Source organism: Embiotoca jacksoni, unplaced genomic scaffold (genome assembly GCF_022577435.1).
Source record: "Embiotoca jacksoni isolate LCO1_2020_lvr unplaced genomic scaffold, fEmbJac1.0.p SCAF_5, whole genome shotgun sequence".
Lineage (NCBI taxonomy): Eukaryota > Metazoa > Chordata > Actinopteri > Embiotocidae > Embiotoca > Embiotoca jacksoni.
Window position 1 is genome coordinate 8,803,266 of NW_027185403.1, and position 61,441 is coordinate 8,864,706.

The 61,441-nt window shown below is 39.8% G+C and overlaps 4 protein-coding genes across 7 annotated transcripts in view; 1 reads left to right on the forward strand and 3 right to left on the reverse strand.

Annotated features, from left to right (window-relative positions):
* Positions 1 to 6,757: 6,757 nt before the first annotated feature.
* LOC138211313 (uncharacterized protein C3orf85-like) lies at positions 6,758 to 8,418 on the forward strand. The gene is made up of 5 exons (XM_069171091.1): positions 6,758 to 6,785; positions 6,910 to 6,945; positions 7,369 to 7,493; positions 7,581 to 7,666; positions 7,973 to 8,418. The coding sequence occupies exons 2-5, from the start codon at positions 6,912 to 6,914 to the stop codon at positions 8,049 to 8,051; spliced, it is 324 nt and encodes a 107-aa protein (XP_069027192.1). The 5' UTR covers positions 6,758 to 6,785; positions 6,910 to 6,911; the 3' UTR covers positions 8,052 to 8,418.
* A 539-nt stretch (positions 8,419 to 8,957) lies between these two features.
* LOC138211312 (neuronal acetylcholine receptor subunit non-alpha-2-like) lies at positions 8,958 to 16,726 on the reverse strand. Of its 4 annotated transcripts, none has more exons than XR_011179329.1 (7): positions 16,348 to 16,507; positions 14,859 to 15,010; positions 12,515 to 12,559; positions 11,738 to 11,847; positions 10,469 to 11,384; positions 10,077 to 10,332; positions 8,958 to 9,589 (listed from the first exon to the last, which is right to left on the reverse strand). XR_011179329.1 is itself a non-coding variant. In XM_069171089.1 (7 exons), the coding sequence occupies exons 2-7, from the start codon at positions 16,421 to 16,423 to the stop codon at positions 10,168 to 10,170; spliced, it is 1,464 nt and encodes a 487-aa protein (XP_069027190.1). In that variant the 5' UTR covers positions 16,424 to 16,460; positions 16,611 to 16,726; the 3' UTR covers positions 8,958 to 10,167. The 4 variants fall into 4 exon arrangements, 3 of the variants coding, with proteins under 3 accessions (XP_069027190.1, XP_069027189.1, XP_069027191.1); XM_069171089.1 differs by adding an exon at positions 16,611 to 16,726 and having other exon boundaries at positions 8,958 to 10,332; positions 16,348 to 16,460; XM_069171088.1 differs by having other exon boundaries at positions 8,958 to 10,332.
* Positions 16,727 to 25,359: 8,633 nt separating this feature from the next.
* Positions 25,360 to 48,223, reverse strand: LOC138211389 (neuronal acetylcholine receptor subunit alpha-3-like). The gene is made up of 7 exons (XM_069171222.1): positions 47,995 to 48,223; positions 34,510 to 34,649; positions 34,363 to 34,407; positions 34,163 to 34,272; positions 33,593 to 33,800; positions 31,759 to 32,814; positions 25,360 to 30,135 (listed from the first exon to the last, which is right to left on the reverse strand). Exons 1-7 carry the CDS (start codon positions 48,050 to 48,052, stop codon positions 30,010 to 30,012), a joined length of 1,743 nt encoding a protein of 580 aa, XP_069027323.1. The 5' UTR covers positions 48,053 to 48,223; the 3' UTR covers positions 25,360 to 30,009.
* Positions 48,224 to 59,004: 10,781 nt separating this feature from the next.
* LOC138211651 (neuronal acetylcholine receptor subunit beta-2-like) overlaps positions 59,005 to 61,441 on the reverse strand; it is a 17,725-nt gene continuing 15,288 nt past the window's right edge. Inside the window, exon 6 of the mRNA XM_069171632.1 lies at positions 59,005 to 60,840. Within this exon, the coding sequence (XP_069027733.1) occupies positions 60,685 to 60,840 (156 nt within the window). The 3' untranslated portion in view covers positions 59,005 to 60,684. The remainder of the gene's footprint in view (positions 60,841 to 61,441) is intronic.

Sequence of the window (61,441 nt, forward strand, 5' to 3'; positions counted from 1 at the left end):
TTTTCCCCAAATAGCAGAATTATATATGGATGTAACCAGACTATTCTCCTGCACTGGCACAGCATGGTGGAGATAGATATGGCTATGCAAGACAAGGGTAAGTTGATCAGGTGCTGGTTGTAGCTTTATATTTACTGTATAAAGCGGCATCAATATTATCATGTAAGTTGTGGAAAGACAATGACTAAGTGTATCTCAAAAAATGTCAAGTAATTCCTTCAGTTTTACAGTACACACAAGGTGCCAAATTAATTCGGAATAACACCGCAAGGGTCGACTGACTCAATATTACTGTCTGCCAAACGTCTCACTAAATCACAGGATTCCAAACTAACACTATGCGTGCTCTGCTCATACACCAAAGTAAGAAACTACCCAGTACAAAACCAGGGGAGAGAGTGCAGTGTCTCACTGGGGTAAGTGGGCATCTCCCTTCGTCAAAGTTAGGCCCACGACACCTCGGGAAGACTCAACAGCAGTCCTGGCATCCCAGAAATACTCCCCTTCATATTCACACCCACCACCCCTGCTCTACTTGTTTTATATCTAAACTAGTATAACTTGAGCCTCCATACTTTGCCAAAACCATTCTTTCTCCATTAAACCCAGAGACTACCCTGCCAGTCTGACTTGTGCATACATACTTTGGCAAGGTCATACGTGCTATACACAAGGGATTAAAAACTTAAACACAGAAATTACAGTGTGCCCATGAAGTAAAAGTAAAGTTTCAAATTTTAATATTACTCAATGATCGTTTACCCCTTAACAATACTTCACTTATTCCTAAAAGCTGTTCTCATCAATTTTATAACAAAGGATAAAATCCCCACAAGACTTGTTGAGGCCAAATAAAATCAGATAATGCAGGTTTAAATCAAAGGCAAGGTCATAGAGGTGTTGCGAGGAACACACGCATCACTCATCTCACTGTTTCTCTCTGCGCTGGACAAGAATAGCTTCTCTAGTCCATAAAGCAAGCACAGATCACCAGTCAAGTCTCCCTCTCCCACAGCTGCACACTATCATTTATGAATGCGCTGTGTGTCACGCTGCAATTTCCCACTTCCCAGTGTTACAAAGAGGTTCATCAACTGCATTTTTGTCACATTTGTCTCCTTTTTGTGCCAGGCTGGCTTATAATCAAATGACCTATTTATTCCTGTCCATAAATAATTGCAGTCGGAAATAGGATCCGACAGGCAATGAGGGGGAACACTGCATATTTCTCCAAATGTTCGCACCGCCTGGCTCCTTCTATCATCTCCACTCTATGAAACAAGGACGTATTATCTGAGAGGCAGTCTTGTGCTGGTGCTATTAGACCAGGTTTTTTTTTCCCATTCTCCACATGTGCACATCTCATCAGAGGAGATTTATGCTGTTAGATCTGATTTGGTTTAGCATCCCACATCTGTCTGTGCTTTAGGTGGGCTGACAGCCACGGCGGGCTCCATGAAACTTCTGATCACAACCTTCATCCTTCTTCATGCTTTCCCTGGGCAAACCTCTAGCCAGTGAGAAGGCAGGTATTAAACACATTTTGCCAAAGAAATACTGAACCAACTGTGAAATAAAAGCTAAAAGTTTTGTCATCACTACCACTAACTTTACTAAAGTTTACAAAGTGCTGTCCATAGTGCTGAAATCACCAGCAGCACTGTTCTGTGTCACCAGCAGTAGCATGCAGGCGTTAAAAGGCGTCAAAGTTACTAAATACTAAATTAGTTTTCTTCTACTCATGAAAAACAAGTTCATGAAAAAATCCGCTCATTCTTTGTAAAGCTTTGTTTCTCGGCGTGTGTGACAAAAAGACGTGTATTACAAGAAAACATAAAAGATAAATAATGTCAATTCAAAACGTCTGACAGCACATGTAAAGGGCTGCTGGCATTGTCTGAAATTGGAGCGTATTTGTAGGTTTGTTCCATTACCTTATACTGTAACCCCTATAGGGTGTACATCTGGGTATACATACAGTATTCAAGCACTTGTTGTATGTGTGTGTTTATGCAATGAGTGTGTTGATCTGCTGCACCATAAGTCTATTTTTTCTGTGTTGCCTCCTTTGTCACTCTGTACATATTGTCCGTGAAGTCAGGTGTCTTAGGTTTAGACACAAAAAAACATGTCTTCAGGTTTGGGAAAAGTTTGGATAAAGATAAGGAATTTTACATAAGTAACATTACATCTGTCACATGAATTACTTAACATACATTACGCAAGGTAAATACTTTACATTATGCAAGTAACTTACATTACCTAAAAGAAACTCCCGTTGATTTTTGCTTTCATGGACTCAAACACCAGTCTCCCAGGTCAAAGTCTTGTGTTTGTTCCATCCATCAAGCCTCCCTCTGATGTGGACTTTATCACTCTTTGTAGTTTGTTACATGACCGCAGCAGTATTTGATGCCCTGGGAATTAAAACATCCTGGTCATACATGCATGTGCTTTTTACACCTAGATGAGGCAAAATGTGACACTGGCAGAGTATCTCTTACTCGACTGAAGGGTGTATTTCACACTGGTGGGACACCAGCCTAAAATATTACAAAGACAGAAAAAGGAGTTGCTTTCTAAAACATCTGATTATCATCAGGTAAAACAACACAGCAAATAGACTTTTTAGCAGCACCACAGAGATTCAGCACCCTAAAGGGTCAATGTAGGTACCAGCCCAACACTTTTATTAAGCTAACACATTTGTTCAAACATGAAAAATTAGAGAAAATAAAAAATACTTGTAGATACAGTTGATATTTCAACATCCTGATCTAATTTTGAACTTCTCACTAATTACACTGCTGTCCCGACCCAGCTCAGAGGAAGGACAAAATGTGGAGACCACACATGATCATTTAATGTAAAATGAATTGAATTAAGAAAACTTAAGTATAAAGTCAGTTAGTCAGTTAGTCAGTAATGTGTGTAGTGTGTAGTGTGCAGATGTGGAGCTGTAAGAAACAAAATGAAACCTAACCAAGTCAAACCAAACCAGAGACCAAGCAGAGGAGAGAGACAGACTAATCAAGTGTGCCAGCTTTTATAGCCTGGAAGGCCCAGGTGAACAGCATCAGCTGATGACCCTCATGTCAGCCAGGGGTCTTGGAGGGCAAATTGGCTGACATGAGGGTCGTCAAGCCATCTGCATCAATGGTATGCTATTTTTCCCTAAATGCAGCTCTCTACCAATAAGAGATGAACAGAAAGCAGAGGAGAAGAGTAGAGGGAGCTATGAATTCTCTATCTTTTATAAATGAGGGGTGATCCGTGAATGGACTTAATGTGGTGTTGCTTCTTTCTTTCTTCTCTTTGTCTTTTTTCTTCCCTCCACATCCCTATGGTATTTTTTCTACCACATAAAACAAACCTAGCGTACATAATTAACCACAACAGAATCAGAGCTATGTTATTCCGCTTATATGAGGACATATGTGAATACCACAGTACAAGCAAAAGCAGCTGAAGTCAATGATAACACTGAAAGATGTCTCAGGATGCACTTTTAAAAATGACAAATGCATGAAGCAAATATTTGGTTAAACATCCATCTCATCACTTTCCTGTTTCTGTATTCAATATTTGAAATATTCGCCTTTCCCAGCAGGGTGCACAAGTGTGCATGTGTGTGATAGAATGGGGTCAGATGAGTTTTAGTTTTTGTCTGAGTCGCTACCTTTGATGTGTGCAAGATGCCAAGGTGTGTATGTCTGTGTGTGCATGCATTTGTGAATTGGCATTTCTGTGTGTAAGTATGTGTGTTAAGTGTCAGTGTCTGCAATTGTGCATGCATACTTGTCATGTATTATCTTTTCAGAAATATGTGCACATATGACATGTTTTCAGCCAGGAAAGTTATGAAAAGAACAATTAATATGCGGCTTTTCTGCCCCTCAAATACAACCTTGTTTCCAAACATGCTGGGACGCTATGTAAAATGCAAATAAAAAGAGAATGTGATTAACTGCAAATCATGCTAAACATATTTAATTGAAAGTAGATCAAAGACAACATACAACAAGTGTTGAAACTGAGAAATTTTATTTTTCTATGAAAAATATATGTTCATTTTGAATTGGATGGCCAAAAAAGTTGGGACAGGGTAACAACACTGTGTTAATGTTTGGGAAGTAAAGAAACCAGTTATTTGAGTTTTGGAAGTGAAATGTCTCCTTTTTGCTTGATATAGGATTTCAGGGGTCTCCTTTGTAGCATTTTGAATTTGGACTGCAGGCATTAATGATGCCTTCCCAGATGTGCAAGATACCCATGCCATGTGCACTAATGCATCCCTATACAGTCACGGATGCTGGCTTTTGACCTAAGTGCTGATAACAAGCTGGATGGTCCCTCTCCTCTTTAGCCTGGATGATGCTGCATCCATGATTTTCATGAACTTAAAATTCAGATTTGTCAGACCACAGGACAGTTTTCTACTTTGCCTCAGTGCATTTTAAATGAGCTTGGGCCCGGAGAAGAAGGCGGCATTTCTGGATCATGTTTATATGTGATTTTATCTTTTAATTGTTTAATTGTAGTTTTAACCTGCATTTGTGGATGCAGCAATGAACTGTGTTCACAGACAATGGTTTACCTAACTGTTCCTGAGCCCATGCAGCGATTCCCACTACAGAATTGTGTCTGTTTTTATTGCAGTACCACCTGAGGGCCTGAATATCAAGGACATCCAATATTGGTTTTCGGCCTTGTCCCCTGCGTACAGAGATTTCTCTGGATTCTCTACTTCTTTAACAATTTATTCAAACAATAAAATAATAATGTAAATTTTCACTGCTGACAGACACTGAATCTCTGGGATGCTGTTTTTCTACATATATAACCTAATTCGTTGAGATGTTCCACAAGGTGTATTTTTTTGTATCGTTCCACAACTTTTCTAGTCTTTTTTTTTTCTCTTCCCAACTTTTTTCAAATGTGTTGCTGACATCAAATTGACAATGAGTATCCATTTTTCATAAAACAATAATATTTCTCAGTTTCAACATTTGATAAGTTGTCTTTGGTCTATTTTCAGTTAAATATAGGTTTACATGATTTGCAAATCATCGCATTCTGTTTTTATTTACATTTTAGACAGCGTCCTGACTTCTTTGTTCTTTTGAAGTGTCTGTGTGTCTTATATATACAGCCTATGGTAAAAATCTAGCCCGCATGATGAAGTGCATCGTGGTCAGCCTGAAAAAGCTCCTCCTCTATCGTCTTGCAGCAAGCTAACCATTTGTCTTTGTTACACTGTACAAGTGGTGACTCAGTTTATTATAAGAGGTCAAACAAAGGTCAGAACACTCACACACACACTTAGGAGTTTCTAATGGTTTGTGCATTGTGTTTATGGACAAAAATGATGTCAAAGAAAAGTTTTCAGAGAGGTTCATACTGTTGCACAAAACTACTGTCAAGCATCTATATGAACATAATTAGGAATGCTTAAGTTCATAAATAGTTGAAATTATTAATGTTTTTTCTTCTGCTGGACTCGTGTTTATTGTTTCTGTGAATTAACTCTTATCCTTACTCTGGTCGTTTTCAGGTGGCTGCATCAGCATTTAAGCAGGAGTGTAAATTTTACATTACACAAAGAAATTCACAAGCACATACTCTAAGGATGAAAGACTTAAATGCAGCACCAAGTGGTGAAAAACAAGTAGAAAAAAAAAAGTATTACTATTGAATTTATTTTAAGTCGTTGGCAGTCATTATTTGATTCAAAAACAAGCTTTAAATTACCATCTATCTTGTCACTTTTATTCCCGAGTAGTAATTATTCTGCATTTACTGCACCAGAGAGATCAAGATTTTTTGGTTTATTGTTTTGTTTTTTGTTGTTGATATTTTCCCAAGTCTTTTTGAACAACTTCACTTTCTTCCACTGTCACAGGTTTCATAAACCTTGAGTATAATTTTTTTTTCCCATTTATGTCACAGGTTGGGTAAATGTCTGGAGCAGAAACAGTGACTGCTCTACTGTATAACTGGGGTTAGGACTCCACCCAGTGGAACAAATGTTGATGTACACCCAATTCCTCAATACAAATACAGTAATACTTCCAAGAGTACAAAAACACATCATACACTTGAAATTCTATTTTATGGTTGTTTAAATGTAGAATTATTCAGTGTCTGGGCAGACCAACATGAAGAAATCAGCATCATAGTTTCAGTCAGAGTCAATTAAATATGGTAGCCTAATATCATGTGAGGGGAATGCACAAAAACACAGTAGTATCTAGATATATATTAAGAATCCTTTTGTTGATAAAGTAATGGATCTAAATTTCAACAATAATTTTGTACTAATATTAACAAAATAAACAGCATTTTTTTGCACATTCTTTCCACTCATGTTAATTTATTTCAGGTAAATCTGGTTGGAAAAGTTGTATTGAAATAAAATTGATTTCACAACTCAAACTTAAAAATTATATTGTTCAATACTGAGAATTTGCTCAAATCAAGACTCCTGCACTGCATTTGTTTAGTGACTGTTCAGACAGTACAGACAGCACCATCTTTATGCTGAATCTCACAGCCTGACACTGAGGTACCTCAGTGTGTGTTTGCACGGTCTGCTGAAGCTTTGGCACACACATAAGTGGTTATTTTGAGTGACCAGCCAGGCCGGATGCTTGAGTCCATTCATTCCTGTCTGGTTTCTGGTAGAAAACCTGTAAAAGGACTGTTGTTCACTTTCACATTTGGGCAAGAGATTCTGAGCCCTGACGACACTCTCACATTCAGCCGATCAACAGCTCGCACTGCAGGTAAGTCTCACTATCTGCTACTTTTTAAAATAACTTTATATATACATATATGTGCATCAGTTATAATATGTAGGCATATTTCTACTTTTCTTCTAAAGTATTTACTGCATTTAACATTTCATAGACATGAAGTTTGTGATCCTGTTGGCTGTTTTGAGTGGTAAGTCATTTTCTAGTTTAACTTTGTTTGACACATATTGATGTTTTAATCTAGAGTTATGATATCCAGCTCTAAACTGCAGCATAATTCTCAGAAAACACAAACAAAACCCTTAAAAAAAAAAACTTAAATAAATTTGTATTTCCTCTGCATTTACACCATCATTACCAGCCATTCGAGACGTGCACAGCAAACTTTCCATGATTCAAGTATTGCCGATCAGATTCCTACATTTTAAGATCTATAGTTTCAATTTTGATCAGATATCTACATACATCAAAAGTCTATATTCTATGCTGTTTTTAATCTATGATAAATAATGATTTAACTATGTGAAATAAAAACTCTTGTAATTCATTCATTTTTAACAATCAAAGTGTTTTTCCTCTCTTTTAAAAATATAATTATCTTTATTGTGTTCAGGGGTTTTTGCCGCCCCGTTCATGAAGGAAGAGGAGGCGAAGCGATTCATCAGGCTGAAGAGGCAGTCGGGATACTGGGATCCACACCACTCTCAGAACCAGTGGGGTTACACCATTCAGGAACAGGTGAATACACATCATCAGCCACTTTGAGCAGAATTTCTTGCAAAGGACTGCAAAAGCAAAGGCTTTTAAAGTTGTTCTCTTCCTCAGGCTAATGAGTACTGGACGGCCCTTCGTACAGATGCTCAATATTACATGGACATGAGTAACCTGATGTTTGACCGCTCTGTGGCGACGTGAGTGAGACCATTTATCCATTTTACGTTTTTTGCAAGTGACGGTGTCACATTCTGCCCAGTTAACCTCAACACTCTACTGACATGTGATAATATCCATCAAGTAAATCTCTTTGTAAATTAGGTGAAATAGTTTAAAGTTACTAAGGCAATTGCATGTAAAGCTGCTAATGTGCTCACATTATACTGTACACTGATGCCTTCATGAGTACTATAGCTTTCTTTAATATGATTTTCAAATCATGTGATTTATTATACTTCCTTACAATAATTTTCTAATAAATTTGATCTGGTTATGTGTTGTAGGGAAAACAACAGACTTTATTTGGAGATGCTACGCAACGCACGAGCTCACCTGGACAGTCAGATGGGTCAACACAAGTAGAAAACACAGAAGAAGACTGAGGAGAAATGACACCATAGAGTGGTCAAAGTAATACCCAAGGACAGCCCAAAAAAACTGACCCTAATATGATTTAGATTGACTAGAGATACATTTTAACATATTTTATATTTTTAACTTCAGCTGTGAATTACTTTTATGGAGGAATGCACTGGTTTTGCATTTAAATACGAAACTGCATCTGAATGTGCAACTCAGTTTTGGGATGGAAAATGATTTTCCCAATTTTATACCAGCATTGAGGCCTCAATAGAGTATGAAATGTGCCTGTTTGTTCCCACGCATGTCGAAAAAAAATAAAAAAAATTGTATACATGTAGATTATTTCAGAATAAAATAAATAAAGGAATCAAAGCAAATGAAATGGCTTTTTGTTATTGCAATAATGCTTCCTTATTCGTGTAGGATTTTCTGTGTCTTCTAATACAATTTATATACAATGTAAATGTTCTCAAAAGTTGAATAAATATAAATAAACTAATGGAAATTAGATACATCTTGCATGTTGGGCTTTTGTGGGCTCAAATCTTTGAATATTGATAGGGATTTAATTTAAATGCATGAAAGGAAGACATATTTTTTTCTTTAAAAAATAACACACAAAAAAGGATGTCTGTGTTTTCTTTTCTTCTAACCTTTCAAAAAAAGGAAAACACTCAGGTTTTAATATCAGGTGGTGCTGTCAGCTCCAAATATCCCTTAAACCAGTTTCACATATTTTTCCTAAATATGTTCCTTTTCCATGTGCCTTTTTAAAATGATCTTTGACATCAGTGTGACTGTTTGAAATTCTGTGCATATTATGTACTCCGGTTTTCATTGAAAAGAACAGGAGTAAAGATGGCATTCACCATAACAAATAAAGCCTCATGTATTTAAACGATCTTTATTAGGGTGACAAAGTACATCTGAATACAAACACTGCACTTTTGAGGATGTGTAATTTAAAGATGTTTTCATTGATTCAGTGGACTTCATGTTATTTGAAATTAGCTCCCTATCAGGGGCAACATACAGTACATAAAGCAAATTTGGGATTTGAGGAGGATGAGACAGTCGAGGAAACAGATGTGGAAGGTAATTCAAACTTTGTTGATACCTTGAGAGATTAAGCATGAGCTTTTCTTACAACATACAACTTAAAAGGAGTTGCAGCAAGTGGATATTTGTGATTCAGATAATAGTTAATTCAATAGTGACAGAATAATTATGTATAAAAGAAAAACCTTTTTTGAAGTAGTAGCTTGACATTTGAGGTCATGCCTCTTTTCAACTGTCGGTACCTGCTTTTTTTTTGGTTTTCCATTTTCTGTGGATCGTACCTGGTACCAGAAGCTATTTTTGGTATCACGGCTGTTGAAGTTCCAAATAGCCAAGCTACATAGCATCCGCATTTTAGTTTACTGCATTCTTTTTTTTTTTAATTGTGAAACACTGAGATAAAAAGGTGCATTTTGAGTGCAGACCACTTACCATGTTTTAAACTGTTCTATCCCCGTGTGGAAGTTTGTTTTGCAGCCCTGTGAAAAATGACACATTTCAGGAAAACAACAAGCATCAAACTAAAGGCGATGTCAATAAGAAACAAGTGTCAGTCAAGCACATAAATAATCAAATTTGCAGTGCATTTATTATTTCATTGTACGCTGAATAAAGTTGGCTGGACTTTTAGTCTCTACTTTCAAGTTTCATTCAGTTTTGAGCTTAAATACCTTTTAAAATAGTGTGATATAGTTTACTGATAGATGGATGCCACTTTGTGTAGGATTTGTTTTTTTTGACTTTCAGTTTTTTTGGCAGTTAGCAGGCTGAGAAGTAACAGTGGTGCTACTAACCTTTCACCAAGATTGTCATATTTATCTACAAACCAAATGTTATGCCATCATAATGATTTGAAACACGTCTGGTTTGCACAGTATACACATACTGACTTGAGGACACACACAATATTTTACAGAGTGGATCAGGAGAAGAAAGTCAGAGTCAAAGTGCTCCTGCAAAAAGTACCTGCAGTGGTTTCTTCTTGCTTAGTGGTAACATGTCTATAGATTGTTGAAACGGGTCGTAGGACGCATGTGAAAGGGCTGCATTACTGTTGCTAGTTTGAAGGTGGATCTTCACTCGCAGTTGGAGGAGGGGTTTTCAGGAACAGGTACACAGCTGGAGTGAAGATGAGGATGGTGCCCAGCACTGAGACAGTGAGGAAGGCCCACAGGAAGATCCTGTCTAACACCTGGGCCACAAACTTCCAGTCTTGTACAACCTGCAAAATAGCAGAGGTTAGACACAGTATGGAAGAAAAAAACATGTATTATAAAAATATCAAGCCCCTAACCTTTATAATTCTTATATATAGTAATACTATATACACACACACACACACACACACACACACACACCTCACGGATGAAGTGCTCTTTGCGAATATGTCTGCTGATGTAGCGCACTGAAGAGATGGCTTTATCCAACATGGTGGCCCAGGCCTCGTCCTCCTTTCCCTCAGAAGTCGCCTGTCTGTGGGCTCCACTGTTCGCCCTCTGGCCTCCTCTCCGACCTCCAGAGCGAGGCTTCAGCTCCGGGCTTTCAGGACCAAGCTCTGGGTAGTGGTAGCGGTCTGTGTGTCCTCGCATGCAGAGCAATCGAGGTAGTTTCTGAAGGAAGAGGTTACGCACCCACGGCGACATCGGGTGGTAGGTGGCTGAGGAGCGGTGGTGCACATTGATGACAAAGACAGTGACGATGATGGAGAGGGTGACGAAGATCATGATGAAGAGCAGGTACTCTCCGATGAGTGGGATCACCTTGGAGGAGGAGGGAATGATTTCTTCGATGACTAGAAGGAACACAGTGAGTGACACTAGGACGGAGGTAGAGAGTGACAGCTTCTCTCCCTCATCCGACGGGAGATAAAACACCAGAACCGTCAGAAAGGACAAACCCAAACACGGAATGATCAGAAAGAGCGTGTAGAACAACGGCAACCTCTTCAGGATGAAGGAGTATGTGATGAAGGGGTAGGAATACAAGCCATCCTTTCTGTTTCCTCTGGCACCAGTAGCACTGAGTATCTCCCACTCCCCGTTATCAAAGAAGTCTTTCCGATCAACCTGGTTGTCCATCAGAACCAGGTCCACCATGTTGCCATCATAGGTCCACGACCCAAACTTCATGGTGCAGTTCTGCCGATCGAAGGGGAAAAAGGTGACATCCATGGTGCAGGCAGATTTGTAACTGGCAGGTGGCGTCCAGGTGATGGCACCATTGAACTTCACAATAGCTTTGGTCATCAGAGAGCCCTCAAAACGGCCATCAGCACTGAAGAAATAAGGAGCCAAAGTCAAACAATCTGTTGTTCTGATTAGAGTTACATTTACAGAATACATTTACATATTATATTTTCATTGCTTTTAATAGAAAAAATTATAATCAAATGAAAACTGACGGTTAAAGAATTATATCAAAGTAGCATTGTCGATCGTAGCTTAGCGTTGCATAACCTTTCTTTTCATATGTTAGATCAGAGCAAAGATTAGAGTATTAAACTTTGGTTACATCTTGAAAATTAAATCTTTCTTTCTCTTAGTTCACTTTTCATACTGGCAGAGTGTCAGAGTTTCACATGAAGTAACATCAGTCAGTTAGCTGGTGAAACTTCACAGCAGTCTTACTTCTCATACAGGACGATATCTGGGAGCCAGAGGTTTTCTGAGGGAACTCTGATGGAGGTGATTCCACCATATTTTTCTGGATTCCATCGCAGCTTGTAATCGATCCACTCCTGGTCAACATCCGTACAAAACACAGGATAAGACTCAAAGTTTTGGAGACGTATCGGTCTCTGCCCCTGGAGTTGGAACCCATTTATCAGAGAGTCCTCTGTCTTCCCATCACCAATCAGCAGTAAAAGGAAATCAAAGCTATATATACATAAAAGTATTGTAAAATACAAATAAAGAAGATGGGTTTCCTTCAAGTCTGAAAACCAAGGCTTACAAAAATTAGAGCATTTACACTTATAAGAAAGAGTAGATAAAGATTCTCTTTAAGACCTAGTATTTAATGTATAGTTGTTTATATTGCTACCTGTTTTTATAGCTGTTTTTTTGTTTGTTTTTTATAAAGGGACACCACTCAATCTATATCAGACACTGTTATCAGTATCATCATGTTCATGCCCAGCAAAGTAATTTGTCATGTACCTGCTACAGTTAATGAATGAGAGGAAACAAATAAATGTACATTTTAAATTGCAAAATCCTTCTCTGATCATCTTCTCTTCATACACACTAATGCTTGCTGTTGTCTGCACACTCGTTAATAATAATGTAAGTAGAAAACAATTTTTGTTTGCTCCAATAGAAACTATCAAATTCAGTTTTTATTTTATTCTATTGACTTGTGAAGATTGACTGTGACCACATAGCCTCAGTTTATTTTTGTCTTACCTGACGCAGCCAAACATTAGTCGTCATCAGCTGGTTTTTCTCATCCTAAAACAGAAGACAGATAATGACTGATGGAAGAAATGGAATAAATAACCAAAGAAAAGGAAGAGGAAAAGGAAGAAATAACCAAATACTTTTAAAACAATGTCCAAGTTAACAGCATATTTTAGTGATGAAACCGGCTAACAGCAAGTTTTTATAATAATGGGCTTCACAAAAACAAAATCAAAGTCATGTGTTTTCTTGTGATGGAAACAGTTTTGTTTTGGTGATATTTGTGATCATTTTTGGAAGAGATTATTTGAATATTTATCAGATTTGCACAGAAAGATGTTTGATTTTGGTTGGTATGTGTACAACTTACATTTGAAATGTTTAGCCCAAGAGTCTGAGTTTAGCATCGAGATTGGGAGGGTGTGTATATCAGATTTTTATGGAGTATGGGGAATGTCACATGATTCAGAACGGAGCAGCTCGAGTTGACTGCCTGAACTAGCACGCAAGCATCGCTCCATTTGTTTTACGTTACTAAAAATGTTATTCTCTACTTAAGTGATGTAAATTGTTCACAGCTTTCTGACCCAACCTTTTCTTGGTGGCATTAGATTTGATTAGCAGACTATGACAAACTTGGTTGAAAGTAAACTAAAATAATCGTCTCTCTTTTCATGAAACGAGGAAGAATCTAATTTATCAGTCTCTGCCACTTCCTCAGCAAACAAGAAAACATAAAACCAAAAGGTGGGTGCAGTGGACCCAGCAGAAGCAATATAAATACATCGAGAGGTAAATAGAAGAAGACAGGAGTACAGAGATGGAGAGCAGCTAACTTAGGTTTATTCCACATCACTGGAACCCAGTTTGAGATTCAGAAGGAAGACTATGGAGAAGAGACTTCAGAGAAATCAACCTGGCAAAAGCGAAACAGTCATATTGAAAACTGTATCTGTTCAGCATATCGAGCCCAGGCCTCAGCTGTCAGAGTGAGTTGGATGTTTTGGTGATCACACAGACCAGAGGTGAACCATAATCTAATAGAGAGCCATGCAGCAGACTCATACGCAGCATGGCCGAGCTGTTGTGTTTACGGTTATCTCTCCCTCTTCCTTTCTCTTTTCCTGAATCCAACATATCAACCAAAATCCTTTTATTCGACACAAACACGAAGGGGCCTTGTTTAATTCATCATTGGTCGTCTTTGGTGGAAGGAAGAGGGATGAAGAGTTAAATCTAAACTGGTGTGAGATAAATATTTCAAGCCAAGTAGAGTGGTTCCTCCATTAGCATCCGCAGTTGTCTCCTACTGAACACCTAAACCATCTCAACCTATCACAGCCAGCCTCTGAAATATTAAAGGAACACTCCAGAGAGCGACTGTGTAGTTTAAGATATGAAGAGAGTGTTCCAGATCTATTTCAGGACCATGGAAAGCGCCACAGTGTGCAGCTGCCAGTGGCCTGTTTGGGTTCAGCACTATGGACAGAGACACTGCTGAAACAAGAATAAACATCCAACATCCTTTCTCAGCTCAAAAACAACCTTTGTTATTTTTTTTTCTTATATATTTAATTCTGTTTACTCATTCTCTTCCTTTGTGCGAGACTTTTTTTCAGTCATTGCCTCCTCGCAGTGTGTCAGGCTTACAACTTGCTTTTATTATTAAAACAAATCCCATAGAAAGAACAAACTCAAGAATGTGTTCATCCATCTCTCAATACTTTCCTGCTTCCCAGACATGGCTGTGGCTTTCGGCCCCATGTCCATTGATTTTTTTTTTTAAAAGGTCACAATCGAGTTTAATTAAAAAAAAAAAAAAAAAAAAAAAGGCTTAATGATTTACTAATACAGCTCAGGCATATAGTTTTCAACAAACGTAAGAAAGGCACAAGAAAAAAGTAATTTTGTTGGGGACCATTTTCAGTCATAGATTTGGAGCTTAGCGTATTTGTAGCGTATTTACTAAATGTCTCCACTGCGGGATTAATAAAGTCTAAATCTAATCTAATCATTTTACTTCAAAATAAGATACAAGCGCAGGTTGAAAGATCATGTCATCCAGTAAAATAATGTAATTCAGAGAAGTATTTTGATAGCTTTGGTGTACAGTAGTGTATAAGTTTTGTTGTCTTTTGCATAATTCATTTATTGCCTGATTGACGGTTATAATATACATAGAAAATTACCTCAGTGTTTTGAAAATGGTTTGTGGAAAACTCATCTGTGCTGTGAAACACTGTGAAATACTGTGAAATTTTGTTTTGGATTAAGGTCAAACGCTCAGCTGTGTATTAAAGTGTTGATTTGCAAACAAATGCAGTCAATGTGCTTGTAGGTATGATCTCACCACATCAACCAGCTGGGAGATCTTGAGTCCAAATCGAACTTTAATGGTGTCGTTGGCACGATGGATGGGCCGGACCCAGCGCTGGTAGCCTTGGAAAAGGTTCTTGAGCAGGGCGTCCTCCATCTCCGCCAACGACACAAATTCATTTGGAGCTGGAACAAGGAGGAAGAATGTGGATTAACAACAGTCCTCCTACTATGACTGTCCTTTACAATTATTAGCCAATGCTGCCATTTCAATAGACAGGGGTGGAAAGTAGACCATTTCAAGTAATTAATGTCTTGCTAGTGACGGTAGATGAGAACCTGTTTCATGTACAGTGAAATCTTCGTCACAATTTAAACTTAGTAACACCACTGATATTGAAGAAGCTCTTTGGAGAAGTTTTGCACTTGAAACATCAATTGAATTGTCTATTTTGCGGAAAGCATTACTTGCTTGGACAGCATCACTGAATCTAATCGGGATTGATGGATAGTGTATTGCACTCGTGAAATGTTCATCAAGTGCAGAAAAAACTGTGTAAATGCATCAAACATACATCAAGGTACCGGATAAAACGAGGAGTGACAAACAGGACTTCAAACGGAGCAGGAAATGAATGGATAATTTCTCTGTGTCCAGAAGCTGGGCGGTCAGCACATCAGTCTGCCTGAGATGAAATCTCAGCAGTGACAGGAACTGTAATGTTGATAATAGATATATAATGTCGGTCACACGGGACATCAAGTGTGAGACCGGATGTGTCTGCTGAAAAGGAGGAAGTGTGTTAACCTTTGACCTGCTGCTGGTTTCTCCTCTGGCTTCACATCTGTTCAGGTAAATAAATCTATAAGTATACCGCCAAGCAAACACACTTTTAAAAGCCACATGATGGAGCATTTGATCCCATAAGCTCTGTCTGTACTTTCAAGGACAGGTGCAGAGAGCTGGACATGGATATCTGACACCTGTGTTCCTGTTTGTCTGATGACCAATCAACTTTAACAGAAAAAGAGCTGGGCCAGCACATCACTGTGTGATCCAGGAGCGCAGTGGAACATGGTAAAATAACATCCTACAAACACCTCTATTAGTTCCAAACAGCACATTTCTATTTCATTACTGTAATAGTAATAATAATAATAATAATAATAATAATGATGAGAAATGCAGAAAAAAAAAACCTGTAAACGTGGAATGAAAGCTGAGCAGCATACTGAACTCCGAGTCTGCATCCTCTGACTCAGTTTCTGAGACAGGGGAATAAATGAAAATGTTGCTGTAAAGAATCAATAGCTTTCTTTTTGGACATTCAAATAGATCTTTCTGTTTGACGAGGTCATCAGAGGTTATACGGAGTCGATATATCAGCGGATGTTGCCCCACATGGTCTGTTTTGTCGGAGCGTTAATCTCGTCAGGCTTGTTCTCCAAACAGAAACAACACAGTTTGGGTTTTAAAGAAATATTCAGAAAAAAAACAAAACATGGATAAAGAGTGTTCTCACCTGCGATGCTGGCAAGGGACAGCGGGGAAGACACCGACAGGAGGAGGAGGAGGAGGAGGAGGACCGCCAACTTCATGGTGCTGTCCCGCTCCGACGGAGAGCTCCTCTCTCAACTGCGGAAAGGACGACACACACACACACACACACACACACACACACACACACACACACACACACACACACACACACACACCGCTACTGGAAAGACTCCGAGGTTCCCATCAGTGCAGGTACTCGACACCAGGCGGAAAAAAAAAACACACCCACTGCTGCCGTCTGCCAAGGGGGCAAGGACCCGATGTGAGGGTGCGTGTGGCAGGCGTCCGCGTACTGAGGAAGTGTCACGGGAAGCAGCGGGAGGCTCTCCACGGGAGGGAGGGGAAAGGAGGGAGGGTTGTCCGGGTGGGGCCGAGACGTGGAGTTTGAAAGATGCTCTGGACCAGTGTGTTGTGTTTTACACAGTGAAACAAGGAGGAGGATCCAAACGCACGACACTGAAACCGGTAGTTTGAGCTTTAACGTGCAAACTGCAGGTTTAAAAAAAAAAAAAAAAAAAACCTCAAGGACGCAAAACCAGGAAGAGCGAAAATCATCCTGTAGGAGAACTAACTAGAAGTAAAACAGCTGCAAAGCTCGTAACTCACGGCGATTAACACAAGCAATCTGGACTGGCAGCTAAAAGGCAGGACAAGCAGAACTAAACTCACAGAGGGCCGAAAGACTCGTGACAGCCAGGTAGGTGCAAGAATTGGCGGGGAAATAACACGATGGCAGGAAGTAAAGTGAACAGACGCCAAAGGTGAGGAATTTCAAAGTAAAGCAGGAAACCCAACTAACTGAAAGGCAGAACCATGACAGTGCTTAAAGGTGGAAACTAAGTGCTAATATTCCCCTTATTTATACGTTTGAATGTGTATCGGCCAATAAACTAATCAGCATTAATGATTTAATCACTTAAATAAATCAATTATATTCTGAAGTTTTACAGAGAATACAAGGAGATATTTCTGATGGCCACGACATAAATTTATTTAATCAAAGTGACAACCATTTCAATTAGACTGACAAGAGGAGGTCAAAAGCATACAGTTGGACTAGCCTACGTATGAAACGCTAGAAGGCTTTTACTTTGAAATGAACACAGGAAGTCGCTGCGTTTAACAAATTAAAGGTCACTTCAGTCTTCTCAAATGAAGTCCTTCTGGAAAAGAAGACAATTAGGTAGTTTATCTGATTGAATGCTCTATTGTAGAATCAATTCAGTATTTAAATGCAAATAGTTACAATTTCAAATGTTTACCTTTTGGATACAAAAGTCCCCATGGATTTGAGACTTGCAGATTAAATGCCTTTTAGTGTCAAACTCCAAAACAGATCATTTTGTTCAAATATCCAAGTCAAGTAACAACAAACACAACATTTCTTTTCATTTCTGAGTTTAAACAGGAAGTAGAAACTAAATTAACGTGAGGCTTTATTTTAGAGACTTTTAAGATGAAAACTTGTTTAGAGACTTTTAAAAGAGTAGAGAACATACACGCAATAGTCCAATTGTATTGTTTGTGTTCAAATGTGTTACAGTATCAATTTTATGATCTTCATTTTGTTTTTAATCACAATGTTCAATCACCTGAGGATGATTATTTTTGTTTAGATTCATATTTACTCTTATTGATGCTGGCATTTGTGATTGTCATCTAGACAATGCAACTACAAACAGTGTTTCTGAAAGTTTATTTTCAATGCACGTTTTACAAGCACATTCAGCTGTTCATTCTTTCCTATTTTACATTGTCAAAGTATCTTTTTTTCAAGGGCATGAAAAAAAATCAGAGAAAAGTGAAGTCTTGATATTTAATTAAAGTACAAAAATGTCAGTGTCAAACGCATGCTGTTGTATGCCACACAGGGTGAAGGCTGGGTCAGCACTTCAGGATTCAAACACGAGTATTTCTCCAACATGCCCACAAAGAGACGGAAGCACACACACACACACACACACACACACACACACACACACACACACACACACACACACACACACACACACACACACACACACACACACACACACACACCATTTCTGTGTAGGCGTTTCCCTGTTGTGAGGACTGTCCTGTCAGTGAATCAGCTCACAGACAGTTTCTCACTCTGACTGGACTCACGGAGGTTTAGATAGCACACACTCTGTCATGTGTCACTGCCAGATGTTTCCAGTGTCAGACACACTGTCAGCCAGAAGGCCACCGTATTTCCCCAGATGGGTTTCTTTGTCTGTGTGTGATGTACCTGTATAAACACAACAAAGGGAGTTAGACTGACCAGCAGGTTACACAGCCTTACAGGAACATAATCATGAAAGACTGTGTATCTACTGTATGTAGATTTTTACTTGACATTGTCCGAATTGTGTTTTTAGTCTCACATTATTTTAAGATTTGAACATTTTCCTTATCAGCTAGTCACCCATGAATCAATATAAATGGAACTAACCATTAAAAAAAGGTGCTGTGCAAATGAAGTTTGAAATGAAATTTAGTTTTTATTATTTGTCATTAACTATGTAATGTTTTGATTCTTCACTAAAGATATTGGGGATCATTAGAACACCTAAGTCATAAGACAGAAGAAGGAAAGGAAAGGAAAGGAAAGGAAAGGAAAGGAAAGGAAAGGAGAGGAGAGGAGAGGAGAGGAGAGGAAAGGAAAGGAAAGGAAAGGAAAGGAAAGGAAAGGAAAGGAAAGGAAAGGAAAGAAAGCTAGTCATGGTATACTGTACAGGACAAGAAGAGCTGCACAGAAGGTCTGATTCACACACGGAAAAAGACAAGAACAGTGAGAAAAAGAGAACTAAGAGCAACATAAACTCATTAGCATTCTTCCAAACAAGTACACACTGATGGTGAGATGGCTGAGATGAGTTTATACATCACAGCTGAGAACAACAACACATTAGTTAAAGGAATGTGTGCTGTGAAATCCGTTCTGTGATATGCAGCTGACTTCTAGGAGAGTGTGGAATATTTAGCTGAGGTGAGAAATCAGCTATTGATAGATACATATTTTGTTTGTTTAGTTGTGCATCTCAAAGTTTTATGTATTTACTTTAATAAAACAACAACATTTTTGTGGGCAAATGAAGTGCACCTTCACACACACACACACGCACGCACGCACACACACACACACACACACACACACACACACACACACACACACACACACACACACACACAGGACTCAGATATATCAAAAGCCTCTCAGAGTTGTGGTATTAACAAGTGTCTCTGGTGCATCAGCAGGAGGTACAAAGTATGAACCAAATTCAAACGCAGTTTTCCGCGCCGTTCAGCATCATTCTCAGACATTTCCAGGCAAAAATCTCAACAATGGTTGTCTTTAAACTCTCACAATAAAACCAAACAGTATGTGAATTGTAACATTTTGTTATTTAAGGGAAAAGACAGTAAAAACAAAAAATAGGAAAAAGGACCTGGGAATGAATGCAGGTCTTAATAGGACACGCAGTCTCCACAACTCAAAGACACATACATATATTCTGTGCCTAACCAGGCATGAAGCACACATTTTCTCTCTTTTGTATCTTCATTCCTTCTTCTCCCCCCTCTTTCTCTCTCTCTCTCTCTCTCTCTCTCTCTCTCTCTCTCTCTCTCTCTCTCACACACACACTCACACACACAGTCACACTCACACCCTCTGCCTTGTGCTCCCCCCTTTCTCCTTTTCCATGGGTTGAAGTGAAAGGGATAACGGCAGGCTGATTATCACAATGAAATTATCCTGATTTTCTGCTCCACTTGGAGCCGTGGGGCGGGCAGCTGCTGCCTCCAAGACCGTCCCATCCGCCTCGCCTCTAATCATTCGGAAACATAAATTCTCGCGGGCTGGAAACCTGCCAGTCCCTTCCCAGATGACTGTGGGCAGCTGCACAGTGCGTGTGCATTTCTATGTTTTAGATCATGTATGTGTGTGAGAGAGTGAAGACACAAAGTAAAGGTAGAATAAATTTTCTGCATCTGTGTGTCTACCAATTGTTAGAGCTTGTTTGTGTGCAAGTGTGGGTTCTCTTCTTGCTCTGTTTGGTGTTGTTTTTGTTTTCCCTGCCGTTCTTGAGCACATAATTAAAGTCTGCATAATTTCACTTGGTGCAGAAATATTTAATTAATAATAGGAAACAACCCTTTCTCCCAAGGCCTGGGGGTTTAATCTTAATCTGTTTGTTATTTTAAGGATAAAAAAAAATAAAAAAATAAAAACTGGTGATAAAAGCAGGAGGGGGATACAGCAAAGGAAATCTAATCTCACACAGGCTTCAAAGGAAAACACTGAATCAGTGGTCTCACACATGCTCATACTATTAGCCTACCTTGAGCACTTTTAATCAAAACCCGATAAACTTGAGTTTTCGACAGAGCCCATACTAGCTTTAAGAGGATACAAACTTTTTTTAAATCAATCACACTTTAAAATAATCTGATACAACTCCCTTCCCCCCACTCATCATCAATGTAGTGGTTCAGCTATTTGATATTTAAATTCTCTAAAGTGCCAAAGAACTGTAGGGCAAACAAGCCGGACAGATTCTGACCAGATCTGAGGAACCAAAATGTAAAAAAAAAAAAAGTGTGCTGAAACAACAGAGAGAAGAAAAACGAAAGGAAAATGAGTGAGGGATTAAAACAAAAGTGGTGACAGTATCTATTGCATTCTGGGATTGATGGTGGATTTGGGGCTCCAATGTCAAATGTAGCAGTTCAATGTCAACCCATGCTGAAATGGAGCTTTCTCACTCAGCAGACACACGCACACAAAATATTTATTGACCTTGAACATGATACATCAGTGTAGAAGGCTCACACTGAATTTCCATTTGTTTTCGTCTGACTGACGTGATTAAAAAAAAAAAAAAGGGCCACTGGCTGAAACTCAAGCCTGTCAGACTGTGTTACAATACCGTCTCCTTCAGATAACAAATAATGAGTAAGGAGCAATAATAGTGTGCAATAAAAAAGTAAAGGAATAACTCAATGTGTATGTCTGTGCTTGTCATGTTAAAAAGAAATAGATATGTTTAAACAATCACATTTTGGGAATCTGTCTCCATTTTGATGGCAAAATCTAATTTTAAGGTGAAGCCCTGGCTTAAGGTTAGAGCATGGTTAGAAAATGAGTGGTAAGGTGTGTGTGTGTGTGTGTGTGTGTGTGTGTGTGTGTGTGTGTGTGTGTGTGTGTGTGTGTGTGTGTGTGTGTGTGTGTGTGTGTGTGTGTGTGTGTGGTGTGTGTGTGTGTGTGTGTGTAACAATACAGATTTCACTTGATAATATAAACTATGTCAGCAGCTACTTTTCTCCCTCGGGTATAAAATACGTAAACATGGTGTTTTGTCTTGTTTGCTCACATGTTTTACACTGAAATAGCTCAAAAGCAATTGGATGATGACCATTTTGTACAAACATTCTCCAGTGGATATTCCCAACGACTTTGGTGACAAGAAGGCCGCTGACAAAAATGCATAACACCGAGGCTGGAAGTCAAAGTAAAGCAAGCTTTACTTATGAAAATGCTGGTCCATCAGAAATAAAGTAGTCCGACAAAAACATTTAATGCAGGCGGCAGCAGAATCCAAAAATAGGCAATACCAAAAAACACAGAGGCAAAAAGGCGCATAAAGAACTGAACTCAGGTACTTCTACAAACCGTATCCAGTGTAAGCGTCTATCCACAAAGGTGAACAGGGCGGGCTTTATATTCACAACTACCTGATGGGAAAGCAAGACACAGGTGGGAACAGAAACCGGTGGGAAACTAAACAATGGCAGGAAATAAATCACACATGTACTCCCAAGGCGGATGATTTCAAAATAAAACAGAAAGGGATTACACAGTGAGATTCAAACAAGGTGCGACAAAGTGAAAGTAAGGGCTGCAAATCCGTGAGGCCAAAATGAAAACTTGGGCTCTATGGAAAAGTCTAAAAATTCTCAACTGCAGCTCTACCAGACGGGATCCAGGACAGAATGTTTGGGATGAATGAAACACTGTTTGGATTAAAAGCAAATGTACTTCACTTTACTGTCTTAATAATTTCCAAATACATCATTTAAAATGATTAATCTCAATATTTCAGGCAGCAATCAAACCCCAAAGACATCTCAGTGTGGATTTATTCATTGTCTTGCTGCAGCGTTCAGAGCTTACACACTTGAGACAGAATATTCATAGTTTAAACACTTTAAACAGAATGTACAGAGTTTAAAAATATTAAACAGTATGATCAGACTTTAAACTGAATGTTCAGAGTGTAAATGCAACGTTCTGGATGAACGAAAATCTGTTTAGATCAGAATTTTCCTGGGAGGATGAAAAGCAAATGTACCCCTGATGTATGTAATTTGATGCCATTTCGCATTTAATGTATGTTTATTTTATGAATTATTTCCTTGCGAGATATAATAGATTAGATTTCATTTATCATAACATTTATTTTCAGCTTTGCAATTTACTTGTATCCAGATACAGACTGTGCACTCCTATTGCGCCTGTGTGTATGTGTTTTTATGTGCCTGTGTGCATGCGTGCATGTATGTGTGTGTGATGGTCTGCCACGGTCGGGCTCTGCAGCAGACCATCAGGGCAATCTCAGAGGCGGCGGAAAGAAGCAGCCAGTGGATCTGGATTAAGCGGAATGACCCACGTCTGGGCTCCAACTACGTCAGCATAACCCACTTGAGAACCCCCACCTGTTAACCATTCAGTCGTCTACCATTCTCAATGTTGTCAATTTCGAGACAGTTGGGCACGGCACACGAGCTGAGGGCTGATCACCCGACAGCTGGCCGCCTTTGGGGAAGGTGTGTAGTGTTTAAAGGCCGAAACACCCAGTGACACAAGGGAACATTACTGACGATGTGTCCTGGGCCCAGCCGTCCCAAAATTCTACAACCTAAACCAGACCGAGATACACCCCGCACAAGCCGGAAAACCCCAACTTGTCGATCGTCAACCACTCAAAACAAGTTTAATTTCCTAGAAGTGCTCGCCACCTTGGCACGAGGGACAGTCAAACATCATGTCCTGTGTTTTTTGATTCTATGCATACACTGTATGCATGAGTTTCTTTATGTGTTTGTGTCGAGTGTGAGTCGCATTCATGCATGAATTGTGTCTGCCCACCTATGTTGGTGCATGTGCCAATATGCCTGTATGCAAATAAGCATTTGCATATTTTTGTCTGTGTTCAGCTTTATCAGGCTGCACATGCTGTGTATTTGTGAGTGCGTCTGCCTGTCTGTGTGCGCACACCTACTATGTATATCTGTATGTATGTGTACTCCACTGATGCAGTTACTCCTCAGGGCTCTGACAAACAGTGTGTCAGTGTATCTGTCTCACTGCCCATGAGGAGTTCAGTGTTTGCTGTCGTGGGGAAAATCAGTCTCCATTTCTCATATAGAGTTGTGTAACTTTCATTCGCCTCTGGACGAGACAGATAAATAATGAGGCATCCTCTGTCACGCACCCACATATGGAGTGTGTCACATTCACATAAATCCTAAGCGACGGCATCACAAAAGCGTTGATTTGTCTGAGCTCCTGGCAGAAGATTTCACATTGTATGTACATCCTCACATTTGTTTTATGGCATGTAAGCAATGAGCAAATAAATAGTTCAATCGCATCAAATTTAAAAGGCTTAAGTGTCAATGCAACAAGAAGCCTAACAAAGCATGTTGTCAAGTCATCAGCCACTATTAGTTCGCACTGCACTTTGTGTATTTAGCCCAATATCTGTGCCGAAAATTAAGATGAATACAAAAATTTGAACTGACTTGAATTTCAGCTGACTGCAAAAATCTTCTGTGAGGTAACTTACAGTACAAACTGTTTAATATTCAAAACATAATTTAAAATGAAATCCACTGTTTTGAGTATTTAATTTTATTTGCTACCTGATGGCTGCCCAGTGCAGTGTTTTGTGTTGCTTTTACAGGAAACATTTGTAGGAGCACGCGAAAAAAATAATATCAAAGATACTGTGACGTGGTGTAGTACCAGTGGGGTAACATTCAAGGACGGACACACACACACACACACACACACACACACACACACACACATACACACAGGACTCGGATATATCAAAAGCCTCTCAGAGTTGTGGTATTAACAAGTGTCTCTGGTGCATCAGCAGGAGGTCTGAGTTGGAGACTTTCATGCTATGAACTAAAAGTACAGTTTTTGTTCTTCAGTTGTTACACAGCTTTCACAAACGTGACATCTTGGGCTTCTGCTCGTTGCGGCGTTTCAGTCGCTATCTGAGGTGCTGATACGGCACTGACAGGGCTGGACGCTGCTGCTGTCGCTGTCCAAGGTGCTAATTCTCTGACTGGAGACGATTTTTCTTTGAGCTGTTTTTTTTTTTTTTTTTTTTTTTCAATTAATTTGAATTGTTATTGTTTGTTTGGTTTGGTAGTTTGTCCTCAAATCTGATTTGACTGACATTTTACTGATCAATTTATTGTCAAGTAATGAAGACAAGACAAAAGCTGGTCATGCAACTTGAACGCCACAATCAGACAGATTGAACTTTATGTCCTTTCATCTTGTCTTTCTTCTTCTCATCCTTTCGCCTCCCATTGTTCCAGTGTATGTTAGTGCTTGTCTGTTTGATTGTATTTAATTGCCTCAGCTCTCAGCAGGTAGTCTCTCTGTCACATTGCTGCAGCGCTGCACGACGATGTTTTTTTGACAGCAGAGTAGACGTCATAGAAAGCTGTACAAGTCTAGGTTTAATTTCTTCCATTTGTTTAATTTTATAATCTACTTTTGTTTTTGTTTTTATCCTAAACTCCAATTTATTAAAAAGAACACTGAAAAGATGCATAAGCAGGTATTTTGGGAAGATGAAAGATGGCAATGAATCCAATATTTCTCTTTACCAAAAACAGACCAAAGAACGAAAATTAAAACATATATTGTTTATTCAATTGGTTATTTAATCATTTAAATATAACATAACATGCCACAATGAAATGCAAATTGTTTCTTGATTCAAGTTACATTTTTGTGATGGTTGCTCCAAACTGGAAAAACCCTCTACATTTTGTTGTTGTCGTTCCACCAAAATCCTCTCTCTTAATACCAAGATAATATCTCCTCAATAAATATTCATTTAGGACAAAAATTAGAAGCCATTTCTTTGCAAACACATGTGAGTGTGTGTTTGGCGTGACTGTGCGCAGTATTCTACTTAAAGAAGCATCCATTTGCATGTGTGAGAGGACCCTAAATGTATGTGTGCGCGACTGTTCAGAAGGCTCCCATTGGAATTAATTATTTAACAGAGTCTCCTTTACTTATCCATGGTCGACTGGCCGCAGGCATGTACCGCTCTGCTCCCAACGACACAAGAGACTACCCTAATTCACCATCCACCCTTCTGCAGTATGCCCCCATCTCACCCTACAACCCCACCCTATGTCTCAGCTAGCTCCAAGAGGTCCACTGAAGATTTCCCCTCATCATATCTTTGCTTCTTGGGTCCCCAAAACTACTGAAGAAAGCCAGAAAGGGAAAAGCAAGACATAGAGAAAGCGTCAGTTTAGGGTAAAAGATGAAGAGAGAGTCATGTGGGCCAAAATAAATGAGGTTTTAAAGACGTTTTTTGTAAAAGAAAATAAAGTAGGTTACAAAACAATGCTTTTATTTTTCAAAATGTTTGATCCCAAACAGACAGACAAGCTGACAGACAGACAAGCTGCGACAAGTCTGTCATCCTAGAGTCCTGCTATCCAGGAGTTGGATGCGAACATTTGTCGTCAACAGTGACGAATCATGTAAAATATTCATCCATGTGGCTGGCTTAATAATGTATTATACATCAATTTACCACCCAGAGCTTTTGCAGCGCTCTGCTTTGCTCTGACTGCCTCCAAGTACTTGAAGTCCAATCATTCAAGAAACATCCACAGCTTGAAAATATCAAACTTGCACCATTACAAATTCAGATTAAAGTGGCGGCGCCTTTCTAGAAGCAGCCAATTTCTGAGTCTTTTTCAAACTATTGTATAAGTGGGATCTAAATACGTTAAAGACAAACATCTTTGTCGAAGAGGAATGAGAGCTTTAATGTGAAACAGATTAAAAAGGAATGCGGTGTTGTGGGGCTTGTTTACCAATTTATTCCCTATTAAAAGTTTTAAGGGCTACTCAATAAGCCTGTTTGGAAAATTGCATGCATCACACACATACTGTCCAAATATAGCTGGTGGATCTCTGACTGATCTCTTCATTCCGTGGCAGCCAGGCGCTGATGTGACCCTGTCAGGCTGCCGACTGAGACTGATGGGATGCTACGAGTGTCTGCGGTGGGGCTCCTGCTGCCGCTGCGTCATCTCCATATTTATAGCTAGACTCCATCCATCCTATAATCCGGATGTAGTGAGAACCGAAGCTATCGAGTGCACATATGGACACACATAAACATGCACACACGTCCACTGCCTCGACAATCTCTCTCCGCTTCTTCCTCAGGTGACATGTGTAATCTTCCCTTCTCTTAAACACAGACACTCGTGCACAAACACAAACGTGTACATGCTCATTGAGTATACATAAGTAGGGATTAATCGTGAGCGGCTGAGTTGATGAGAGCCACAGGGAGGGCCAACTCAAAGCCATAGTCACACTCCAATGTGACTCGAGGCGTAAAGGGCTGTACATTGTGCTTTCACTACTCTGAACTTTCAGTGTGTGCGTGAGAGACACAGAGAGAGAGAGAGAGAGAGAGAGAGAGAGAGAGAGAGCTGACAGGCACATTCAGATTTACCCGTGACCTTTGATAGAGGGAGGGAAAGAGGGATAAGTCAGAAAAAGAGAGGAGCGTCAAAGAAAAATGTGGACTTTGGAGATGCCGTTTGTACCATTTGAAGGTTTAATTTTACCCACTCTGTGTGCACCAAGGTTTCTGTACGTGCTTTGTCTTTTAAAAACTGATTTCAGACTCATGCCTATTTTTGCCTATGACACACTAAATTTCCACTGAGGTGAATACATCCTGAAACTGCCTTTATAATTATCAAAAGCTAATTCTGTCAAGTAGTGCTACAGAATAACTACTGAATGTCTAGTTGATATTTTATATATAGATACTAAAAAATACTTTTTACTTATGAAGCACTTCACAATTAAGAGAGATAAAAGATAAAGGACAAATCAATAACATAAAATAATCAAATACAAATGTATTAAAATTGTGTTTATCCTGTAAGGTTTATTTAAAATAAATCAATAAAGGTCATTCACAAAGGTTCTATGTGACTATTTTTCCACAACCCAAACTTCCACTTGCAGTCCATGTATATATCTGCAGTGCATTTGGGAGTTTTATGGGCTGACTCATCTGGACCCCGACAAAAAAAGAGCGAGCACATCTGGCAGTTCCTCCCCAGCTGGATAACTCTCCTGACACCTAACTCCATTCTCTTATCACTCCTCCAGCCCTTTTGTTTTCTACCTCATTTCACCATTCCTCCAGTCCTGTGTTCGCTGTGGTCTTCCTCTGTTTTCGTGACCAGCAGCTACAAACTCAGAGTTGGATCTAACACAAACTCACAACCACCTGATATAAGTTTAGTCTCGCAACTATGAGATGCAGCTGCATCAGATGATTATGAAATAAATATTGTTTGAGTGACTGAACAATATTCATACAGTTCCTCACTCATATCATATCTTCTCTGAGGAGTTTCCACTTACAATTTAAGCATTGTTAGTTGCACTGGTACCTTTGCACTGGTACCTTTGTAATCTTGGCCATTATACAGCACCAATATGTCACAATAACAGCCGACAGCACACTCATCCATATGTCACTGACAAATTGTTGGCTCTTGTGCTGGACGCTAAAATACATTTAAGAAAGGGAATGAAGAAAGAATGCAGGAGAATTATAGTTTTGTAATATGCTGTAAATGTTATATTTACAGCAAAAGCTCAACAAAACGCCAGTGATTGAACAACACTGAATGAAAATATGACTTCTACATACTGGCAATAAAACCAGCTCAACTTAAACCACACCTGTTCTGAGACTCTAAACAACATGAAAACGAGCTACAGCTGTAATTACATTGTACATTGTGGACTTTTTGCTTTGTATTGTGGTATTGAACAGAAAGCTCCTCTAAAAAAAAAAACTCTAGTTTTCATTTGCTAAAATATTCTTTACGGCTCATTGTCTTCAGAAGATTATTATCTCTACATTACATTACATTACATTGTATCCACAGTATACAGTAATTTGCAGGCTGCACATGCCTGCAAATGTTTTTTTTTTTTTATCAATTTTTATTAACCTACTGTTACTACTGTGATCTGTCCTTTACCTCTTTCCTCTCTCTCTCGTATCTCTTATACAGACACTGATTATTGTTTTACTGTACAGCTTCAAACCTCTGTGTCATTAGACAGTATGCCGCAACTGAGATGTAGGATGCATGCAGACAAAATCACACAGAGAAAATACTTCTTTTTTTTTAAGCCCCCAGCAGGATTACAACATTTAGGGATGATTTCCTTTTACACACACACTTCACCTTACCAATCTTTGGCTGATTATTCAAACTCCAACAGAGTCAGGGACCTTAGTATTACTAAAAACGACTAGAGTCAGTTTTGTTACTTTAAGTCTTTTTACAAGTTTAATCTACATTGTGCAATTCAAAGTGTGTCTATAGATTGTAGGTTCGAACTGTTGTTGGCAATTTATGTGGTGCATAAATAAATATATATACTGTATAACACACATCAGTCTACAGCCAGTGCTCTTCTCACAAGCCATGCATAAATTCCTTATATTTTACAAAGAAATTTACAGGGAAACATACAGAGAACTGGTATCTGACAACAGGAAAACACAAGATCATTACCAGCTGTCAAAAAATATTTTCTAAACTTACTGTACTACAATTCAAAAGTATCCTGTCTTTATCGCTCTGGCTTACAACTACTAAGTGGTATGACAAAGTTATTCAGGGTCTTCTTTTTTTGTGAATCATATTTTAGGAGGTTCTTTGACAGTAATTGCAGTGATGATTAGTTAAATAACTGCCTGACAATGTTAAACATTAAATAAGACTGTATAATATCAACAACTGTGGAAGGACGAGTGGACATTTTCAGTAGAACACAGAATAGAAATGCAGCCACACTGGGAGACAGAAGTTGACTTTGAAAAAAGAGATACTGTCAGCAGTGGCAGGTCATAGCGTGGCCCAGGAGAGGAGAAAAACAAAGAAAAGAGAGCAGATGTGATAATAAGGTTTGAAAAAACTGATTTGGGGGGAAAGAGATCAGATAACCAGCATTGCTCTTACTGATGGGGCAAAACATAGGAAATCTGGGTAAATCATGTGAGGAAGCAGACAGCTGAAGGCTGATGGCTGATGATGGAGTCCCAGAGAAGAGTAAGGGACAGACAGAGGAGAGACAAAAAGTCAGAAAAGGAGGACAATTGGTACACTAGTGTTTGATGTAAAAGAGCTGCGGGGGGGGGGGGCACTCCCAAAGTAATTCAAGCTGGACAAAGAAGCAGACAGAGGTAGACAGAAAAAGGGAGAAAGAGCGGGGACGAAGACAAGTGTCTCATTTGAAGAAGTTGATGACTGGCTGGAGGAAGAGTCCCAGAGTTCCCAGCACACACACCGTCACAAAAACCCACAGAAAAATCCTGTCGATGACCATGGCGACGTACTTCCAGTCATCCTCCACCTGAGGAGAAAATAAGAGGGGAACTTTGGTGTGTGTGCATATGCAGAAATGTTTAGGCCACACATATTTATATTCATTGTGCTCTTTCTCCTTCCCTTAAATACTCCCAGCGACCTTTGCTTAATGGCTGTTGTGAACTTTACAGCAATGGTACAAATTGTCACATTCGCTGCATCTCACTGTGTCGACACTAGAGCAGTATGGCAATGAGGGTAATGTGTGCGTTCCTATTTCTGTGTAAAAGAGCCTGAGAGAAGAGTTTACGATCATGCATATGTTTATATTTGGAGTAGTTTCTAAATGTGTGTGTGTGTGGACAGTCATATCACGCAGTACAATCAGTGAAGGGGCTGATTGGTCCTAAAAGATTACTGCTGCCTGACAAAGACCCCAAACATCCAACCTTAGTGATAACAATTTTTATCTTCAGCGACAATAAGAACAAAGAGTCCTGCAACCGATGATATGGCCCTTACAAAGCCCTGATCTCAGCATCATGGAGTCAGTCTGGGCCTCCTGATATTCCTAGCATTGTTTATAAAAGCACAACATCACTTCCTTTTAGCATTGAAAACATTTGTGCAGAACTGCATATAGTACGAGTATTCATTGATCAGTCAGGTGTAGACAATACGATCATGGCTGCAGTGACCATAATGCCATTGTGTGTGCACAGAGGAGGCAGTGTGGCTATTCTGCATGCATCAAAGAAAGATCCAAGCACTGCTAAGAAAAGATGGAGCTGAAGCAACAAACATATCAGGACCATTCAGAGTGGGAGGGAGGCATTCACAAAGCCCTTCATCTGTGACAAACAAGCAGCTTTACACTCCCTTTATAGCCCTGGGTAAATGGTTTCTACGCTATTTACTAAGCTACACAGAAATTCACCTACTCTGCAGAGATAACACACATGCTGTTTAGCTTTTGTTATGTGTGTGTGCTGTGTATATTGTGGGAACAAAATCTGTTGTCACCATTCTAAGAATAAAAAGTGTGGTCCACACAACATGATTTATTTTAAGGATTAAGGACGAGGTTATGATTAAGGCTTGAGGAGAAGCATGTAGCTGTTTTGTAGCCCTAACCAACATTTCCTGAAGCGAGGTCACTGTGCACAGATTTTGCACAGCTGTCTCTGAAGCCACAAAAAGGCTTCATACAACTTTTTTTTTCAACAATTACCTTCATACTCTCCAAGACTTGTAAACAGACTGATATGTAAGAACAGTCCATTTGAATTTAAATGCTATTTCTTATTACATATGAAAACAGAATGTGATTTGAAGAGCTTTTCTGTGAATAATATTATGGTAATCAGTGCAGCTTCACGTTGTCATTGAGCAGCTGACACTATCTAACAGCTCAGAGTGAGGCTCTTCACTATTCACTTGTGGATTTGCAGTGTGATACTGAATTATGATTTTACAATATTATTAGACGTTCTGCTGAGAAAAATCTTATATCTAATGGGAAGATGCAAACTAATGCTAACATTCCCAAAATAAATGGCCAACAATAAATAAAGTACACAGTGACTGTTCCACAACAGCTTATCTACCTCAATTATTTTGCAGACAGCAACACACACACACACACAACTTGAACTGTTTTTTTGCATACCTCTTTGGCTTTGTTGCGAGTCCTCATGTTCTCTGCGATGTATTTTACGCTCTCAATAGCCTGCTTGATCTCTGGAGACACCACCGAAAAGGCCACGACAGCATTGACTGGGGATGGGGCATTTAGGGGCCTTGACAGCTTGGGCAGGTCTGACTCCTGGGGCCCCTGAGTTGGAGGTGCCGGAGGAGGAGGAGGAGGAGGAGGAGGAGGCGGCGGCGGCGCCATTAGAGGCGGCGGCGCCATCGGAGGCGGCACAGGAGTCGGTACCTCCTTGCCTCTGTAGGGGCACCTCCTGTTCATATCCCGGTTCATCTCCCGGTTCAAGTCACGGTTCATATCACCATACTCCACACAGTTCATGGAGCCGCCAGCTGAGGAGGTTCCTCCCACTCCACCTGCGGCACTATCCAGCTGTGGACACGCGACACCCCCCGTTATACCTCCAACACTAACACTTCCTGAGCCACTTCCAATGCTGTTCTTCCTCTTCTTGTTCCCTCCGCTGGTTCCTCCTCCTCCCATCTCTCCTGTGATACTGGCAGGTGAGGAGCAGCCCTGGTCAATAGGCCGCCTCATCAGCATTACCCTTGGCAGCACCCCGAGGAAGACAGACCTCACCCACTCCGGCATTGTGTGAGTCATTGGGGTGCGGTAGTGGACATTCAGCACAAAGACAGTGATGACGATGCTAAGTGTGACGAATATCATCGTGAAGAGAAGGTACTCCCCGATCAGTGGGATGACGAGCGAGGTAGAAGGGATGGTCTCGGTGATGACGAGCAGGAAGACAGTGAGGGAGAGGAGGACGGAGATACACAGGGTGACCTTCTCCCCACAGTCTGACGGGAGGTAGAAGACCAGCACCGTGAGGAAGGAGATGAGGAGGCAGGGGATGATGAGGTTGATGGTGTAAAAGAGAGGCAGGCGGCGGATGTAGAAGGAGTAGGTGATGTCCGGGTAGATCTCTTCACAGCAGTTATACTTGATGTCGTGCTTGTATCCTGGTGCGTCGATGATCTCCCACTCCCCACTTTCCCAGAAGTCTTTCAGGTTCACCTGGTGAATCAAATGTGCGAATTACTTTTAGGAAAAATATTTGAACACCAACATTTTTCTGTATATGTTAATAGAAATCAAGACAGTTTAAAGCAGGGGTCTCCAACCAGTAGATCACAATCTACCCAGTAGATCATCAGAGCTCTCAAGGAAAACAAGGTTGGTGACCCCTGGTTTAAAGAGAAAAAGCGACTTGTAAAATGTTTTTCCATCTGAAAAGAATCTGCTTTAAAACAATATTCAGGTGCCAATTTCAACACCGCAACAAGTTTTGCTTGCTATAACCGTTCCTTCCTTTCAAGCCCTGAAAAAAATCAGCCCCCAAATTATTTTCAGTGTAAGTGATGGGGGACAAATACAAAATCGTGGTTTTATGTAAAAATACATTATATAAAGTTTATCTGAAGCAAATATGAGGCTTGAGCAGTCTGCCTATGTCAAAGTATTTTTTGGATTGTATTTTTTTTGCACAAATCAAGGACTTTGATCACTTAATACTGAAAGTGTGTCTAAGTGGTGGCACAAAGAGAATACAAGTTCTACATGCAGACTAACAGCAACAAGCTAAGGTTAGTGGCACACCGAGGAGCAAAGAGCTTGTCGATGCATCAGCAATGCCGCCTGTTGCAACAATTCAGGTTTACCCAAAACATATTGGTGACATTTTTTAAGCATATGAACAGCTTGATGAATAAACAAATGTGTTGTTTGCCGTCTCTTAAGTTCATTTGAGAAAACAGCTACTCTCATCCTCGTTACCCTGGACGATCTCTCTGACCTTTGAGCCAATGAGCACCAGGTCGATCTTCGCCTTGTCGTAGGTCCAGGAGCCAAACTTCATAGAGCAGTTCTGGTAGTCAAAGGGGAAGTAGGTGATGTCCATGGGGCAGGAGGATTTGAAAATTGCAGGAGGAACCCAAGTGATCGTGCCATCAAATTTCAGCAGAGCCTTGGTCTTGTCTTCCACAAGGAAATCACCTACAGCACTGTGAGAGCATTTTAAAGGCCATTATAACATTTACCTCAAAATGTCAGAGGATGGCGAGCATAAATAACATAAGCAAGTACGAAGAAAAGTAAAGAAATAAAGTAAAGAAGTTAAAAAAAATTTAAAAAAAAAAAAAAAAAGTTAAAGAGGGTAAGCTCTGCATTCAGACAGGCATGATTATTTAACTGGCAAGCAAAAGTAATTTGATGGCTGGCAAATTATTTTATAGAAAATATATGTCGGACATGTATATATGTAAATACAGTAATGTGTTGCCTATCGTGCGAGATGTCTCTTTGCATCGCCTTAGAAAAGCTAAGCATGGAGACATGCACCTCCCATTGGTGCACTGAAACTTACTTGTTGTACAAAACGATGTCTGGCCTCCAGATCTTATTGGAGGGAACTCGTATGAACTCAATCCCATCGAACTCAATGGGGATCCATTTCAATTTGTAGTCGTTCCACACCTAAAAGAAAGCCAAAACCAGATATAATCATCATTCACTTTGAACAAATAACACGAGACAACTTGTATAAAGAACGTAATCAGCACTCACATGTCTCAGCCACAGGTTGGTTTCCATGATTTGATTCACTTCATCCTGAAAGGACATGCAGGTAAAATCAGTCCATTGAATGGATCAGCCATACTGTCTTACACACACTTTACAAACTTTATTTTCATACAGACTTTCTGCTCTTACCACTTTGACAAGCTGAGACATGGACACCTCAAACTCCACAGTAACTGGATCGGATACATTCTCCACCGGTCGGATGAACTGATTGTACCTTCGGAACAGCCTCCGAAATAATCTGTCCTCCCCCTTCGATGGAAAACAGCCTAATGAAAAAGAAGAAGAAGATGATGATGATGATGATGATGATGATGATGATGATGATGATGATGATGATGATGAAGGAACAGAAAAAGATGAGCAGACAAGGGAAAACACTGTCAATTCACGTTCACTGTGTTGAAATGGGGCTTTGTTGAGCTCTCAAAGAACTCCAATATTGCTAAAAGGTCAGTCACTCAAAAGGATTTCATATTAATGTCTGCTCAACCAAATATTAAAGGGACACAAGGACGAATTAAACAGAGACAAAGAATGACGCAAAGCAAATTGCAACACATTAGCCATCACATTGAATCCACGTTACTCAGAACAGCTTCAACATTTCCTCACTTTCATCTCGTGCCACTACCAACAGACTAAACATCACATACACCTACATCTTTATTAAAGGACTCACTCCTAAAAGCATCAATCCATACAGGTAGGTTACCTATATTTCATAAAGTTTTGACACATACGCGACTCAGACTTCTCTCCTCCCTGATTCAATTAAGGTAAATGGAATATTATTTGTGGTGCTTTGTTTAGTTTAAGCATCAAAAAACAAATCCCTTTAACCTCTGTCATACTTGAGACATGGCAGTGGATATTCTGAGCAAATAAGATCACATCTGTCCACATGTCTACACATCACAAGGAGTTTGAACTATTTAATCAGTATATTTTTGCTCTGGATGGAAAATGGGCACAATGAAGACAAAGACTGAAAGCTTTTGTGAAAACTCCAAAAACAAGGTGCTTTAACCAAAAAAAGAGGAATGTGTCCTTGGCCAGAGTGTCTGCAGAAGTGTTTGTGTGTGTGTGTGTGTGTGTGTGTAAGGCTGGACTGAAGGTCACGATGTGGAAATCTGTCACTAGTAACACTGGTGCTCGGGATGGCACATAGACCCACGCCCATCCAAGCAGAAAATGTGGCCTCACTTGGGACAGCACACACTCACACCACTAGCACAACCTCAAACACTGTTCCAGAGGCTGCAGCTCTGTATCCTCAATTCATCACCACAGAAATGGAAATAATGTCTCTTGGTTAAACTTACTCTGTGTCTTCATTCCAGTCTCTTCATCACATCTTTCCTTTGTCATGTTCCTCTCCTCTATTTTACTCTTTACTTTTGGGTAACACAGGACACCACAGTTTGACAACAACAACAACAACAACTGATTTTTTTTTTTTAAAAAAGCAGAAGCCAACCTCTTCTTCCATCACAAGTAAAGAAGGGTTGAAAATATTATTGAACGCAGAACAAAACCATCAAGACTGCACTTAGCGAGCTGCCTGAACCGTTTTAGAGATGGAGGTGAATGTGTTTCACAAAAAGGGCCAGTGCAGCGCAACCCATATACACACAAATAGCTGCATTCCCTGAAAGGGTTTGTTTCCGTGGCAACAACTAAATAAAACAAGGACCTTTAATCGGAAGTGTCGAGTCAGTTAGCGTGCTACAAACCAGAAATGATGGAAAACTGATTCACAATTCAACTCTGATATTTCTATTCCTGCCATCTTGTTCTTTACTACTCTTCTTCATCTCATTATTTGTGTCGTGTTTTAAAACAGAAAAAAGGAAGAACAATAACTGAAACACCATTTTACAGTAAGCACATGAAGGTTACAAACATTCATAACTACAGATTTGTCCTAGAAAGAGGTTTTACAGAACATATCAGCTATCAACAATGTGCACAATTGGTTTTGTTGGTATAAATAATTAAGAGACCAGCAGCAGAGTTAACCACAATCATTTAGTTTTGCCAGCGGGCCCTCCCCTCTTTTCCAGTGGCCTTAACTTTATTACTTTTATTAATATTATTATTATTATTATTATTATTATTATTATTATATGGCTGATATTTACCAGTATTAGTAATGTCTTCAACTATTACAAGACATAATATCCAACACATTCCCTTTGGATTAAAGTTGACTTTCAGTAGAGGTGGTACCTTAATATCACATCTTTTGAAGAACCTATGCTGAAACAAATATTTCATATTCACTGTGCATACAGTAAAGTAATAAAGTCATTCTTCGGTTTATTACCATTGGGAGTAGACTTAAATGAATATCTTCCAGACATCTCGGCTCACAGTCTGTATGTATTCCCATATTAAGGGACATGCTCACAACATCTATTTTAACCTGCCAGGCCAAGAGAAACAAATGAATATCACTCAATCTTATCCCAAGTTAATTTATCTGAGGGGGATATTCATCTGAAACTTTTCTAATAATGTTAGAGTCCACCAACAGTAATTCAGAGAGGCAGTGACTTAACTTCTGAAGCCTTTCCTAGGTTTTACAATACTTTTGTTTTCAACTCTTTGAGGACCAACGCAGCTCAGAGGTATACTCAGCCTACTGAGCTAAAATTTTGATCACTAAAAAACAACACTTATATAATCACAATGTCTGGTGCACATAAAAAAAAGACAACACACAAATAAGATTAGAGACAATATTTAGTTGCAAATAAAGGTCAAAACTATGAACAGCACGCTGCAGCAAAAAAAAGGAGGTTGTGCAATGACTAAATATGGCCCAATAATTTACACACCACATTGATTTTAAATAATTTAAATAATAAATAGTGTTGCTAAAATTTAAATTAAAATAAAACACATCCAGCTGGGCATATTAGTGGAGGCAGAAGTCATTCATGTCCACTGAGATAAATAACAATTAGGCTGCGTTATGTAGGAATCAGAAAAGCTGATTTAATTTGACTTCAGTGGAGATGTTGGGAGCAAAAAACACATAAAACATCTACAAAACTGCACAAACTAAAAACAAAACCAGATGTAGCACCAATGTTCATGGAGTAAAAAGTTGCATTAGGGGCAATAATGACTTCAAAACTCTCGAGAAGTTTTCCGAGGTCACTGACAGAGGCGAGTTGAGTCTTAAAGCTTAATGAAAAGACCTTTCTCCAGAGACACTTGTGTAATTTCAGCTCTTAGTACCTGCCTTAAAAACTAACCACAGCTCCCTGATTCGCCACACTGTCAGAACCTTGTTTAAGCCTCTAATTGGGTGAGGGAAAGCCAGGGCAATTATAATCAGTCAATTAATTGGACCTTTTGTTCGTTGTGACATAAGAAAAAAAAAATGAAGCCAATAATTTTTTTTTTGTCCTGTGTTGCACAGTCACTCGGCTAATTCCCTTTATTTTTTTCTACCACTAAAGATCTTAAGAAGCCTCAGTTTCAAGGAAGTTAATTATAACCTTTGCACTTTCACCTCTGCTGATTATTCCCTTCTTTTACTGCTCGCCACACTCTGTGGTATTTAATGTGAGGGTTTAATTTGTGAGCCACAGCAGTTAATTTTTAAGTGTGCATGTGAAAGTAACAGGCAAGAAGTAATAAAACATTCATGGTGAAGGACGATTTATGAAAAACTCCCTTCCATCAGTAAACACGTCACTCTAACAGAGATCAGGTTCAGATTTATATGCAGAGCACATGACCCCTGCATTCTGAATACTTTTTAATTTTACTTTTAGTAAGTACTACAAGTACCCTTACAAAGTATGTACTGTTGCATGTAGTATGTATACAATTGGGACATAGAACTTCATCATAAAAATGCGCCTGAAACTTTTACCCTCTTGGTCATATCCGTCACGATACGTAGCAGGACATTTGAAGTACAAAGAAAAAGGATGCGATTTGGAACAAGTTTGCTTCTTTTTAATGCGTCTTCTTCTCTTTCTTCCTTTTGCTGGCGGAGCCATAGCGCCACCAACTGTCTCAGCAGCTCAGTCGATGTGACGTATCTTCCACCGCACAGAGGATTGTGGGTGAGAACAGCTAAAGCAGCATGCAGAAGTCATACACATGTCTATAAAAAATAAAAAAAAACACATACTGTATGTTACACACTTGCAAATAAAATGATTCTTCTTCTAAGGTTTACTAAATAAAGACAAATTACAGCTGGAAATGGCATTGGATTTGCAGGCGTTTGATCATAAACCAAACTGTGAGTGAACATTTTGACTCGATAATGTCTCTAGAGCAATGAGTCCCAAACTGTGCTACGTGTAACACCTGGTGCTGGCATGGCCAGTAAAACAAAGAAACGTACACGGACACAGAATGGCACGAGACAAAAATCTAGGAACAGAGGCAAACTGAAAAACAGAAAAGGAGTAATATAAACAGAGGAGCCTGATAATGAAGAGGAAACAGGTGAGCAGAGTGGCCGGGAAGCAGTGGGAAGAAACGGGAAAGTGGAAACAGGTGAGAAGGATCAAATGAGCAGGAAACACACAAGGGTGGAAAGTTAAACAACAATGCAATGGAGAACTTCACATTAAAACAGGAAACACAAAAAAACAGACTAAAAGAAAGCCTAAAAGATACTAACACTAAAATAATAGAATTTCGGTTCTGATGACCAAACCAAAAAGTTAAGAGATCATCACAGTTATTACAACTTATCTCAATGAGGACCTTGATTGTCTGACATGACACTCCATCAAAAGGTTGTTGAGATATTTCACTCCCAACCCCAAATGCCAACCTCCTGATGGGGCTTAGAGAACAGTCAGGAAAGTAATGTTGACATATCACCTGGGAAACAGAAATATCTGTTAAAAATTGCAATGGCAATTGCGACTGGTTGGTTGATGAACAAAGCACCATGGCAGTAAGAATATCTCCAGGGATCATCACCATCAAAACATGTCCACATTTTCTCAGCTCAGGTGTTTAAAGCGTCAGAGGACAGTTGTTAATCACTGTAGACAGAAATGTCCACGCATCTGATTATGCAAATTATGTGAAAGTAGCTTGACAATCATGTTGCATTGTACCAGACGTGTGCTCTTTCCTTCCCCCTGTCTTTGTGATTCGGTCCCGAAGTGACAAGCCTTTGTACTGACGCAGATGAAGCCAAGTCACACAGTCATGCATTTCACCCTTAAAAAGCCCCATTGATAGAATTAGAATTAGAATTAGCAAACTAAACAGTGAGTGTGTCTTTGCCTCTCGTGATTACAGGAGAGTAAATCTGCAGAAAGACCCGTGGCCTGTGGGAGGCTCTTTGATCAGGCATGTGCTTAACAGGATGAGCATGGGAGCCAGCGGTGGACACTGCGAAGGAACTAATTACCCTCCAAAAATACACTGGCAGCGAGTGTGAGTGTATCGAAAAGAGTTACAAAGAGGGAGACGGCGGAGAGGGGAGATAGGAGGAGAAAACTGACAGCAAGAACAAGCAGAGAAAAGCTGCATGGCGTGTCTTTGCTCTCCAGGGTTTTTTATGGCCTGACTGTGACACGCTGAGTGACGCACGAGAGGATCCCACGGTGATTACGACACTTGCTGTGACCATCACATTAAGCATATTGTGCTTAACCTGTGCGGGTCTTCATGTATGAGGGCTCACCCTACATACACGTAGCTGTGTGTGTGTGTGTGTGTGTGTGTGTGTGTGTGTGTGTGTGTGTGTGTGTGTGTGTGTGTGTGACTGAGTGTACGCACACGTTCCTATTTATGCACAGTGTCCATTCTCCTTTGGTTTGACTCACTCTGAACAGCATATGATTTTTTTTTTTCCGCTGATGCATGAAATTCAATAGCTCCTTGCCTTCATTCTTTCATCTGAGAAGATCTGGGAGTTTAGGTCATATTCTCTGCATTCACAGTTTGTCACAAGATATTTTATATAAATCCCCCCAAAAAAAATTATAATAAAGACATTTTTCCAGGTGTAAAGATAGCCTGTTGAGCCCACAGTATACATAAGTGAACCTTTCAACACTCAAAATAAAAGTGAAGTAAGTTCCCTGGCCCCGTTAACAGACACGTGATGTTAGCAAGGAAGATGAGCTTCAGGAACGAACAACTGCTGGTTTTATCTTGTATACCGAGTCATAGCGGTAGGCAACTGTGACACCATCTGCGATATACCAGGATGTCCTGACAAAAAGCTTAGCAAATCAGAATTTTTTTTTTTCCTCTCTCATTTTGACAACTTATATGACAAATCCTGTGACGAGGAGCACGGACTCTTCTTCACACAAAAGGTAAAAATGATGAAGATTAAGAGAAACAATGCTAGAGATACAAGATGATTGGCATCAGTCGCGATACAGACCTTTGCAAGTAAATCAAGTATTGGTCAGATCAGTGCATCCCTACTTCCAGGTCAGAGGTAAAGTCATCGCCTCCCTCTTCAAAAACAAGGAAATGACTGGATCATTTGGCACAAATCACGGGAAACATGTAAAACTGTACAACCACCTACTGTAACAGAATGACTATTGTTTCTCCAGTCTGATCCTGGCATAATACTTCCCTCAAAATCACTTTATACAGTATGTATCAAACAAACAGACAAACAGAAAAATGGATAGTAATCCCCAAAAAGAGGAGTGTCATTGAAAAACAGTGAACACGAGAGTCAACGCAATTCACTGGGATATTTCCTTAGAAAACTTATGACATAGAACAAAGGGAAGAAAGACATTTGCCAGTGTTTGGGCCATTTGAACTCAGTGAGCAGTGACTTTATCCACAGCCGTAATGAATGAGGTGAGCAGATAGACAGGGAGCCCAAAAGGAGCACTCGATTCTACAGAAAAATCAAATGAGAGACACCATCCTGTGTTTCAATATGATTGATTATGACCCCATGATCATTAAGAGCTGCCAAATGTTTAATTAGCATATTGTCGTATTTGCAAGGCTGCCTTGTTGCAGTGGCAGCTGGAAATATGACAATGTGCTGTTGCAACATTGTTAAACAGTTTGGGAACTTTGGAGTGGGAGGTTGTGGTCGCTTTCACAACATTGCAGTCACAGCTCCAGGTAACTGAGTCCAAGTGTCTAATTATCTCTCCCACAGTGACGCTGGAGTTGGCCTGTCTATCACGCATGTCGGCAGCACTGACTGAATCCGTATTCAGTTAAAAAAAACCTTTTTAAAACCCCTGTGCCCCAAATCCATGATAATTCTTAAAGTTTTCTGCTCTGTTCAAGAGTTTGGGTAAAAATGTTTTTCCTACAAAGTCATTTTTACACTAAACAGACTTTTTTTTTCTCTGCTAATATTTTGACTTGTCCTTGAAGGAAAATAATGTCTTCCATAGGATTCATCCATGGCTCTTCCATAAATCAATATAGGCTTATTTGTCTCATTCTGTGGTAGACCAGAGACCTCAGGTGTCATGAGAATGTGCTGATTTTCTGTGTTTGTATCTGCTGCGAGAAATTCAATCGATTCACACACCCAATTGTGTTTCCATTCGAGGTCAAAGAACCAGAAAGAGGAAAGTAGCTTTCCGATCCATTCAGAGAAGAGTCTCGACCACAGCTTCGAGCCCTGAGTAGTGAAAAAGTAGTGACATAATTGCTGCAAGTGGATCAAACGACTTGATGGCAGGGATAATTGTTTGAGGCAGCGTGGAAAGCTGAGGCTGCATGAACAGCTCAATGCTCCGCTCCGGCCCTTCCATATTGATAGTCACTCAAAACAACAATGGAGATATTTAACAACTGTATCCCTGTGGAGCTGTACCAAATAGGGCAGAGATCACATTTCCCACACTGACCAGGTAAATTCTCAGGATCCATCAAGGAACAGGAAGGAAATGATGAGAAATGATGCTGGGCTGCACTATTTTCCGAGACCCACGACATGGATGAGAGAATGGGAAACACAAGAAGAGCTGGGTGGCTCATGGAGGGCTTACTTTCGTTCCATACTGTACTACTGATGGATTCTGAGCAGGCAGCTGAGCCACTGAAAAAAGAGGCACAAGAACATCTAATGTTTTTGTTGTAAACTGAAATCATGCTTCACCTCATTGATTGTGGGAATTGTTGGAAACTGGAGCCGACTGTCAGCAAGACCTATGATGAATACAGGAGGGAAATCACTGTGGGTTTCACAGCTGAGCAAAAGCAAAGCTGAAGCTGGCGCTGAGTGACAATGATTACGAGTTCATTTTAATGAAGTCAAAAAGAAGCACAGAGTTCAAAGAAGAAGAAATTTGACTTGACGACTGCCGACAACAACTGAAAGACCAGGACCATCATCACTCTTTCAACAGAAGTGGGCTGGAAAAGCAACAATACTTCAAACATCTGTTTAGAGACGGAAAAATAACAGCAAAATGTATTGTGAATGACATTATTGTAGTTTGAACAGCATGAGAAGAGTTCTTATTTCCTGTCGGATAGCCATGAAAGTTAAAAGTTGTTAAACTTGTACGTCTGTTTTAGACACCAAATGCACTGAGGGAGCCTGTTCTCATTCCCAGGGTGTCAAATTCCCCCGTTTTGTAAAAGACTTTGGTAGACAAGGTACAGTTCGGTGTCTGCAGTGCACCGTGGCCACCTGAGTCAAATAAGGCCGTGTGATGGAGTACAAAATGAGCGACAACATCCACATATAGAGAAGGTCAAAGGTGACTTTACGTTACGTTACTTAACTTACTTTCTTTAACCCATACTATGACCTTTTCTGAAACCTAACCAAGTGGTTTTGATGCTTAAAGCTAAGGCACCTTGTGTGCATCCCTGAGACGCCAGCAGGCTTTGACAAATCAGCAGTATTTTCTGTGCCTGAATGAGAATGAATGACCTTGTAGAAAATAAGCCAGTAAGGAAGATGTGACATTTTTTGAATCCCAAACTTAAATGATGATAACAACTCAGGAAACTTTGGATAAACACGACTCAAAAATACCAAACTGCAAGAGAAACAGAGGTCAATCAAAAGGAAAACAGTGAGTGGCCAGAAGGAGGAATGACACAAGAAATGTGGAGGAAAAAGTGCCCGCCCTCCATCTGAGGCATCTTGTTGAACGTCATCTCCAGCTTTCTATTTCTCACCTTCTCTCCTTCTATCCTGAAGCGTGACTCAGTTCATTGCCAGCACAGAAGACCAGGATGTCTGACAGGACTAAATGCAGCAGGGCTGTCTGGAGGAGGATGAGTGTGTGTCTCTCTCTCTGTGTGTGTGTGTGTGTGTGTGTGTGTGTGTGTGTGTGTGTGTGTGTGTGTGTGTGTGTGTGTGTGTGTGTGTGTGTGTACGTGTTGGAGGGGAATATGGTGGTTTAAGCCAATCCATAGGAGGGGTAGCATCAGGCTACTGATGCCTGTGGTGGTTACAGAGTATATGTGAGAGGGAAGCAGCAGGAGTTTGGTCGCAATAATCACATGACAATCGTGTTAAGAGGATCCTCGAGCCACCACACAGTCCTTAAGCCACACACTAGCACACATACGTACACACTGATTGCCTGTCAGACTTTAATGCAACTATATTGCTTCTGGGAGGGAAACCAGAGAGCTGCTCTGAAGTTCCAAGCAAAGCTCAGATGAGCAATTACGTCTGGCAGAGAAGCAAATATTCTTGATGATGCTGCGATGGAGGCAGACAACTCCATAACAAGTACACTGAGATAATGGCTACAGAGGCTTAATATCAACCATCTCTAATGCTACTGATAAAATTTAAAAAAAAGTCATTGTTGATTTAAGACATTCACTTGTGACTATATATTTTGAATTATTAGTAGCCTGTGCTTGCTGCTCTCTTGGGCAGAAGTGTTTTGAGGGCAGATCCTCCTCACACTGTCGACACGCAGCTGCAGCCTTTGTAAATGCACACTTAAGTGAGATAAAGGTTGAAACTTAATGCGGATCAGATCAGTATAATGCAGGCATGGCTGGACATCTCTCTCCGTTATTTCTGCTGGAGATGGTGCAGACCAGACGCTGCAGGGAAATGCACCATGCACTTTCATTCACTCGCTCTCAAACCTTAAGGAACCCATCATGCCCTTATTGATGCTGATGTGCACCACAATCTTTTCCGCAGGCTGTGATTTTATTTTGAAAGTCATGACTCCAACTAACAATCCCATGCTGCACAGACCTCTCATTCCCTACCTCCAAGCTATTTCAGCCAGAATCTATTTTTGACTGAAATACTCCAATCCCATGGACAGCAGGATCAGCATTTCCTCTGTGATGGGGACAAATCAGCCGATCCCGGATGGCAGGAGACAATACCTTCTGCAGCCCACTAATCGGACCCCCGCTGGGAGTGTGTCAATGTGTGTTTTTCAAGCAATTATCTGCATATACAGCCGCTGTTCATAATTAGACAAAAGCCCACACAGAGTCAATGAGCGATTGAGTAAAGGAGGAGAGGGTAGAGTGGGGGGGGAAAGAGGAAGGTGAGGGCTAAAATTCTCTCATTTTTCCCTCCAAAGAGCCAAGTTAACCACTTCTAACTAGCAAGGACATCGAGTAGATTTCCTCCCACTTGAGCAAAATCTGTTCTGCTGTGAGAGCACAGACACTGTCATCCTTTCAAGGCTCTGTTCTCCTTTGAAATTCACTCAGTTCAAGGGCAAAGCAGTTAGCTGTAGCAAATCTGTCCAGCTGAAGAGAATGACAGGGGGAGGCAAAAGGAGAGAGAATTGAGCGAGTTCATTTCACGTGGCATACAGAAACACATGCCTTCCTCTCGACTGCAAAGTCTGCGTTAAGGTTACAGGATGTGTGAAGCAGTGTAACTCGCATGGCGACTGGAGCGTGACATTTCAAAGGCACTTAGTGCTGTTCCCGGGGGGCCTCCAGGTACGACATCTGGGACAAACTCACTGATGTACGAAAGTTAAAACAGCAACAACAACAACAACAAACAATACTGATTTAACCTACAGCCAATTTAACTCCTCCTCCTACAGGCTCTATTCAAAGCACACCGTGTCCTGGAGGCAAACATTTAGGTTTGTTTGGGATAAACCAAGGAAGACTTGGGTGGTTACTATGATACACTGATACAAACTGAGAAATATGTCACCTACGCCACCCGCAAAATGCTAATGAAGTAGATATTATTAACTTTGCCACAGAGGTTATGTTTACAGTGCAATTTGTTGGTTTGTTGTCAGCAGGATTACAACAACAAAAAAAATGTTCATAGAACTTGTTGAAAAGGTTTAGCATTGGCCAATAAAAAAACATAACATTTTGGCGCATGTACAAATTGTACATATTTAGTTTTTCCTCTGCCTGCTTTAGTGATAAGGATACTTGCAATAAATGTCGTCTTTTCGCAGCATAAGACTCGAGGCTTACTGAAGTGGGAAGTGCGGCTCTACTGAAAAAAAAAAAAAAAAAAAAAAAAAACATTAGCTGCGGTAGCTAATCGGGCCCCGATAGCCAGTGGGAGCCGACCAAATGTGGCCCCTGTTAGATGTGACACCTACCTATACAAGGCTGTCGTTAAAAGTAAAACGTGAACTGAACTAAACTCTTCCTATAGCTTTGCAGCATCTTAGCTTTTCACTCTAGCTGAACTGATTTGGTGAGCTAAGGTACCTTTAAAATGACACATTTAAATCAGTCAATAAATTGATTTGCATCGATTTTGTTATAAATATTGACTACGCAGGCAACATAAAGCAGCGATACTTTTAACTTCGATGAACTATGGCCTTTAATGGATGAACAAAGTTTAAAAAAGCTACATCTTAAGTATATGATTTTTTTTTTAATCTTGCATTTCATGGGGATCAGCCAAAGGCCAAGTACAGTCATATCTGCACTTTATTGCATTATTTGGCAGTGATTTTTGCATGGTGTGAAATAATCAGCACTGACAGGAGGAATAAGGCAATACAAATGTTTCACAGTTTTTCAGCCAGCCTAATAAATACCTTTACATCTTCTACTGCTCTCCGTCTTTGGAAATAGTATAGTATAGAAACTTGTAGATGGTACAGACACTCAAACTTCAGCAACAGAAAATCCACCAAAAAAAAGACACTAAAGCACATCAAACAAGCACATCTCACACTGTTTAACTGACAAGTGATAAAGTACCAAAACAGCAGAGAGCACTTAGAACAAAAGGCGCTGCCAGAAAGTGTATTACCACTCTAAAGAGGGTTATTTATCTCCCACATAGATACCCATTATGAGGGTGCTCCCATCAGCAAAGGCGCTCTCCCAAGAAACCTGCTACGCCTGTGTTTGTGGAAGTGAATGAGATGAGGTTCAGGATTAAAAATAACCATTTGGTTACATCGGAACGCATGCAGCACAAAGTTTTGCTTTAAAGTATTTATCTGCTCTTGGTTTTGCTCTGGGTCCCCAGGGAGCCACTCTCAAGGACCCCGCTTCACAATCTGCTGTTTCAAAGCACACTGGAGACTGGCAGCCTAACATGATCCAAAGACAGAAGAAAATAGAAAATATGCATGGTGGTGGTTTTACAAATAAAAGAAAAGAACGAAACGGATCACGCATAGAGCAAAACAAAATGCAGACAACCTAGTTTGTGATTAAACACAAACCACACAGGATATGAGAGTTTTCTTTATAACTTCCACTCTGATTTTCTCCTAAAGCATCAGGATCACCTGTAGGTGGTAGACACTGCAGTAATTATCACTGGCAACCATCTGCTTGCTTATACAGCCTTGAGCAAGATACTGAACCTCGACAGCTCCAAGGCAACTGTGATCTACTGTACCTGACCATAACCTCTGACCTCTGCTGCAGGTGAAAGCCTCTGATTCCTACACATCTGGATAATCTAGGGATGAAATCCACACTGACAGTTATTGAGCTGCCGCTGTAGAAACGTATGTCATCCATGTGGTTTTTTTTACATGAATGGCTGCTTCACAGTAGCTCGCTCCAGGGGCTGAGGTATCAGCTATAATGCGACATGTCACGATCCAGATCATATTCCGTGCCTCTGGATCCCAGTGGGGCCCTATCTCTGGAGCATAACTCTACAAGTTTGAAGAGCGCATGTGATATTATATTTCACAGGCACGTGGGGATTGTCATTAGTAAGGCATATATATACGCCGGGTTAAAAATGTTGTTTCCTTTGTTGAAAAGTAGTGCACATACAGAAAGTCTTCTTACACTGAAATGTGAAGAAGAGCTCTCGTTTTGCTGCCGGATGTGCGCTCCTGAACTCCCGCAGGAATTTGAGGAGGACGTCTCACAGACCGCCAGTCCTGCTATTTGTCATCATCAAGCTGCATCAAAGCACGAATGCAATCCAATTTGTTAGATAAAGTGAAGTAAAATATAATTCGCGCTCTCTGGGTGAAATTGAACAGATTGGGTTTTTTTCGTGCTTCTTCTGCGGGTTGGAAGCAGTTTGTTTTCAGTCAGGTGATCATCAGCGGAGTAAACTTAAGGTGAAGTGTGCAGCCGATAGACATTTAAAGCCGAGGTGAAACAGATAAAGTGACGGTATAGGCTTCTAACATGATCGAGTAGCTGTACTTTTTTTGTGTTGCGAGTCCAGCACAGATCCACGGCGCGCTATCTTACCTTGCGCTGCGAGGAGCACCAGCAGGGAGACGTTTGTTAGTTTGCCGGAGAAATTCATCGATACATCGGCGCCTGGCGACACTTTCCGAGGATAAAAAGAAGATACCGAAGAATTGATTCACGTCGGTAAAGTCCTGCGGTGAAGCCTCAAGATTAGAGCGACATTTTCCTTCGTGCTCCCGACCGTGGAGAGGTTGGACTCGAGGTGCGCTCTGCCGACATGGACAACTTCTGCACGTCCCGCCCCCCCCTCCACCAAACCCCGTCCCCCCTCCACCAAACCCCAGTCCCCTCTCCATCAAACCCCCGTCCCCTGCGTCCCACATACCCACCCACTCACCCAAGGGCCAAACCTAGGACCTGACTCACAGTGACTCAGAGGTGATAGGTTTGGAATAATGAAGTCGTTTTCAGAAATGGCTCTAGGACCGTCAGGACTCTGCAAGTCCAAATGCAAAAATATCCATAATAACAACTAATTTACTACTATCTATCTATCTATCTATCTATCTATCTATCTATCTATCTGTATTTTTGTAAATCTGGTAACATTTTTCTGGGAAAAAAAAGAGAAAATCCACTTTTAACTCAAATATCTCTACTCTCTACCACTCTCAAGGAAGATGCAGCGCACACACACCTATACACACTAAAAGATCACATATTTTCAGTGCTGAGCTGTAAATGACCTATTTAGTCACTTAATTGATTTTATACACATAACAATGCTCAGGCAGCTTAAAGCATTAGCTGTTCTATAATAGAGTATTGAAGGCTGCCGAGTCTGCCCAAGTCAAATAATGGAAAGCTATTAATGCATGACAGCACTGCATTGAATGAGCACACAAGTCCAGATTGACTTCTGACTCATCTTAAGTGTTAGTTAGTTAGTTAGTTAGTTAGTTAGTTAGTTAGTTAGTTAGTTAGTTAGTTAGTTAGTTAGTTAGTTAGTTAGTTAGTTTTAGATATCAAACACTAGATGGAAAACACCAGAATAGATTTACTTTTAATTTTTCTGTGCAAAGTGCAAAGTTTCAACTCTGTTAGATGTTTACCTTATCATTTTAAACAGTGTATAGATATGCATCCAAAGTATATCTTTGATTTGTTAGTCCAAATACCCTTATCTCCTCTTCTGTCAATCTCATGTTAGACATGCAGAGTATGTTATTTTATGAACCAAAAAATAACAGGATGGACAGGAAAAGCTTTTGGTTTAATTGTCCTTTATTATTTAATGAAACTGAGTTCATGTGTGCATGCATATCGGGAACACATGTACTTGCGTGAGTGTATGAGCACATACTCTGCAGACCTCCTATGTGTTTTAGTATTCAGCAACATACAATATGTTTGCAGCTGCTCTGCTGTGACTACTTACCTGGCAGAAACTGCAACTATACCTGCTTCTAAAATGGAGGTAAACATACACATGCACTCACGGACACACTCAAGACAGAAGAGAACCTAGTTTTCTTCTTTCATTTGATGGAAAACAACACATTTGTCTCTCTAGTTCGCCTTAGGTTGAAATCAGATACCCGGGGCATTTTGTAACTATGTATTCATGAAGATCATGGACTTTTTAACTCTCTGCCACAACATCAATGGCCATTTTTCCAGCAGTTTAATGTGAGAGTGCTGCAAAGTGCCTTGCATGTCAGAGGCCGGCAGGTAAGGAGCCAGGAGGCTAAAGACAAGAGGAACTGCTCGGCCTTCCAATTTAAGCTCGATTAGGTTTGTCATTGGGGAGTGAAGTCAACCGAGGTTGTTGTGGGGGCATAAAGAAGGAAAGCAGTAGTGATTAAGTGCCTTACATTGTTCAGCAGCCGCCCCTAAAAGAATAGAAAAGACAGAAAGTAATGTATAGTACAAGGAGGAGTTTAATAGGAGAGAGAGAGATGCAGATAGGGCGTGATCAGGGAAATTAAAGAGATATGGACAGCTAATATACACTCAGATCAGCTGACCATGAAATGTTTAAAAGCTCCAGAATAGATGTGATTTTAGTGAGGGAGTGTTTCCAGAAGAGAAGAGAAGAGAAGAGAAGAGAAGAGAAGAGAAGAGAAGAGAAGAGAAGAGAAGAGAAGAGAAGAGAAGAGAAGAGAAGAGAAGAGAAGAGAAGAGAAGAGATGAGAGAAGAGAAGAGAAGAGAAGAGAAGAGAAGAGAAGAGAAGAGACGAGAAGAGAAGAGACGAGATGAGAAACAGGGCTGCGTAATGTGCTTCAATGTGACACAGAGAATCTATTTGCAGAAAGGTATTTCTTGAATTAACAAGGAGCAAAGAAAAGCTGAGGAGGAGTCTCCACCCACCGGTCCCAAGAAGCAGGGGATCTTTTTTCTTGTCTTTTATTCCCCTCTCTTGTTGCCTTTTGGCAGATTTACATTTCCCTTTTTTTTAACATGTCTTTTCTTTCTTTGTTCCTGTTGCACAATCCTCTTTTTCAGCTTGAAAACAGTAAGTTCATTCGAAGTGACGTGCTGCAAGCAAGATGGTGATGGACAAATGAAACCTTCTTGACATTTTTAGTGCCATAAAACAAATATTTGGATGTTTTCCTATGGTGCCAAGCTTTAAACACAAAAGGTCAACCTGCGACCTTTGTCATTTATTGAAAATTTTCCCTGAAATGACCTGTAACTGTATGTTTTAAAAGACAGAGTGATGATGGTATAGCTGTTCGTTGATGATTTGTTCTAAAATCTGATTTTGACAAGCATTTGATGAAAAAGAGACATTGAAAATGTATGATTTTCGGACTGTAGCAAAAAGAAATATCTTATTGTTTCTAACGTATACCACATCTGCTTCCTTCATTTAAGATGAATTTTCATTTGATTAGAAGTGAAACAGGTTGAGGACTTTACCAGGATTAAAAAAAAACGTCATCAAGGAAAACAGAAACTGTCCTCCATACTTTGTACACTTATACAATCTACTGTAGTCGGAAACTTTTCCGTCACTGTAAATCAGGATTTATAAAATGGTGTTAATGCTACTGTATGAACTGTAAGAGCTGTATTTTAAACAAAGTATAATCCTGATCTAGTCAAAGACTCTGCTAACAGTATTGAGTACTGCTTCTAAAAAAAATATTAAAAGAATACATTGTCTTTGATTGTAAAAAAAAAAAAAGGCAGAGGGTTTGCATTTCAAATCTTATAAATTAAAATCAACATCCGCAGAACTCTTCACACCCCTCTTTACTAAGATAAAAAAGAAAATGTGAGAGACAATTTCAAAGAAGTTGTGTGCATGAAAAAATATGTGTCATGCTTTAATTGAGTGTGGGTTCCTACAGTACATATATCAACGTGCACATACGGTATGTATACCCATGTGAGACTGCACAACAGATTGTATGTGCTAACACACTCGCATAGATCCAGCGGAGAAAGTAAAGCTAGATGGAGAAAAGTAAAGTAAAAAAATGGGATCTGAGCGTCAGAATCAATCAACCGGTGTTTGGGCACTGTCTCAATTGGAGGAGACATCCTGTCCACTCTCCAAAACAGGAGGCAAACAGGACAAACCTCCTCTCACCCCGCTTTCTACAAAGTCAACTTTTATTATTTTTTTAACTTTTGTCTTTTTCTCTAGAGCTACCTTATGAGATGGAAGCTCGCTTATTTTTCAGAACGATTCTTAACGATGGCAACTTGCGCGGGATATGCAGGTCTGCTGCATTACACCATCTACAACAGATCCCAATGGGCAGTCAAATTTTCTGTCAACGTGAGCCACCAGCAAAACCCTGAACAAACAACAACAACCTTTGCTCATCTAGTTTTACAGATGACAGATAATCCAAATTATTCTGCACGTGCGAGATGAAATCGTAAAGCCTCAATAAATGTTCAGAACAAAAATGACAAAGAGCAAATGTGTTTAGAGAAAAATATGGTACCTACTCCTACTAGTTTGCAAGTGCAGTCCAGACATTTGTATTCAGCCAAAAGGAAAAGGGTAAAGGACGTGTTGTACATTGTGTGTTAGACAGGACTGTCTTGGCTCATCCACATCAAACCTTGCACACTTTTTCTTTCTTCTTGGCTGAATGTATTCCTCCATTTTCTGTTACTTGCCACCCACTCTGTTGCTTTCATCTCTCTTTAAACTCTACTCTCTTCTTGTTTCTTTCCTCTTTCCAGCTAAATGTTTCGAGATTTCCTGCACATGTTATAAAGTAAGTAATGTTCTTCTTTAGACCTTTTTCACAGTAGACGTTTTGACTTGGCAAACACAGGTGTTACTAATATCATTATGAATTTCTGTGTCACATTCCCGCTGCAGCAGAGCTGTCGTTAATATGATTAGTTCCACCTGTTTCCAGCTATGACAAGTCACAATGCCTGCTGTAAAAAGGACTATTTAAAGAAGACTATAAATAAAAGCTCAAGACAGGGGAGATCTATTTGAAGAGGTTAAAACTGAGGGTCATAGAATTGAGAAAACAAGTGGGTTTAGTCTTTCCATGCCTAATTAAGTGCATTGCTAGTTCTTGTCTTTTCCCCCTGAGCAGGTTGCTGTCTCATTTCATTACTTGCCAGTCACACTGATGAGATGGCTACAGATAAACACCCGTTATAGTCTGACGTTACAGCAAGTCTGATCCTGAACCTGTATTATTGATCAGGTTGTGTCTGCGACAAATTTAGCATCGCCGTCATCCCGTGGATTACAGCTGGCTGATTTTCAGCCTTGAGGCTGAACCAGAAAATATTCTGCAGTTCTGCTTTTACAGACTGGTAATACACTCTGGACTCCACCAGAGGATACTGTGTCAGTGTCACATTTTGACTCAGCTATGCACGAAAAGTACACGCATATATGACACCTCGGGTTGACTGGAAAGTAGGTCAGGGGGTGGTTGGATGGAATCATGTATATAAAAGGAACACAGCTTCCAGGTGTGAAAAATGAGACCAATGTGGAAGTGCCTTAACTGCATTACCAATGAGGGCCACTAGGGGTTGGCTCCAACAAATGTCAATACATTTTTTCCACAAATCATAATGGTGTCATTCCCTAAAGCCTCTCCTTCTTATTCATTTTCTGGTGGTCCATCTGAAAGTAATTCCATCATTAATTAGATATTAGGCTTCAATAAGCGGCACGTTTGAAGGCCTGTCTGTTTGATTGACAGGCTTGTGGAGCAATCAAGTTTTCGCAGTAGGTGAGTGGGTGTAGTGTCCTTGGAGATCAAGTCAGATCCATCACTGATAAATCTCTGGCTCATCCAAATATGGTCAATTCTGGCTCCAAACTAGCAAGATTGTGATGACCGAGATACCGAACTCCAGACCTCACAAACCAATGGGAGATGTCACGGGTGTCTGCCGTTTGGATGGAACAAACACAGGACTCTCACACAGGAGATCAGGATTTAAGTCCGCAAGAACGCAAAAGTCAGTGTGTTTATTTTCTAAAGTAAAGAAAAAATTAAGTTATTTAACTTCCATGACATATGTGGCATTACTGATGTAAAAATTACTTATTTTAATCCAAACCATAATATTTTACTGAAACTAATCACAGGGTTTTTGTATCAACCTAAGTTTTCACGCCTGGGCGAGACAAAATGTGACACTGACACAGTATCTCCCGGTGGACTGGCGGTTGTATTACATGCTTTGACGTGATACCAGATTGGCTAATAGTGTTTTTCAGCTCAGGGGTTTTACACTTGTTTTGGTTCAAAAAGTTGTCAACTTTTTGCACTAGCAAATATATTTTGAATGACAAATAAAGCTGAGTAGATTCCATTTACAATTAACATAATATGGAAAAATGTACATGTATATCAGATATGTAGCACAAATTACAAAGTATTAGTAGTATTTTGACTGACAACATAATTGGGTTTCTGCCACTATGCAGTCTTGCAATAAGATATGTGCTTGTACTGACTACAACATGATTAATCTCTTTTATGTGGCTATGATTTGGCACACATGACACTTAGCTATTAAGGGAAAGATCGTAGACTGTTTTAATACAGAAAACGTGAGTTATACTGTATGTGTTTGATGTTAATATTTAACGAAAATCTATTTAAGTCTTTATTTCAAAATCTAAAAATAATTGTGAAATTTAAATTTTAATGTCTAAGATGTGACAAGTGAAGTGAATGTAATCTAAAAAAAAAAAAAAATGTTTTCCCTTTCCTATTAACTCAGTCTAAAAAGTTTACCCTTCTTCCCATAATCCTCCTCTTCCTCATGATCAGTCTAATCCCACCCCACCACTATCACAACCCCTTTTTAGAAGCTCTCAGCATCCCCTTTTCTCCCACAGCTTGTCTTGATCTGCCAGTCACGCTACACTCCATGACCCCACTCAGCCCTTGAGCATGCACATCCTAAAACCCAGCCCTCCTTCCTCATCGTCTCCACTATCACATCTCTCTCACTGCACTCTCTTCCTCCTCCCTCTTGGTCCAGAACCATTAACGCCACAGAGTTTACTTCCTATTTCCCATTCAGCCAGTGTCCACTATATGCCGTCTGCTTGGTCATGCTGTGGCCGGTTCCAGCCACCAGTAACTACTTAAGGTCCCATCACTGTTTGAAATCTAAGTTATCTGATTAAAGGCCCTTTGCAACTAATTAAACTGCTATCTCTTCATATGCCATGTTTTTCCTACGAACTCCCAGCTCCCACACACTCCTGTTCTCTCACATACACACGTAAAAATCTAGAACAACAACTTTCATACAATTATTTGCTTACAACTCCCCTCTACTTTATGTTTTATCGTTTCTGTACTTCTGGTTCTTTGAAGCACCAGCAGTGTCATGTCCAGTTAACCAGCAGCTGCCCGAGGGGTCAATCAGAGCCATGCAAAGTACACTCATTATCTGGTATGTCTGAAGATATAATCCAAACAAACTGTCTCTGCTTCTCTTTGCCCTCTCAGAGGATGTGATCGTCATAGCTGCGAGTAATTTTCAATCAGTTTGAAATGTGTTAGGAACATTTCATTAATAGGAATCGCAATTCTCCCGAGTGGCCTTAAGGCAAGTGTCCAAATGGACCATGTCATCCTGTTATTATCATAACTCTTATCAGATATCTGGTGGCATGTATTTGACAAAAACTGCTGCATTACAACATATTGATGTAATTATAATGGATATAAATTATAGTTTTTCTCTGGTATTGAAATTTACATCTGATTGAAGATTTTTGAATTTAATATGAGGCCAGAGTATGTCTGCTGTTGCTGACACTGAACTCTGCAGTATCTGCTCTAGCCACTAGTGTGCAGCAGCATGCACTCTGATCTGTCAGCAGGTAACAGACTTGAGGAACTATTATTTCTCTTACAGGGACATTTACAGAGCGACCCCTGAGCCCTGTTTAAAACCCTGTAAAGTATTTGGCTCTGCGATCAGTCCCTCAGCTGAGTGGCTCAGCAGCTCAGAGGAGAGGATCAATGCCCACACCCCCAATCAACTGCACAGCAGCTACACATTCTATAATGCAGTAATGTAGTTCATAAATATCGACCATAGAGCTGAAATGGCAGGTATAAATCCTAAAGGAATGTCCTGTGCAGGATAATGGGGAAGATGGAGGGCAACCGCTGACTGCAGGAAACAGATCAGAATGGCTGACACTCACCATGCTGCATCGAGGTAGGAGAGCCTGATTGCAGCATAGAAAAGAAAAGAAAAGAAAAGAAAAGAGAAGAAAAGAAAAGAAAAGAAAAGAAAAGAAAAGAAAAGAAAAGAAACACTTCAGTATAGAGTTGTGGCATGTAGCCTGTACGTGTGCTGCCTATTTGAACGACTTGTGAGCTACTGGTTTCTCCAATACTTCTTAATTTCTATCTCAGTTTAAACAGCTGTTGTATGACATTCATGAAAGTAAACTTGTCGAGCATTTCTAAATCCATACCAAGTTTTTGAGTTCAAAAACATTAGATTTGAATTTTTGTGGCAGTCAAAAAGTCAACCCCATAAACTAAACTAAATATCTAAATTTAAATCAACTAAAAATATGCTGTGAAAACAGATTTCATTTGCAGTGTGCTATCTGTAGTTAATACATGTATGCACATTACACATGTGTGTGGGTTTGTCTTGCAAAGAAGAATAAATGCTTATTGATCTTTGATAAAGGCACAAAATGGTCTTTAACGTCGCCTCCTCTGCCGGAGCCTAACAGACTACAAAAGTCTTGTGTCTCTTGTTTATGGCCGACCTTTATCATCTCTGTCATCCTCGATCATACCTCTCCCTCTCTTTTTCTCTCCCTCCCTGCTTGTAACTTCCCTCTCCTACCTCTCACTCCACCCATCCTGTTTCATCTCATTGGTCACACTTCATGGGACCACAACAACAACTCTCTCTCTGCCTTTTTTTTTTTTCTGTCAATGTCTGACTTCTGAAGAATCTGCCTGTTTGCAGTGGTGCCATCTTTGAAGGGGTACACGAGTAAAGGAAATCAAACACACTCATACACACCTTTGTGTTATTCAAGAGTCAGTTGGGTTGTTTGCTGACAGTATAAAGTCAAAGAGAAAGGTGGGTATAATCCGAGTGCTGTTGAAATCTGCAAGAAACCTACTTTCTTTTTTACTTGTGTAGTGTTAACAAAGTTGTTAGCTGAGACAGGTTAGCCACAACACAATGACTGCCAGGTCAGGAAGCAATCTGGATAGATTTAAGATAAGTTTGAATATAATTTCACCTGGTTGGCTCTTTGCTTTACTCTTTGTTTTTTACTTTGTTTTCAATGTTGCAAGACCCCTGGGAAGTAAGAAAGGATAATTTTTTTCACTTCACTAGCAACTCATATTGGCTTTAGTCACTGACAAGCGAAGGATGAAATGTGCATATTTAAATAATTTTAAGGACAGAGGTTTATGTGAGTTTGGCTTAATCCTTTCTGATCAATCACCTGGTGAAGTTCTTTGCTGCCAAACACATGATAATCTACTCTGTGTCTACAACGACAAAGGGTTTTGCAGCAACAGTGACTGCAGTTGGACATTCAACATTTGGGAGACAAACTGGAACAAAGCAATGAACTAAAAGTTTTGTGATGTTTACAGAGCTAAATATCATGTGACTGTCTGACTCCAGCTGCAGCCCTCCAGACCACCAACAGCTCTTCACCCTTCAACCCCTCCATCCCTGCCAACACTCATGTGGCCACTCTCTTAATGGAAATTGATGCAGATGTCAAGTATCTAATTTACGTGTCATACGAGGAGAGGATGGCGAAACAAACATAAGCTATAATTGCTGAATCCAGTTCCAATTCAATGGTTGCCACTACATCTGTAGGATTATGTTACTGCGTGTGTGTGTGTGTGTGTGTGTGTGTGTGTGTGTGTGTGTGTGTGTGTGTGTGTGTGTGTGTGTGTGTGTGTGTGGTGTGCGTGTGTGTGTGTGTGTGTGTGTGTGGGTGGCTGATATAATGTTAGCAATAAAATTACTATGACGCAGTAGCATCTTATTGGAAGCATCAGCAGTTGCTGGAGGACAGAAGCTTGTGTTCTTGTCTGTTTTGAAAGTGCAAATAATCAGGGACCTTAAAATGCCCATGCAGACTCTTACATAAAGTGTAACTGCTGTTATTTTTTGAATGTATAATTGTACCTTATTATTTTATTACTAAAATGCTCATGCAGACTCTTACATAAACTCTAATTAAATCTAATTATAAAAATTGTTCCAAAATCTTAACTAACGCTGTTATTGTTGGAGGCTATGTTTTTTAATGTCTACATAATTACTAAAACCATGAGTATTACTAACAGGATGACTGTGAAGAAACGGCCAACTTTAACTCAAAACTTAGATAGTGTGTAATGTGATTATCTGTGGCATGGAACCAACAAATAGCCAGCTCTATCTGATGCTGCCACCTCTTTTTAAGTTCTACACCATGTTGCAGGAAGCAGCTGCTATGGGATAAAGAGAGGGGTAAGCATCATAACACAGATTTTCCAGATTTAAAATTGTGGGCGTGTGTGTTTATTCACAGGCTGTCTCTGCAGCAGTCATACCTACTGCCATCTTAAGCTAACAGAAGGTGAGGTTGCAAGCCCTGAGGATAAAAGACTGTCTAATGAATCTGCAGTCAGCAGACTAATATTCACCCCCTTAAACAGAACAGTTCTCACACACTCACATACACAGAAATCTCTATTCACAACTACAACCGCGTTTCCAAAAAAAATCTGAGACCCTGTGAACATTTTGTATGAAAACAGACTGTCATGATTTGCAAATCTTCAAAACCCAATTAATTGAAAATAGAACAAAAACAACATGAAATGTTAAACTTTTATTGTTTTATGAAAAATATATGCTCATTTTAAATTTGATGCCAGCACCATGTTTCAAAAAATTTGTTTTGGTATTGTTTGCTGAAATAAGCAAGACCTTCCCTGAAAAAGACATTGTCTGGTTGGCAGTATATGTTGCTCCAAAACCTGTATTGTTCCGTGCCTGCACCCTCCTACCATCAAAGATGCTTGTTTTTAAACTGCGTTGATAACAATCTGGGTGGTTCCTCTCCTCTTTAGCCCGCAGAACACGGTGGCCATTATTTAAACAGGTGTAATTTTTAGCTTTATGCATTTTCTTCCAGTCTTTTTTGCCCTGTTCCAATTTCTTTTCAAACGTGTTGCTGGCATCAAATTCAAAATAAGCATATATTTTTCATCAAACAATACAATTTGTCAGTTTCAACATTTAATATGTTGTCTTTGGTCTATTTTCAATAAATATGGGTTTACATGATTTGCGCATAATCACATTCTGTTGTTATTTACATTTTAAACAGTGTCCTAACTTTATTTAAAATGGGGTTGATTTTTTTTTACTTTAACATGGTAATACTCAATTATCCTGTTACCTTCACACCAAAAAAAGAACGCGTGGGTGCAGAGACGGTGAGCGAGGGTGAAATAGCTCAAAAAGAAGTTAATAGAAACTGGTGCATGTTTATAAAGTTGATTCATCAGGACCGCTTGTTGCTTTCATTTCCCTTTATTGATCCATTTAGCAAGACATCAGGTCCCATCACAGTACTTTCCTGTAAAACAAAACTCAACAAGTCACGCAACATGACTGGCCAGTGGGAAGGCAAAATAAAAAGCATGTTTCATTGTACCATCCACAGAGAAAATAAAGATGAAAGAAATCAATACAGCTGGATTAGTACAGTACACCTTCTCCCTGTCTAACATTGGCAGCAGTGACAGACTAGTGCGTTATGACAGTGACAAGTTTTAATACCTCTTAGAGATAATTACTGGACGTGGATTCAAGTAATGTCTCTGACTGCGATAATAAAGCATACATCATGATGGAAGATAATGCAAGTGAAGAGAGGCGGTTTGGTTAAGTTGTTCCAGGTCAGTGTGTATAAAATACTGTACAATATTATTGCTGGTGGTTTTCTACGTGATGGATGTTGACAAACTGGATGGATGCTGAAAAACAACCTTCGACAAAACCAGCATACTGTACCTTTAAAAAAAAAAAAACACGGTGAATAGCAACAGCCTTATGGTCATTGGTTTGAAGTATTTTTTTTTTTTTTGCAATATTGTAAAGTCCCTCTTTCATTTAAAAAAAATAAACGGCTTTTAAACATTACAACAGCAGTTTGTCATTGATTTGATCAGTCTTATTAAATATGTGCAGTGAGTTGTGTGAGCATAAAAACAGGCTGGGCATCCCGTCCCACACACCCACAAGTTATTGCTGTATTTGATCAGTCCAGCAGTCAGATGTTCTGTGTCCCCTCTCGGTCTCATTTTCAAGGCAAAGATTATAAATTCATACAGTATGTGTGCTGTTAACAAAAGGATACATAGGGATGGATCTTCTTCTGAGTATCTACACAGAAGTTATTCATCTTCTCTTTAGGGGCATGTTGGCGGTGTGAGGCCCATATCTGCAAAATGTGTCTGTTTGTAAGAGTCTGTGGCTTTGTTCATCTTTGGGCTTTGAATCAACAAAAAAGAACGTAAAACAACAACCAAAAGTGCCTTGTATGCATGCTAGCACCAATTATTTTCCGTTTGAGCCATTTGAATTGGATTTAGACGTAAAGCAGAAGAATTAAGAGCAAAACCAAGTTCCATTCTGAACAGGAAAAAAAATCCAGTCCTGAGTTGCTGTTGGCCAGGTAAACCTTAATGAACAACGATAAGGGTCTGAGCATTTCTGGTAAAGGGGTTATTTTTAAATTACTGCTACATATCAAACCTTGGAGAGCTGTAGTTCTATGTTGACCTGTAAGTGAGAGCATCAAGGCTGAAAGGTAGGTGTCTTGTTTTGGCTAGTTTACTTGATTGTTTATTAAGTAGTAAGCACTGTGATTGATGAAAAACTTTTTGGGTTATAAATTTTGTGTTTCCATTTTTTTCTCTTCCAAATAAGCTTGGCTAACCTGGGGGTTAACTGGAAAAATAGATGCCAGCTTCTCTGTAAATGATTTGGAGCAGAGGGTGTCAAGACTCGTGGAGGCTGAAGCGGGGCAGAAGATGGAAGGGGGGCAGGTGGCAGAAGAGGGCTAAAGTGCATCATTGTCATTTCCCAGTCAGAGTGTAGTGAGAGCCGGACGTGTGAATGTGTGTGTTAAATTGTTATCAAACCTCTGTTTCTGGGGGGAAGATCATTTCTGGGTCATGTTGAGATCAAAGTTCAGGCTTTAGATTTCAGTTATGCTCCATGTCATCAATAATGGGGGTGTTGTAATTCTGGAACAGAGGCTGCATGAAGAGGCCCAAAGTCCCGACCACACACACGCACACAAAGATCCACAGGAAAAGACGATCAATCACCATTGCCACGTATTTCCAGTCTTCAATGATCTGCAGAAAAAAAAGAGAAGTTTGATGTTAAATTTTGCTGCTGTATTGCTTATAGTCCTGAACTGAACTGATGTAAATAATTAAACGTATTACCTTTTCTTTGATTTAATCATTTGTTTTATTTTAATATTCATTGTTAATTATTTATTGGCTAAAATAAATCTGACATAATAACAATATAAAGTGGTACAAATTTTTTTTTTTTAAATCCCTGAATTAAATATAAATAAAAATACATCTGGCATCAAATCATATGTAAAAACATATATCCTAAAGAATATCACAATAACAAAGTCCAGATTACAAAAAGTAATTCATCAATAACATACTTAATTTATTGGCTCAGCCTATAAAAACCTGAAGAGACCAAACAGACAGTTCAGACTGTGTCCTTGCAGTTCTAAAGTAAGTAGAAGTGTACAGTATTTCTAGTATACTGATAGAACAATCTCCCTGAGACCTGAATGCCAACAGGTTACCATGTTCATCGTCACATTTGGTGGTTGAACACAAAGTACACAGGAGGCTGATGGGAATGCCAAATCTTTTGCAGGTATTTGGACAAACTGTTTTGGGCAAACTGGTCAGAGGATCATCAATC

Excerpts from the sequence above, each read along its gene's own strand:
- LOC138211313 (XM_069171091.1), top strand. The coding sequence starts at position 6,912 with ATGAAGTTTGTGATCCTGTTGGCTGTTTTGAGTG. Across the intron at positions 7,494-7,580 it reads GTTACACCATTCAGGAACAG|GCTAATGAGTACTGGACGGC; the intron begins GTGAATACACAT and ends TCTCTTCCTCAG. Across the intron at positions 7,667-7,972 it reads TTTGACCGCTCTGTGGCGAC|GGAAAACAACAGACTTTATT; the intron begins GTGAGTGAGACC and ends TATGTGTTGTAG.
- LOC138211312 (XM_069171089.1), bottom strand. The coding sequence starts at position 16,423 with ATGAAGTTGGCGGTCCTCCTCCTCCTCCTCCTCCTCCTGTCGGTGTCT. Across the intron at positions 15,011-16,347 it reads GTCCCTTGCCAGCATCGCAG|CTCCAAATGAATTTGTGTCG; the intron begins GTGAGAACACTC and ends TCCTTGTTCCAG. Across the intron at positions 12,560-14,858 it reads TCTCCCAGCTGGTTGATGTG|GATGAGAAAAACCAGCTGAT; the intron begins GTGAGATCATAC and ends CTTCTGTTTTAG.
- LOC138211389 (XM_069171222.1), bottom strand. The coding sequence starts at position 48,052 with ATGAATTTCTCCGGCAAACTAACAAACGTCTCCCTGCTGGTGCTCCTC. Across the intron at positions 34,408-34,509 it reads TGTCTCAGCTTGTCAAAGTG|GATGAAGTGAATCAAATCAT; the intron begins GTAAGAGCAGAA and ends ATGTCCTTTCAG. Across the intron at positions 34,273-34,362 it reads CCAACCTGTGGCTGAGACAT|GTGTGGAACGACTACAAATT; the intron begins GTGAGTGCTGAT and ends GCTTTCTTTTAG.